Here is a 70,403-nt window from a genome sequence, read left to right as displayed (position 1 = left end):
ATGAGGAAATGGACATGGGATCAGGACCTGATGCCTGCTCTGCCGGCTTCTGGAGCCTGGGTCCCTGACTGTCCTGCCATATGTCTCCTGGCTGCACGAGATGTCTCCCGCCAGAGCCTGGCCCAGAACTCTTCCCATCACACAGAGTGTCTTCTCAAATGGTAGCTCTAGCAGTCCATCTTGAGTTACTGTGAGAAAACACTCAAGGCTGGCACTTCATAAAGAAAGGAGATTCATTTAACTTCTTTTTTTTAAGATTTATTTATTTTTATTACAAAGTCAGATATACAGAGAAGAGGAGAGACAGAGGGGAACGTCTTCTGTCCGATGATTCACTCCCCAAGTGACCGCAACGGCCGGTTCTGTGCCAATCCGGAGCCAGGAGCCAGGAACTTCCTCCGGTCTCCCACGTGGGTGCAGGTTCCCAAGGCTTTGGGCCATCCTCTACTGCTTTTCCAGGCCACAAGTAGGGAGCTGGATGGGAAGTGGAGCTGCCAGGACTAGAACCAGTGCCCATATGGGATCCTGGTGCGTTCAAGGTGAGGACTTTGGCCTTTAGGCCATGCTGATGGGCCCCATTTAGCTTCTATTAAAAAAATCTATTTTTACTGGAAAGGCAGATCAGATTTTTCTTTTTTTTTTTTTTTTTTTTTTGCAGATCAGATCTATGGAGAGAAGCAGAGACAGAAAGTTCTTCCACCTGCTGGTTCACTTCCCAAATACTGCAATGACCAGAGCTGGGTCTATCCAAAGCCAGGAGCCAGGAGCTTCTTCTGGGTTTCCCACGTGGGTGCAAAGTTGCAAGGCTTTGGGCCATCCTCTATAGCTTTCCTAGGTCACAAGCAGGGAGCTGGATGGGAAGTGGAGGATCCGGGACAAGAACCTGTGCCCTTATAGGATCATGGCACTTGCAAGTTAAGGATTTAGCCATTAAGCCACTGTGCTGGATTTTCATTTAGCTTCTATTTCTGGATGCTCAAGAGCATGGTGCCAGCCTCTGCCCAGGGCTGGTGAAGACTTCATGGTATTTTGGATCACAATGGTGACCATTGGCAGCCAGAAAGCCAGTGATCTGTATGGTGCCAGGTTCACTGTGTGTAACAACCCATCCTCATAGGAACCAGCTCCATCTCATGAGACTCGCATTAATCCTTTGAGGGTGGCACCCATGACCTGATGACCTTCCATGAGGTACCACCCCCTAAAGGTCCCACCATGCAAAACTAGCACACTGGAGATCAAGCTTCCAGCATGTACATCTGGGCCCTAACAGTCACCATGGACTTTCACAGTCAGCTGGAAGAAAGGAAGGAGCAGGGAGAAAGACATTAACAGAAGCAGAAAATTCTTAGGTTTTTTGGAAAAAAGGTTATTTGTTTATTCATTTGAAAGGCAAAAGTGGGAGAGAAAGAGTTAGAATGAGCTGGACCAGGCTAAAACCACCAAGCAGTAACTCCATCTGGATCTCCCTTGTGAGAGGCAGGGACTCAGGTACTTAACCCATCACCTGCTGCTTCCCAGTGACATTAGCAGGAAGTGGAATTAGAAGTGGAGTGGCCGGGACTCAGAGCTAACAGTGTAATATGGGATGGACCATCACCACAATGCCCAGGCCAGTTTCTCAGGGATTCAAAGCGTGATTTCCCATGCTTCGATCCTCACCTTGGGGCCTCACATCTTCCCTTATCCTGTCTTGGTCATGGCCTTCTAGAACAGGGTGGCTGCTGAAGGCCAACAATCATCTCCCAGCCCTTGCTAATCCACTTAGAAGGTGTGGCTCCTTATATCTGACCTCATGCCTGAACATGAAAGTGTTGTGAGCTGAATGTCTGATGCTATTGGAGGTGGAGAGATCCTGGGGGGAGATGCTGGTGGGCCAGGTTAGTGCTCATATAAAAGCGGCTGGAGGTGACTCCAGCCACCAGTGTGTGTGTGTGTGTGTGGCGGGGAGGGGGCTGATTTGGGCAATGGACTGAGCAGACCTTGCGCTGGCTGGTACTCATAGGGGGGCAGGTTGGGGACATCTCTGATGAGGTTTCTTTAGGGACCTCCCCAACGGGATCACTGGACTCAGAACTCCAACCATGGTGAAAATTGTAGGATCATGGTGTACAGGGGTCAGAACTGGGTTGCCACCGTTGCTGAGGCCTGTGCAGTGGACAGCATGCTCAGGTGTTAGCAATTCGTTAAGCCTAAGAGGACTTCTAGTGTCACGGAGGGCAGAACAAACTGGACAGTTCTCCCAATCAAGCTCTGACAGCGAGTATCTGGGTGAATCAAGACTCTAAGGTGGACTGTTTCGGCAAATAGAACTTGGGAGGATTTCCTTAACCTTGGAGCAATGAAATCAGCAACATCTCTGTTGAAACCATTTAAGCAGTACCCTGAGAACATGCTCCACGTTGGGAACCCTAGGATGACATCAGGTGGCCCTGATGGTACCGGCCCTGCCCCCTACTCTCCCCACTTTCCCCAGATACAGGAAGAAAAAGGAGATTGGAGGCAATTGTCTCATCCACTTTCCTTGATCCTTCCTACCCTAACTGGTGGCATGCATCCTTCTCAACTATGTAAGCATCATAAAAAATAAAATAAATGTATTATTCAACAAAGAGGCCCGAGGCAGCCCACCTGCCAGGATGTGTGTTTGTGTGACTTTCATCCTGTGTGTTCTCTCTGCACTTTTTTTTTTTCCACAGAAAAGCCAGTTTGTTACTTTAGGGTTTGTGGGAGACTACGAGTCACATTTTGGCATTCATAGCAAAAATGTGACCACATATGCAATCAACATTTTCAACATGAAATGATATACCAGTGTATGCTAGCAGGGAGTTTCGAAACAGTCATGAAAAATGTGTATTATGAAACAACTGTGCATGGATGTCAACTTTTATATAAAAATAAATTTAACTCTTAATTCCATTTCCCCTGTATACTTTGAAATATATATAATGTCGGGCCCGGCGGCGTGGCCTAGCAGCTTAAGTCCTCGCCTTGAAAGCCCCGGGATCCCATATGGGCGTCGGTTCTAATCCCGGCAGCTCCACTTCCCATCCAGCTCCCTGCTTGTGGCCTGGGAAAGCAGTCGAGGACGGCCCAATGCATTGGGACCCTGCACCCGCGTGGGAGACCCGGAAGAGGTTCCAGGTTCCCGGCATTGGATCGGCGCATACCGGCCCGTTGCGGTCACTTGGGGAGTGAATCATTAGACGGAAGATCTTCCTCTCTGTCTTTCCTCCTCTCTGTATATCTGACTTTGTAATAAAAATAAATCTTTTTTAAAAAAAAGAAATATATATAATGTCTAACACAAACATCTTGTCTATCCTTTATTTCTATTGCATGCTCATGTCAGGCTGGTGGTGCTCCCTGGAGCATTTCCATGCAAAAGAAACAGGGACAGTGGAGGAGAAAATCCAGGGAATAGACAATAGCCCAAGGGAAAGCAGAAGACATGCAAAGTCACAGGCAAGTACAGAGTAGCTGTGGACAAAAATGCTCGGACCTCAGGGGATGGCCAGGGCAGCAGGAGCCACTGAACAAACAGTCCCATTGTGCTTTCTTCTTCAACTTCCGGTTGTCCCACTTTCTTCTTCCTGTCCAGACATCTCTGGGACCCCTGTATGGCTTGGCAGCCAGGTTGCTTCTGCCCACATTGTTGGAGAGAAGGGGTTGTGTCTGTGTCCCATGGGGTTGTGTCTGTGTCCCATGAGTGCCCATGGAACAACGGTACCCCCTGCAGGGCCAGCTTGAAGGTGGAGTGGGGTATCTGGATATTTAGCTTCAGGACGAAGGAGAACACAAGTGCCCCAAGATGAAAGGGAGGTATCAGTATTTCCCGTTGAACTTATGTTTATTTACTTCAAAAAGCAAAATGATAAGGAAAGGGAGACAGATCTTCTACCCACTGGTTCACTTCCCAGAGGGCTGGGCCTGGCCAAAGCAAGGAACCAGGTATCCGATGTAGGCGGCAGGAGCCATCCTTTGTCCTCCTAAGAGACATTAGCAGAGAGTGGATCAGAGTTGGAGCAGCTCACATTTGAACTGGCATTCTTAGGGACACCAGCATGACGGGGGGGGTGGGGGTGTTAACCTGCTATACACCACAACACTGGCCCCACTCCCCTCTTTTTCAAAATGGATTTTGTTTCTTCTTTCCAAACACAGAAGGAGCAACAGGTAGTGTGAAACAAGATGATAATGAACAGAGGGAAATAGCAGGTGGAGGCAGGAAGGTGGCACTCATAAAATGAGAGGCTCACCTATGGGCTGCTGAAAGAGTTGTTATAGTACCTGTAATTCAGAAAGGGGGCCTGGTCACCAAACAAACAGGGTATAAATGCATTCTGGAAAGTCAGACTCAGGTTGGGGACCTGCGTTGTGGTACAGTAGGGTAAGTTGCTGCCTGTTAACAGCAAGAGTCTAGGTGAGAAGGAGCCCTCCCATCCCATCTGCTCCTCTCCCAGTCCAGCTCCCTGCGAGTCTGCCTGGGAAAGCAGCAGAAGATGGCCCACGTGCCTGGGCCCCTGCCACCTGTGTTGGAGATCCAGATGGATTTCCAGGTTCCTCGCTTCAGTCTGGTGCAGCTCTGAGTGTTTGCGCCACTTGGGGAATGAATCAGTGGACGGAAGACCTCTTTCCCTCTCTCTCTCTCCATCTTTCAAATAAATGAATAAATTTTAAAAACAAACAAATTCAGGTTGAACTCCTTATTTTAGAAGCTATTTTTACTACCGTCAAAATCGGAAGCAGCAGGTGTGGTGCTGTGATACAGCAAGTCAATCCCCTACCTTCAACACCAGCATCCCAAATGGGTGCCAATTCGAGTCCCAACTGCTGCATTTCTGACCCAGCTCCCTGCTATGGACCTGGGAAAATACAACAGATGGCCCAAGTCCTTGGGCTTCTGCAGCCACCTGGGAGGCCTGTGTCCCCAGGTGGATCCCACACGCCTGTGTCCCCATATGCACCTGGGCTGGTTCGCAGTGCAGTAAGGGTTAAAGTCATCTGTTTCGCAGGGGAGTCAATTACAGAAAGGAAGGCTACAGGACAGATAAGGGCATCCCAGATCTCCAAGTGAAACCCTAGAAGAACTAAGACTCAAACTGCAAAGCTCTGCAGGGACAGTGAGAAGGGAGAGGGAGCAGTGGGGGCATGTCTCACACCGGGACCTCATATTTTCAAGGCATATTTAATAGCTCCATTGGAAATTTCCTTTTATTTGGGAGTAGAGATGCATACTGCAGTGTATCCTCACTTCCTGATATGCTAGTCTCCATTACGCAGTTCATTTATGACAGTAGATGTATATACGTGTTAACTATATTTGTATTTGTTTTGTATTTTGCATTTGTTCCAAAATTTCATATAAATTAAAACATGCATTAAAAAAAAAGTTATTTGAGAGGCACCGTGGCGAGAAAGGAGGGAGGGATAGAGACAGGGAGAAGTAAGAGAGCTCCCTCTGCTGTTCTCTCTATAATGCTGCAATAGCAGGGGCTCTGCCAGGCTGAAGGCGCAGGACCTCGGTGTGCTTACAGTATCGGGAATCAGGAATCAGGACTGGAAACCCAGAGGCTCCTAGAAGGGTTGCGAGGGCCCCAAGTAGTGTCCTCAATGCTTGGCCAAACGCTGCCTTGGGATCTTCCTGTTCTCCAGCTGGTCCCATCTTTATGCCACTCCGGGGTGAGGCTGAGCCAAGCGCCTGCAAGAGGAGGACCCATGACCAGGAAAGTGAGCACATTGGCTCAGACAAGTCTGGCATTGCTTTGGGATATGGACGAAAAGTGCTGTCATTCCCCTCTCTACGATGCCCTGAGCGTTTGTGTCCTCCCCAGATGCTGACTCTGAAACTGTGGGGCCTTTGGGGAGCTGATTGAGTCACCAAGTGGCCCCCAGTGAGTGGCGTTAGTGCAGGGCACAGCCCCTCCTGCTTTTACCCCGCTAGGAGGCGCTGTGTTCCAGCTGGCACCATCAGATGCCAAGACTGCGGGCACGATAGCTTGGATGACCCATCCTCCGATTCTTTTATTTGTACAAACTCCGTTGGAAGTCTTGTCAGTGGAGTTGGGCAGAACGAGCTAAGATGCACCCCCACTGCTCTCCGCAGCATGGGCCCCATTGAGTCCTGCGTGTGAATTGGTAACAACTTCTTCTGTCTTTCAAGTCAGGATAGAGGCTATGCAAATTTTCTATGTTGTAGATGATTTCATTTTTAGAACACTCTGGGATGAAGCTGAATGAGTGATCCTATAGGTAAGAGGAATCATGCGGGGGCGTCCATTTTCTTCTGCTATAACGAAATTCCCAAGGTTGAATACTTACTTTTTTGCTAAGATTTGTTTACTTTACTGAAAGAGTTACAGAGAAATGAAGGAACAGAGAAATAACTTTTCCTTCATGGGTACACTCCCCAAAGGGCTGCCGTGGACTGTCGGAAGCCAGCAGCCAAAAACCAGAAGCTTCATTTGATCGTCCTGAGTAAGTTCACGGGCCCAAGCACTGGGGCCATCTTTTGCTGATTTCCTCGACATGCTGGTAAGGGGCAGAATCAGAAGCAGAGCCGCTGGGACTCAAATCGGCACCCATGTGGGGTGCCAGCACTGCAGGTAGAGGTTCAACCTACTATGCCACGGTCCTGAGCACTTGTTTTTTTGTTTAATAAAGAGAGTCATTTGATGCTGCATTCTTTTTTTTTTAAATGATTTGTTTTATTTTTATTGGAAAGTCAGATATACAGAGAGGAGGAGAGACAGAGAGGAAGATCTTCCACTGATGATTCACTCCCCAAGTAGTCACAACAGCTGGAGTTGAGCTGATCTGAAGCCAGGAGCCAGGAGCTTCTTCCAGGTCTCCCACATGAATGCAGAGTCCTAAAGCCTTGCGCCGTCCTCGACTGCTTTCCCAGGCCACAAACATGGAGCAAGAGGGGAAGCGGGACAACCGGGATTAGAACCGGCACCCCTTGCATGTTCCATGGTCTGACCGTGGAGTGCGAGTGTCAATGCTGAGCCTCCTCAGTGGCTCAGACAGAGCAGTGGACAGCATGTCCAGGTGCACATGGAGGATATGGCAGTACATTGGAGCCTGCACAGGACACCCGGTACCACAACAGAGGACGGAACAAATTGATCAACTAGCCCAGCCAAGTGTTGACAGTGAAAATCTGGGCAAGTGGAGATGCTAAGGTGGACTATGTGACCAGTGGATTCTGAAGAGATTTCATTGTGCTTGGAATGGTGAGATTGGCAGCAATTCAGAACAGTTGAACTATTGAAACCACTTGAGCAGGACCCTCAGAGCATGCGCCACATCAGGGACCCTGGGATGGGTGGGAGAGTGGGTGTGGCTTCTCCCATTGTCTCTCCCCTTCCTCCAGATGCAGGAAGGAAAAAAAAGAGAATGTGGAAACAATGGTCTTACCCACTTTCCCGTAGCCCTTGACCCTTTGCACCCTAATCAACTATGTAAAGATCATGGAAGAAAGAGAGAAAGAAAGAAAGAAAGAAAGAAAGCGAACGAACGAACGAACGAACCGGCACTCATCTGGGATCCTGGTGCGTGTAAGGAGAGGACTTTAGCCACTAGGCTACTGTACCAGACCCCGATACTGCATTCTTGCAGCTGAAGGATCCAAAGCACATAGTGCCAGAGTCCTGGTGGAGACCCTGGCTGTGTCACTACACGATGGAGCAAAGGGCTGGCACTGCCTGCCTGGCCTTCTCACAGCTCATCTCAGGAACACTCACCCCTCAGCCAAATCAACATGGATCCACCTGGAGGACAGGGGCTCCATGACTCTGAGGTCCCATGACCCCTAAGTCTCAGCTCTCAACAACACTGTCTGGGACCAAGCTTCCAGGGCAACAAAGTTTTTGGGAGAAAACTCAAATGGCCCCAGCAGTGAGCCTGGTGCAATGGAAACCTCCATCGCTTGTCCGCCTCTCCCTGCTGTTTCTGCAGTTTTCACTCCTGTGTTAACTTCCTGTGACTGCTGTAACAAGTTCCCACACAGGTGTTGGCTTTACAAGAGTGTATTAATTATTTTACAGCCCTGTGGCCGGAAGTCTTAGCTGGCGAGCGTCAGTGCTGCAGGGCTATGTTCCTTTCTGGGAAACTCATGCTGGGATTCCAGGGAAGGATCCAGGCTCTGGTTGCTCCCAGCCTCTTGAACCTGCCTGCATTCCTTGGCTGTGATGCTTCCAATCGCAAGTCCCCACTGTGGGCTCCTCTTTTTGTGTTCCTGTCCCACATTTACAGGCCTCTGTGACCTGTGGGTGTTTGGCCCGGTGGTTAAGTAGCCCCTGGGGATCCCGGCATTCTGTATTGAACATCTGGTCTGGTCCCCACCACTCCACTTCTGCTCCAGCTCCCTGGTAATGTGTGTGGGAAGTGGCAGGGGATGACCCAAGTGCTTGAGTCCTTGCTGCCCAGGTGGCAGACCTGGACTGAGTTCAGGGCTCCTGGCCTCAGCCTGGCCTAGCCCTGCCTGTGGAGGTATTTAGGGAATGACAACATGGGGAATGAATGATCTTTCTCTGTCTCCATCCTTTAAGTTAGAAGAAGATAAATTAATGCATATGCATTTCAGAAAAGGAAAGCAGTCATTTGAAAAAAAAATGAAGACCTCTATGAATTCCTTGATCTTAAAGATCTATTATTTAGTTTTACTGAAAAGTCAAATTTACAGAGAGAAGAAGATGCAGAAAGATCTTCCATCCACTGGTTCACTCTCCAAGTGAGCAGAGCTGAGCCAGGAGCTTCTTCGGGGTCTGCTACATGGGTACAGGGAGGGTCCCAAGGTTTTGGACCGTCCTTAACTGCTTTCCCTGGCTACAAGCAGGGAGCTGGAGGGGAAGTGGGGCTGCCGGGATTAGAACCTGCAACCATAAGGAATCCTGGCTTGTGCAAGGTGAGGACTTTAGCTGCTAGGCTATCACGCTGGACCTAAAAATTGCTAACTTTTTAAAGATGTACTTACTTATTTAAAAGGCAGAGTTAGAGCTGAAGAAAGACAAAACAGAGAGAGAACTCTTCTATCTGCTGATTCACTTTCTAAGTGGCCACAAAAGCCAAGGTGGGGCTAGGCTGAGGCCAGGAGCCAGAAGCTTTTTCCAGGTCTCCTGCACAGGTGCAGGGTCCCAAGAACTTGGGCCATCTTGTGCTTTCTCAGGCACAATGGAAGGAGCTGGATTGGAAGTGGAGCAACTAGGACTTGAGCTGATGTCCATCACAGGTGGCTCTTAACCCACAACACCACCAGGCTGAGTAGATCATTTTTATAAACAGGAAGTAGAAATGTGTTTCTGCTTCCCCTTGGAGCTGAAGATAGAGGAAGAGGGAGCTGTTGAATACATAAAGTTTTTGTTTTGGAAGATGACAAAATCCCATTGGTCTATTGCTCAACAGAGTGGGGGTAGTTAGCCCTGTTTTGCTAGACCCTTCCACATGGTTAAGGGGCAGGTGTCGTGCCCCACAGGGAAGACACAGGGTGTCCTCACCCCAGATCAGAGTGCCTGGTGTGAGTCCTGGCTCCACTTCCTGCCCGTGCAGACCCTGGCAGACAGCAGTGATGGCCTGAAGGGTTGGGGCCCTGCCACCCGCATGGGAGACTTCGATGGAATTCCAGCTGGACAAAATCCCCGCAGGTGCAACCCTTCCGGGAGTGAACCAGGAGAGCAGAGGTTCTCTCTCTATGCCTCTCAAATAAGTTTCTTGGATGGTGACAGAGGCAAATTTCAAGTTTTTGACTGCAAGAGAAAATATAGCAGGCCGCTGCGCCGGGTCATCCTTCTAGCTATGGCTTTGCCTCGCTCTGAATCCTTTACTCCCCCGTTACAGTCGCGCAGTTCGAATCTGGTCCTTTTGCACCCAGAGTAAACTGGGAACATCAGCACCAATCCAGATTCTTCTTCATCCGCAGGTGCAGTGTCCCTTAGAGTTGTCCTGTGCTGGCCCAGTGTCCACGTGAGTGCCCAGCAAGCCAGTGATGTCAAAGGCAGCTTAGGGGGTTGACAAGGACAGGGCAATACCTAAACCAGAGTGGTCCACCTTACCCCACATGAGAACCTGTGTCTCTGGACACTGAGGCATCACCAAGACAGAGCAGGGCAGAGGCTGCCTGTGTGAGCCAGTGCCTCGCGAGGTCCCAGGCAGTGGCAGATCTCATTCTGCAGTATGTCACTTGGGTTAATGCCTCAAAGCAAGGTGGAAGGCCAAATCTCCACGTCACGTGATGAAAAGAAAGAATTAGTAAGTTGGCAGGGGTGTCTTAACTGGGAGTTGTAGAGAACCAGGGCCAAGGGAAGGCTTCTTTAAGGGGCTAGGGAAGATCCATGGAGGAAAGGGGGGCCGGAGTAACTGCCTGCACACAACAGGAAAGCTGTCTTACAAAAAAGGGATCCGTTAGAGTCATCCCGCGGTAGCAATCACAGCCCCAAGTCCGCCTGTCCTACACAGTTGGTCACCTTGAGTGTCCCTTGCTAAGGACACAGCAGGAGTCTTGGCAGATGTGGCCTTGCCATTGAGGGTCTCATGGTGTGGGTGCTCATGTACAGTTTGAAGGTGTTAGACAAAGGGTCTTGGTAGTGACAGGATTAGACGAATTAGCAGGCGACCAGGTGTGGTAACTTAGCGCCTTGAATGTGCCAGGATCCCATATGGACGCCAGTTCTAATACTGGTGGGTCCACTTCCCATCCAGCTTCCGGTTCTTGGCCTGGGAAAGCAGTTGAGGATGGCCCAAAGTCTTTGGACCCTGCACCTGTGTGGGAGACCTGGAAGAGGCTCTGGGCTCCTGGATTCGCATTGGCACAGCTCCGGCTGTTGCAACCACTTGGGGAGTGGATCATTGGACGGAAGATCTTTCTCTCTGTATATTTGCTTTCGTCTCTCCACCTCTCTGCATATTTGCCTTTACAATAAAAATAAATAAAACTTTAAAAAAAGGATTACCAGTAAGGAGACAACGATGGAAAGTTCTACTGTAAAACACGAGGACGCCCCCTGCTGACAGCAGTGCTGCCCGCGAGTGACTGATCTGTTGGTGATGGAGGTGGGGACCTCCCATGAGACTGGGGGACCCTTTTCTCATCTATGGGCCAAGGCAGAAGCCGGCAGCTGCGGGTCTTCACAGCAAATGAAAAGTGCGGAGGTGATCTGCACAAGTAGCCTTCAAAATCACGTTCCTCTACCACTCAGCTGGAAAATGCTAGAAGCCAATATAGGGGCTGGAGTTGCAAGGTGCCAAGTAGCGTCCCACATGGGTACCCGTTTGTGTCCCAACTTCTCCACTTTTTTTTTTAAGATTTATTTATTTATTGTTGGAAAGTCAGATCTACAGAGAGGAAGATCATTTTTTCCGCGAATTCACTCCCCAAGTGGCTGCAACAGTCGAAGCTGAGCTGATTCGAAGCCAGGAGCCTGGAGCCTCCTCCAGGTCTCCCACACGGGTGCAGAACTCAAGGCTCTGGGCCATCCTCGACTGCTTTCCCAGGCCACAAACTGGAAGCTGTATAGGAAACGGGACCACCAGGATACAAACTAGGATCCTGGCGTGTACATGGCAAAGACTTCAGCCACTAGGCTACTGCACCAGGCCCAGATTCTCCGCTTCTATGCAGCTCCCTGCTAATGTGCTCGGGAAAGCAGCAAAGGATGGCTCACATGGGAAACCTGGATGCAACTCCTGGCTCCTGGCTTCAGCCTGGCCTTGACCCAGCCTTTTGCATCCACCCAGGAAATGAACCAGCAGATGGAAGAAATCTCCCTGTTTCTCTCTCTGTCTCTCTAACTCTTTCAAATAAGCAAATAAGTCTTTTTTTAAAAAAATCTAAGTACAGTTTTTTAAATTGACCTCCTAAGATTTTTTCATCACTAAAAAAATTTCAGAGGATGCAATTTATAATATGCTGCACTTTTTGAGACTCTCAAATAAAACTTGTACATCATTCTTCTGATTGCATCCAGCGGAATAGAAATACCATAGCCATCTGAAGCCCGTCATCATCCAGGTTAAAAATACACGGATGTGGCAGAAGCCTGGTGGGGTGCGCGGGGGCTGTCGCTGTGGGAAGAGCCTTCCAGCCATCACTATGTCAACCAGTACAGATACGTCTCTTCTTCCCTGTGAAGCAAGTTGGGGACGCAGGCTTATCTGAAAAGCTAAGGGGACCCGTTGCTGTGTGTAGATGACACCAACCGAAGAACGAAGAACAGGAAGATGCTAAGCTGCCCTTTCCCCGGTCCACGTGGCAGCTGAGTCTGTTGCAGGAGCAGCGGCTGTTGCGGTGGCCGAGTGTGTGTTACAGGAACGCCAGCTGAAACCTTCGGAGAACAGGTGCTAGCTTGGCCTTACCGCAGCTGTGACCTTGAGTCAGACATCTCATGATGAGGTTGAATTTTGTGTAGGAATCAGATCGTGTGAGGGAGTTTAGACAACAGCCTCTGGGCTTTGGGATCCTGACCTCCTTCATGTAAGCGTCATGTGCCTGGTGACCAAGCTTGGAGACTAGATCACTAACACCTCATTCAGGGGAGTCAAGCGAACACAACGTCGCATTATCATGGCCCCTTCTTAACAGGAATCCTAAAGACCACAGCAGGCAACCTGCAAGTCATTCCCAGTTTGCTGCAGGATATCACAGGCTTTGGGTGTCAGATAAGAGTCTAATTATCCAAGTTAAATCATTTTATTTTTCTGCCTGTCTCATAGACTGGGTGAGTATTTCAGTTTTTAGGGCCCGCTGTCTCTTGAAGACCTCTTTAAAAAAATAATATTCATGAATGGGGCCAGCATTGTGACATAGCAAGCTCATTTTCTGCCTGCAACACTAACTTCCCATATGAGTGCTAGTCAGGGTCCCAGATCTGGGGAGTGCAATAGCAGATGAAAGATCTCTCTCCTCTCTCTCTGCAATCAGTCTTTCAAATTAAAACCTAATAATACAGTAAGTCTTTTTTTAAAAAAATTCAAGGAGTATAACTTATAAAACCTCCCATCACTGAATGCATGTGTGTTGTGAGTGTGTTTAAATGAAAGGTGGCAAGCATATCGGACAGCTGCATGGTAGTATTTATTTCAGAGTCATAAATGTGAGACTGATTTGGTTATGGATTCCAGTTTCGCTCTTCTGTGATTGCACATTTATGTTTTTGCTGCTGTGATGCGGGGATCACGTCTACGTGCCATCCTAATGTAGAAACGTGGATTTCACAGAAGAGCACGTGATCGCGGGGAGGGCCGTTGGGGTGGCCAGCGGGCTGCTGCTTGAGGAAGGGCCCTAGCTGCAGTCTGAGATCCTCTACCTGGGTCTTGGCTCCTCTGCCGTCAAGCCCGTTTCTTCCTCGCGTGCAGCCCGGGAGAGCAGCTGAAGATGGCCCAAGGACCTGTCCCCCCTGCACCCGCACGGGAGGCCTCAACGGAGTTCTTGGCTCCTGGCTTCAGGCTGGCCCAGTCCCAGCTATTGTAGACATTTGGGGAATTAAGCAGTAGATGGGAGAGATCTTTCTTTCTCACACAGCCCTCTCTCTGTGTCTTTCTCTCGAGTAAAAAAAATAGAATGGGGTAGATCAGGTGTAGAGGAAGGTGGATGGGACACGTTTCAGTATTTTTTTTTTTCCCTCCTGTGTCTGCAGGTGAGGAGGGGGAGGGGTGACAAATGTTGCCATTTAGCCCAGCTCAAGACTCCCACATGTGCAGGTGCCTTGGCACCTTGGTTCCCCCCTCTGAACAATTCTATCTCAGCTCTCTTGCCTACCTGTGAGTGCAGTGCCGGAAGTTATTCCTTCTCTGTCAAGCATGCCCTCAGTTGCTCCCACTCCAAACATACCCACACTCCCTTCCCCTGGGGGCCACAGGAGTGTGTCCTGGCCCTGCGTCCCCCACCGTCTCCACTTATATTAAAAAAAGAAAGAAAAGAAAAAAAAGCAGCTATGCTGGCGCACTGGCATAGTTAATAGAAAATGCCATCAGATTTTCTCCTAGCAGTGTAACACTTGCTCTATACAAGGCAATATAGGCAGACATCTACAGCTGGGGAATAAATAATTCTATTAAAAATGCAGTATATCGTGGGTTTTAACAATGAAAAATGGACATTCCTTTTCTTCTAGAATATATATCTGGAAGATATGTGTCATGGTACTATCGCAATATAATTTCTTTAAGCTTCTACTTAGATTAATTGCCTTTCAAAATTCTCTGAGACAAAAACCATGCAAGCTGAACGTGTTCTATCTGTGGCAGTAAAGGTCTAACTGCTAAAACTTCTCTTCTGGACTTTCTCATTCTAACTGCTACTTATACACAATTGATGAAAACAACATAAAATATCATGTGATTTTACAAATACTGCCAAATACGAAAAACTTTTTGAAGATATTGTTTTAAGGTATGAACAATTGGAGCTAAATCTCAATGATTTAGATGGGTCTTTTTATTTTTTTAATTTTATTTTTTATTAATTACATTGCATTATGTTACAGAGTTTTATAGGCATGGGGATTCCCCCCACCCCTCCCCAAACCCTCCCCCCATGGTGGATTCCTCCACCTTGTTGCATTACCACCGTTCAAGTTCAGTTGAGATTCTTTCATTGCAAGCATATACCAAGCATGGAGTCCAGCATCATATTGCCCAGATAAGTTCAACGGTTTCTTGGGGAGGCCATCTCTGGTCTGAAGGTAGAGCCGGCAGAGTATCATCCCGATCAATTAAAAGCCCCAACATAACATCAGCAACAATTTATAATGTTATGGAATTAATTGACATAGTATTGAGTAACCAACATGTTAAAAAAAAATGCAACTTCTTAACCACATCCTGTGACTTCTTCATTGACATTTCAATTTTAGTTTATATACAACCAGGTTCTATACACCTTAAAATGGCTATGGATTACTATTCAGCTGTCTTGTGTCTATTTTCATTATAGTATTTAACATTTTATAGCGTTGAAGCACAGTTTTGCTGAACCTGGCTTTTCTTCATGAAGTCTAGACTGGCTTATAACTCTAACAAGACATGTCAACAGTTTAGGTGCAGAACAGTTTTAGATAGATGGGTCTTTTATCTGCATCCACGATGCCTGACATACTGATAGAATGAGACAGGGCTGGCATCAAGCTTTGCTCCCACCTTGCCCTTTTCCTCGTTTCTGTTTGTTTCTAACTCTGGGGAGCCAAGCCAGTCCCCACCCCTGTGACGGTGTTCATGTGGATGGGTTGAATTTTAGAGTAGGTGGATCTGGCTTCTTCAAAGCCTTCCTCCCCAGAATGAGAGTTCATTACTTCTTATTCAATCCATGAAGGAAGGTAGAATCCCTTAATACTGGATGTGTTAGCCTATGTCATACACTAACAAAACACTTGGGGCAGCTTAACTTTATAAGCAAAGAGTTTTGTAGGAGCTGGTTGCCAGAGTCCAGCTCCAGCCTGGGTTTCGGAACTCGTGAAGTGTGCGTGGAGTCGGCGCAAAGAGAGAAAGAAAGAGACGGACCACTAGGATTCCATGATGATAGTGGACTATGCAATAATGCCATCCGCTTTATTTAAGCAGAATCAGTGAAACGCTGGCTCAGACTTTCCATGTCATGGTCAAGTGGGTGTTTCTAAGGACAACCCTGCCACCTGCTTTACCCAAAAACAATAGAAGTTCCTGCTACAATTCTTATTCTACAACTTAATCTTGTATCACAAAGAAAAGGAGAACCTAAAGATTAAGGAAAGAATTAAACCCTAAATACAGGTCCCTTGATTAGCATAAGGTCAATGGGGACAGCCAAGACAGTAGGAATAATAGAAGGCCCTTTTGTAAGACATTATTAATGATATTAACCTCCAAGCTCACATTGTGTAAAAAGCCAGTCTCACAGTAGCAAAAATGCCTGGACAGGTTAGAATTCTTCCGCAGGGTGGTCCGGTATCCATGCAAAGGAAGGTGGAGCTGCATCCAGGTGGCTGTAGCTATCCGCCGGGCCCTGCCTCAGCGGGAGGTTCCTTGCGGCCCTGCCAGCAATGGAACAATGTCTTCACACCCTCGTGTCCCCCACATCCACTGCACGGACCCCAACAGCTGGTGACTGTAGAGGCCCAAAGTCTAAGATCTGAAGGCTCTCCTGGTTCAGTCCCTTCTTGCTGGCAGAGTCCGGTAGCGACAGAGCATGACTTGCTGAGCAAGAGGAGTGAGCTGGTACCTGATACGTGTCTGGATAAAGACACCAGAATTTGGCCTAACCTGACCCGATCACTTCCCAAAGGCCCCACCTCTAAACCCAGTCATCACCGTCAGTGTCTACCTTGTTAGCACTGTGAGCAGAAGATTTGGGAGTTCAGGTTCCTGAAGGCATTTGGTAGCTACATCATGTCCAAGCTGCAATATCCTACCTTTGTATGCCTCAGAATGGGTGTCCTTCTTGCACACACCATGCAACACACTGTAGTTTCAACATCATCACTCAGCCCAACATTCATTCAGAAGACCAAGGTCTGAGTTGAGATCCCAGGCCTATAAAAGTTCAAGTGCCCACTCCCAAGATGTGGCAGGGAGTGGGCACAGCGCACACCGCAGAAGAGGGGTGGCAGTAATGGAACAGAAGCAAGACCCAAACCCACAAGAACCAACAGTGCATCTGAAAGCTCCACGGCCAGGATGCAGGACACACGGTCCAGGTCTGGGCTGCCAAGGGCTTGCCTAACCCTGCCGGCCCTTCCTGTAGCCCCAGCTTGGGTCTGTCAGGGTGGAGTCTCAGCCATGCACCTGCATGTGGCATCATCAAGGAATCATCCTGTGGTACCGTGTTTGCCTGGACTTCAGGATTTCACACAGCAGTAATATAGACAAAAGCATTTGGATGTCTAGTTGGGTTAACTTTACCAAGTGAACATTTGCATTTTTATTATTGCTTACTTATCACACACTATTAAAAAAAAGACAGGTGGCAAGGGAGAGGCCGGCACTGTGGTTTTGCAAGCAGTGTGGGTATCCCAAGTGAGCACCAGTTTGTGTCCCCTCTGCTCCACTTTCAATCTAGATCCCTACTTTTGGCCTGGGAAAACAGAAGACGGCCCAAGTCCTTGGACCCCTGTACCCATCCAGAAGAAGCTCCTGGCTTCTGTTTTCAGATCAACTCAGCTCTAGCCATTGAAATTTTGGAGTGAACCAGTGGATGAAAGATCTTCTCTATCTCTCCTCTCCATAAAATTTACCTTCAAATAAAATATAAATGAATCTTTAAGAAATAATAAAAGATGACTAAGAAGAAAGTAAAAGGGCTTGGCAGTGTAGCATAGTGCGTTAAGTCACTACATGGAACATTGGCATCCCGTATGAATGCTGGTTCAAATCCCAGCTCTCTAGTTCCAACCCAGCTCCCTACTATGGCATTTGAGAAAAGCAACAGAGGATGACCTAAATATCTGTTCCCAGCCAACCACACGGGAGACCCAGAAGAAGCTCCTGACTTTGGCCCAACCCAACGCTCTGTCTCTCATAAATAAAATAAAAATTAAAAAAAAAAAGAATGACACTGTGGGCCCACTGTTGTGATATGGAAGATTAAACCACCTGTAATGCTAGCATACGAAGGTGACTGGTCCACTTCTGATCCAGCTCCCTGCTAATGCTCCTTGGAAAGCAGCAGAGGATGGTCTAAGTGCTTGGGTCCCTGCTGTTTACATGGGAGACCCAGATGGAGCTCCAGGTTCCTGGCTTCAACCTGGACCAGACCAGGCCCCATTCTGGCTATCTGGAGAGTGAACCAGCCAACGGAAGATACTCACCATCTCTGTCTTTATCGCTGTCTGCAACTCTGCCTTTCAAATAATAAATTCACCTCTAAGAAAAAGAAGAAAAAGAAAACATGACCCTTTCCTGCTGCTGGCTGTCTGAATCTTCCTTGGAGCGTTTCCTTCCATCCCGGAGCTCAAACTGGGATCCTCTGCAATCGTCACTTTGCCTCAAAACAAAATACTGACTCACTTTGTACATACCAAGGGTGTCACCTGGATGAGCATGAGACTAAGCAAAAGGAAGAAAGCCAAGGGCCTAGTGACCTCCAGGTGATGCCCAAGGCCAAGCTCTGTCCTAAGGCGCATCGTGCTGAGAAAATCCAAATGACACACTCCACAAGAGGCATGGAAAGAGTATCAGCAAACAACAGAGAGATGCAAAAATGCTGCTGGGAGCTGCACTTGCCTGTCTGTGGGACAAGAGGGACGGCCCCAGGCTAAAGCACATTCCAACAGGATTAAACAGAAATGAACAAGGACAGCTGGAAAGTGGACAATCTGACCTGAGGTCTTACCCAGGGCAGCATTTAAAGAGACAGGAAAGGGAAAGAGAGCAGGCATGAGGTTGGCATTGACACCTGCTTTGTAACCATGCTTTTATGCAGAAAGTAGCCAAGCATAAACGCTCTTTCAGGCCAGGGCTTACCTTTCTAAAAGGCTCATGCGTCAGTCTGCTCTGTGTTAGCATTAAAGAACACGTAAGATAGATCGTGTTGTAAAGAAAAGAGGGTGCGTGATGCTGGAGAATGGGCAATTTAAGCATCATGATGCCAGCATAGCCATGAAGGGGAGAGGGCATGAGCCACGGGCGGAAGGGGCTACACACATGAATGACCTCACCTCGTGACAACCTATCCTTGTGAAAACTCTCCCACTCCTGGAAGGTGGACCTGAAGTTCTTCCAATCATGGCACCTCCCAACCCCGACACCCACCTCAAATCCCTCCTCTCAGAGCTTCTACCACCTCAAAACCATGACCTGAGGGGACCAGGCTTTCACCCCTGGTCCTGCAGAGGATGAACCCCAGCCAAGCCACAGCTGCCGGAGACCAGCTCCGGCCGAGTTTGGGGCTCGGGAAGGGTGCGTGAATCGGCGGGAAAGAAGACAAGAAGAGACGTGGCCCACTACGGCATGATGCTCATAACAGACAACTCAGAAAGCTGCCTTCTTTATTTATACAGAAACCATCACAAGCTTTTGTACAACATCCAGTTGGTTCATTTTTACTTCATTGTTAAAAGAATGATTACAAAAAACAATTTAGAAAACATTATTGTCATTTTACTTCAGAGAAAATATTTTCAGCAAACCATTACTCATTTAGACCTGCAGTCACCCGGCTGAAGCCAGGAACTCCACGGTTAGCAGCACATGCGGTTACATAGTGACAGGTGGTTAACTTATACCCAAAATCAATTTTCGCTGAAGCAAAACTAATATTACTTAAAATATCAAGAATACATAATTAAGAAGAAAGATTAGAAATGAAAAAAATTATAAAGTCATTAATCATAGATGCTTTATTAAATCTTAAAATCAGTCATATATTAATCGCCATCACCTTCACCTAGTACTGATCCAGGTTTTTTGGTTGTTGCTCTTTTGTCAAAGGGCAGTGAAAAGCATCAGGGCAACCCAGCCTTTCTACAAGCAGAGGGCCTTTACAAGAAACTTCTTTTTATCTTTTCAAACTATTTTCTTTCCCTAAATATAAATGCCAAGATAAAGTAGAAGTTTTAAACCACTTTCCTCTGGAGGCTCACAACATTTATCCCCCTTTAGAAAATGCCCCCTATACTTCTTGCTTTACATGGTAGGAAGCCAAAATGTGCCATTTTGTGCAATGCAGTAGTTTGAGGCTGTGCAGTAAATAAACTCTTTGTACCTCCATGATTGCCATCCGTTTCCAAGATGTTGCCAAACCATTTTGTTTCTAAAAAAATTTTTAAAGATTTATTTTATTTTTATTGGAAAGTCAGATATACAGAGCGGAAGATCTTTCGTCCCTAATTCACTCCTCAAGTGGCCGTAACGGCCAGAGCTGTGCCGATCCAAAGCCAGGAGCCAGGAACCTCTTCTGGGCCTCCAACGCTGGTGCAGTGTCCCAAGGCTGTCCTCAGCTGCTTTCCCAGGCCACAAGCAGGGAGCTGGATGGGAAGCACGGCCACCAGGATATGAACCAGTGCGCATATGGGATCACGGCGCATTCAAGGCGAGGACTTTAGGCGCCAGGCTACTGCATCGGGCCCACTAAGCCATTTCTTAAGGAAAACATTGCATATTTTAGGGCAAGTTCCAGGACAAAGGTGGGCACATAAGAAGATATTTGGGAACAATGTGGACTCAATTGTACTATTGTATATTTTCAGCTACGTGTCAGTCTTGAGTTGCTAAAGACCCTTTTACCATAACATGATTGTTATGGTGTTTCAGGTACAATACTAGTTAGAGGAATGATTTCACATTTGCAGAAAAACACCACCACCCTCAGAAGAATTCCATGAAACAGTAGAGAGGTGTTTGAGTGTGCATACAGTGGAGTGAGGATGCAATGAGGTGATTAGAGACGTTCTGCCAGGCCTAGGCATGCGGCCAGAAACTCCTCGTAGCCTTGCTGAGAAGTGGTGCTGGTCACACCCTTGCTCGTCCGTCCCAACTGCGTGGCTTCCTGCACACAGCTATTCATGCAACATTCACTGGAATCAGAGCCACCTCCTGCGCGTGCATACTTGGCACCAATATCTTCACCCTTACTCTGCAGAACTTGGGGTGTTGGTATCAAGGGTGTGGTTACTGAGGTAAAAATGAGTGGGTGGATGCTGGGGTCCGTGTGATGGGTGTGGAAGACAGGAAGGTGCTAGACCAGGCCAAAGCCAGGAGTCTGGAACTCTATAACTCTAACAAGACACATGTCAACAGTTTAGGTGAACAGTTATAGGAGGGGTGTGCAGAGAAATCTTCAATACCCCAGTGAGGAGGAACTAATCTTTGTGTCCCACCCAGTGAGGTATAAGTGCATCCCTGCTGACCGTTTCCTGTCTGCAGTGTAACAGATTCTGAGTGGACATTTTTTTTGCAAGACTCATAAGAATTGAATTTGATTTTATTATTTCCCAAATTGCATATTTTGTTACATATCATCTAAATGATAGTAAAAGCATTCATCCTTTGTCACGGCTAGCTGAGCCGGCATAGTAGGCACGGCGAATGTCCGAGCGAAAAGCACCGACACACGGAGACCATGATGGTGTTAGAAGTGCTGGGAGCCGTCTCTCCTAAGCCACTTTATTACCATATTATATCCTCTTCCCCCCAAGCCCATTTACAGGACAATAGGACGCCAATGAGTCTGCAAAGGCCAGTTCCTGAGTGCTCAGCTAAAGGAATGTAAATCAGCTCTTTAGCCCACAACAATCCTTTATTTGCATTTTGTTTTACAGACAAGCTGAAATGGATTTCAAAAGCGTTAGTATTTGAATAATAACTTTTCTGAATGTATGTTTTTGATCATTTTAGCTTTTTAAATAAATAACATCTTACACTGGATATAGTCTGTTATTGACAGAGAAGTTGGGGAGAAAGAACTTGTGACGAATCATTCAAATAATTAACACTGCAAATTACAGCATATTATTTAAAAAATCAGAGGCCACCTTTGGCTTACTCAAGAATTCCTAGGCTTTAAAAACGATCATTTTATTTGTGACTGTAGGTTAAGCTATTTATGTATGAAATAATTAGGAAAATATATTGAGGGATTTTGTTTCAGAGGACTTCATTAATGTGCCACATATCTTAAGTGTAATATTTTTAATGCATACTTAAGCAATATTTAAGAAATTGAACAAAATTATACAGTTGCACGGTTGTGTATGTTGTTGGTGACAAAAAATAAAACCATCTTGTGGATATTGGCATTAAAAAAACAAGTTAGCAACTCTTGGCATAGCAGGTAAGTGGAATCATGTATTTATTCGTGACTGGCTTAATTCATTTAGTGGAATATTCGAGGCTTAATCGTGCTTTAGCATATGGCTGGGTTTTCTCATTTTTATGGGCTGGATAATATTCCATCATCTGTTGCTGGACTTGAGGTTGCTTTCATTTCTTGGCCAGTGTGAACAAAGCTGCAAAACACGCTAATATGCAGCTCTGTCCGATTTCACTGCCTGACTTTGCAAGGACTCTCAGCCTTGACCAACCTGGTCCAGGGACTCTCGTAAACTGCTGGTTTCCGTGTGGTGATCTTGGGGGCGGACAGTGCAAACTCCGGTGGGATTTACAAAGCATTTGCTTTGTTACTCTCCAGAAAAAAAAAATCACAGAGAGTGCGAAGCTGTTATCACGCACGGAGGGAATCGTGGGACGCAGGAGGAGTCAAGCAGCGAATTCGCAGAAAGCGAAGCTTCCGGGTGCGTGTCCTTCCGCTGTCCCCTTCCACTTTTCGCAATGCACGCTGGGGCTTGTAGTTCCAGGCCGTGAGGCTGCGCGCGTTTCCTGAATCGAGAGATACCGGCTCACTCAGTTCTACACTAGCAAGTTTCCGGAAGTGGGGGAGGCTTAAAGCGTCTACGCTTCCTTTCCCCGCCTCTTAGTCCCGGAGATTGCCAATCCAGTTAGCCAATGGAGAGCCAGACTGGTCATCCCTGTTACTTGATTGGCTTAGAGTTTTGCAACCGCCCAGAAAAACTTGGCGACGATTGGTTGAACCTTCGGTTTTGAAAATCGTAGATTTCGCCCGCGCTGCGCCGCCCGGTTGCTGCTCCGTGGCGGCGAACCTTGAGAGCGGGAGCTGAGGGGCGACGGGGCCGGCGGCGGCGTCCCGGAGAGGAAGCCTGCCTGATTTGGGTCAGCAGACCTGGTGCAGCCGAGTGAGTGCGCGCGGGCGGCCGCCCGCTGAGGGACAGGGGCGTGACCTCCGATCCTGAGGGGCCTGGGCCGCCGGGGGTCATCTCTGTCCCCGGCGGGCGAGGTCACTGGCGCTGGTCATGCGGCTTGAGATGGCGCTGTCCGCTCCCACCTTCCTCCTGGGCGCCCCGGGTTCCTCCCTCTGCTGGGGTGCCCCAGGGACCCCCACCCCCCGGTCTGGGCCTTTTGTTGGACTCCGGGCTGCAGGACGCCCGAAACCTCCGGGTTTATCCCGCCTCCATTTCTTCCCAGTAAACCCCGCTCGGTGGTCTCTGACCCATCTCCCTGCCCAGCTGGGCAGCATTTTAAACTGTGCATGCTGCCAGGCGCGTTCCAGCTGGTCCCGCCTGGGAGCCTGCCTTGAGATAAAGGCTGACATCCGGGAGGTGGCCGGCTCCTGCCCGGGTTTGCTGGGTGACTTGGCTCTGACTTTTCTTGGGCCCGTTTCTCTCACCTGCACGTGCATTCGTGTGCCGGAGATGGTGAACGGAAGGAAATGTCCCCTGACCTGGACATGGAGTAGTGGGACTCCAGCAGCAACCATTGCAATCTCCCTTGCAAAGGCGCTGTGCGGCCAGCCACGTCCGGGTTTTTGCACTTTGAAATAGAAGGGACGTGGGGTCTGGCCAGTGGAGGGGAGGTTGCACTTCCGTCTCCCTTGGGGGCTGTGTGCCCTCAGGTTGTTAGGGTCCTTCTGCTGCTTCCCCGTGGGATCTGTCCCCAGACGGCACTTCCCTTTCCCAGGGACACCCGTTCTGCAGGCTGTGACTCAAATGGCCAAGCTAAAGCCTGCAACGTCTATATGCACCTCCCTGTGGGGGATGCCCTAATGCTTACCCCCCCATTATGTTAAAACAGGTCTCACCTACTTTGCCACATTGAACAAATACTTAAAGAAGTTAGCCATTTGTTGCTTTCTGCAGTACATCTGCCAACTTTTGCCTTTCTCAGAGTTTTCTCTTTGCCGACCTTGAACTGGAGTCTTGCAGTTTGCCAGGGCTGTGTTCTGGGTGCAGTAGGGCTGGTGGGATGGGGTGGGGGTGTGTGTGAGGCTGATGGCCGTGCAGAGGCCAGGCTCGTGCCCAGCTGGCTGTGGAACTGAAGTCTGTGCCCAGAGCCTGTGTGATCCTGCTTATTCAGGCTGCCCCTGGCAGCAGGAGCAGGGGCTCTGGACCTGTGCTGGCCTGTGCTGAGTGGTTCACTTGATGATGTCCCTGTGTGTGGCCTTGCGGTGTGTGGATGAGTAAGTTCCTGCGACAAGCAGTGATTCTGTGCAGACACTGGGGAGGGCGCTGGGCTTCAGCAGTGAGTCCAGGGGACAAGGGTTTGTCCATAGGAAGCAAATATTGAACAGGTGGACACCAGCCACCCAGCGCGGGGGTCAGAAGGGACAGGGAGCAAAGGCTAGTGTGCCCCTGAAATCTGGCCCCGGGAGGCCCCACGAGCTGACCTGGCTTGAAGCTCCATAGGGATCAGACGGTCAGCAGCTTCACCCCGCTTTCCAGGACCTTCCATCCCAGCCGGGAGGCAGCACTGAGCAGAATATTTGTTCATCTGTGCCATGACTGTAGCAGGTCACTTCTGCTCTACTTGAGCCTTTTGCCATGATTTTATGACCAGATCTTAAGGAAAAGTAACAAGAGCTGGTGTTGTGTTTCCCTTTGCTCGACATTGAAGACTGTTTAAAGCAAGGCCTTGCCTGCTTTCAGCTCTCCTCCTCCAGGGAGGAGAAGGGTTTGGAAGGTTGTGGAGAGCTGTCTCTGGCCCCACACTTGTCTGTGCTTGCCTGTGATAGGCAGGATCTGTCTCTCCCTGAGGGAGTTGGCATCCACGTTCCTGATTCCTCGCGTGCAGGGCTGGGTGCCTGTGTCCTCGCCCTTCCTTAGCTGCCATGTGCTAGGGGGAGGCCGCAGAAGAGAAGGAGCAGGCCCATTTGTGGGCAAGGGTGGGAGGGGTCCTGGGGTCCAGGAAGGCAGAGGGCCAGGTGTAAGGCTGAATTGATTAGAAAACATGGGCTTGTGTTGGCGACTGTGGTGTGTGTGCAGCCAGGGGATTAGTGTTTAGGGGTCCCTGGCCGTCACTGGGGGCTGGGAGGGGCAGCTGTGCTGTGTGTGTGCTTGTATGTGTGCATGTGTGTGTGCGTGTGTTTGCACGCACGCATGCATAGCCAGGGGATTGGCAGTTAGGGGTCCCGCACCTCTGGGTGGTCTGTGGTGATCTAGGGGTGAGAGAGGCAGCCTGGTTTGCAGTTCCCCTGGAGAAGGCCTGGGCCCGGGCCTCAGCCCTTGTGCCTCTCACCCACCAGGCAGAGCCACCATGGGGACCACGGCACCAGGCCCCATTCATCTGCTGGAGCTCTGTGACCAGAAGCTCATGGACTTCGTGTGCAACATAGACAACAAGGACCTGGTGTGGCTGCAGGAGATTGAGGAGGAGGCCGAGCGCATGTTCACCAGGTGACAGCGGGTGGTGTGCTGCTGGGCACTCCCAAGCCTGGTACCAAGCCCTGCTCAGAGTTGCCCGGGATGCAAGGCCTGCTGGAGGCCCCCCTGGAGCTGACCTGCCTGCCTGCCCCTGGCCCTTGCCTTGGAAAGCTGGCTTCTTGCTTGGTCACCCTGGCTTGGGCTGCCACTTCCAGCAGACAGGCTGGTGCCAAGCCAGGTGGCGTGAGGGTGGCAGTGGTTCCCCGGCGGCCCTGAGTGTCACTCTCCCATGTCAAACAGAGAATTCAGCAAAGAACCAGAGCTGATGCCCAAAACACCTTCTCAGAAGAACCGTCGGAAGAAGAGGCGGATTTCTTACGTTCAGGATGAAAATAGAGACCCTGTTAGGAAAAGGTAAGAGTGGCTGGGGAGGGTTGGATTGAGGCTGGGCAGGTGGGTCCTGGCAGGGCTTGATCCTGAAGGAGTTCCAGGGAGCAGCATGCAGGAGAGGCCACAGGTACCAAGGGGTCACGCCAAGGGGTAGATGCCCAGACCGTGGGGTCAGAGAGCAGGCTGTGTCGAGTGTGTTGAGGCTGGGGCGGCTGTTCCTTGTGTATGTTAGGGAAATCCGGCTCATGCCTAGAGATGGCAGAGCCTGGCCTATGCAGGGTGAGTGGCTTTTTGCGGCTACCCCTTGGCTGAACCTGCTCGGCCCCCGCTTTGCTGCCCCCTGCAGGCTGTCGCGCAGAAAGACCCGGAGCAGCCTGCGGAGCTCAAGGAACCTGCGCAGCAAGGACAAGGTGGAGAAACTGGCCACCGCCCTCGGGGAGAACTGCTCGCCGGTGCTGCGGCGGGTCACCCGCGCCACGGCCGCAGCTTTGGCAGCCACCCGCTCGTCTCCCCCAGCGTCTACCAAGAAGCTGGCCATGCCCATGGTGGAGATCTGCACCAGTGATCGCCGCAGCGCCGAGCAGCACCTGCAACAGGTCCTGGCCGTGGCGGAGCTGTCTGGGTCTCAGGCCCCGGTCTCCCAGGACGTCCCGACATCTGACGAGGAAGCTACACCCAAGAAGGCCGAGGCCGGGAGACTAGAGTTAGTCACAGTGAGCTCCCTGATGACAACACCCCAGGACCCAAAGAGTCGAAGGGTCGAGGCCGAGCGCTCCGTCTCCAAGCTCAGGATTGCACGGGCCTCCCCTGGCTCTCCGGACTCCCGGGACTCACCGTGGCGTGAACGTGTGCTCGCCCCGATCCTGCCCGATAACTTCTCCATGCCCCTGGACTCGCGGGCAGAGACTCGGTCGGTGCGGCACAGCCCCCTCACCTCGCCCCGTGCCCGCGTGTCGCTGGTCCAGAAGTACTCCCTGGTGGCCGGACAGGAGGGCAGTGTCCGCCGGTCACGCAGGATTTCCAAGAAAGCCGAGCAAGAGCCAGTGGCCTCTGCCCGCATCATCTGTGAGTCTGGGGGTGGGGTGGGGTGGGTGTTCCTGCGGCTGTAGTCTTGTGGACCATGAGGTCAGGAGCTGGCCTAGGGTGTCCCCCAGCCATGCACATGGGCCTTGTCGGGGCGCACTCCCGCCCTGTGGCCTCCAGCGAGCCATGTCTGTTGAGCCCTTGGAATGTGGCTGGTCTTACAGAACTGAATTTTAGATTTTGTTACCTGGTGCTTAATTTGGATTTAAACATTCGCAGAGAGCTAGCGGCTACCTTAATGAAGGACACAGGTCTGGCACAGCATTCTTGAGGAAACTGAAGGGGGGCAGTATGCTGTTTGGGGGCCCTGCCCCTCCCCTATCTTGCAGAGGCTCCGGGAGATCCCCATGTTGGTGCTCGTTGGCCCCCCGGAGAAGCACAGCCGGCTCCTGGTGGGGACCCCGTGGCTGGGGGCTGCAGGGGGCGTGTCAGAGGCCCTGGAGCTGGGATGCCGCTCTGACTGGCACTTGCGAGCCTCGGGTCTTCCTCTCGTCCCTCTGTGGACAGTGGTTGACCCCTTTGTCAGGGTGGTTGTGTGATCTTCCATGATTTGATCCCAAGGGGACTGGGAACCATGCCTGGCACCTGGAACGGGGACAGGTGGCATCTACTGCTTTTGTCATCGTCGGACCTCAGCTGAGCATGTTGTACCGGTTGGGAGCAGGTGTTGCAAGCCACAGAGGAATAGAGGCACCTCAGAGCCAGAGCCGGGGTGGGAGGACCTTGGAAGCGGGCGGGGCTTTGGCCAGGTGGGAGGATGTGGGGTGGGCGGCCTCCAGGACTGACCATGCCGAGCTCATGTCCAGCCCAGGAGCGTGGGCCTGACCCGCTGCAGGGGAAGGGGCCTGGTAGCAGTTGTTGGAGGTTTCTGGTAGAGGGAAGGAGGCTGGGTGAGCAGGTGGAGGCCGAGGACGAGTGAAGTAGAGCGATTTACGGCCGATTTGACATTACCTGGCAACTGGTGTCGGCCTGGCACTTAGCATTTATGAAAGCAAACCTCTTCTCATTGTGGTTCTTGCAGCAACCCTGTCGGCTTGTTAGGATTTTCCACTTTAGAGAAAGGAAGCTGGGACTGAGGGAGCCTGTGAGGTGGAAGCGGGTATTGTCCTTCCTGGAAGGCCTGGTGGTTGCCGAGGAGGCCTAGTGCAAGGCCTCCTAGTGCAAGGGGTGGGACCTGCCAGGCAGCTGAGGGCACCTCACCCAGCGGTGAGCTGGGGCACTGGCCATTTCTGGTTTCTTAGAAGAACCCGGATGCTTCCCTGGTGCCTTGGAGTGTGGTCCTAAGAGCGAGAGCCCGGGAGAGGTGAGCTTGGCGTCGGGGAGAAGGCTGGGGAGCCAGGGGATTGGGGTACATGACCCACGTCTGTCCGGCTCCAAGCCTAGTGCTCCCTTCCTGTGCTGGAAAGGAGGGAGAGGGGAGGCTCTGGCTGAGCTCTGGCCCATCCCTTCTCTCAGCTTCAGTTTCTCTGTCTCAGGAATGGTTGCCACACCTTTTGGGTGGTGTCAAGAAACTGACCTTGGGTGTTAGGAGGCTTGCCTTAGATGCATGCTCAGTGAATGCAGGGTCAGCAGACGGTAGGCAGTGAGGATCCTGTCCCTGAGGCTCTGTGTGGGTGTGCCTCAGTGGGCCCTGTAGGATGTTGGTGCTCCTAGGGCAGGTCAACGAAGATGTTGGGTCAGGCCCTCTGCAGGCATCCCCAGAGTGCAACTTGTTAGGAAGATTGCAGTAAGGGTGGGAGAAGATCCCAGAGCCAGTGTGGGGTCCTGGATGGGGCATGGACATTGGGTGGACCAGGGTGCCTCAGCCCAGTCTGGTGAGACTGGCAGGTGGGCTCTAGGGGCACTAGGCGGAGGACTGGGGCTGCGGCTTGGGGTTACTGCTGAGCTGGGCTCCTGCTGGGGGCTCCCTGGCTGTCTGCATTGGGGAGTAGTCCTCAGGCTTTGGAACAGAGGGGGGCCGCTTGGGTATTGTTATGCTATATTCGTGGTCATGTAGAATTATAGCCTTCAAAGTGAACCTGCTATAGATTTGTTGATTTTCCCTGGGCAGGGCTAGACCCTGTGATTTCCCTGCTTTCTCCACTCCGTGGGCCGGATGTCCCCATCCCTGCCACTAGCCCTGCTCCGGTGGTCCCACACATTCCAGAGAAGTCCTGGTGTGTGTAAGTGAAGAGTGTGCTATCCCTTGGTGTTTTTAGGGAACCCTAAGTCCCGGGAGCCGGACAAGCCACAGCTGCAGCCCAGGAGCTTCTTCCGTGTCCTCCATGCAGGTGCAGGGTCCTAAGGACTTGGGCCGTCCTCTCGTGCTTTGCTAGGTCACAAGCAGGGAGCTGGATGGGAAGTGGAGCACCCGGGACAAGAGCTGGTGCCCATATGGGATCCTCGCACTGCACTAATTGAGCGTCGTGCCAGGCCCTGCCTTATGACTTCTGTTTTAAAGATTTATTTATTTGATCGCAAGTGGGGTTATCTGGGACACGAAGCAGTGCCCCTGTGGGATGCTGGCACCACAGACTAGAGGATTAGCATGCTATACTACCACACCAACCCGTTTTACTTACTTGAATCCTGGCGCTAGGATCTCACTTCTTGAATTCTTGGCTCCTTTTATCGAGGGGGCAGTCAGGCGGTAAGGAGCTGGAGAGCGCCCATGGGTTGCAGAGCAGCAGTGAATTGGCAGCTGTGTCATGAGTCGATGGAGGAACGGCTGTGCTAGAACCAGCCCGTTTTCTTTATTTGAAAGGCAGAGTTACAGAGATAGGGAGAGACAGAACTTCTGTTCACTGGTTCACACCCCAAATGGCTGCAATGCTGGGTCGGCCCGAAGCCAAGAGCATCTTCCGGGTCTCCCATGCGCTTGTGGGCGCAGGGGCCACGATACTTGGGCCATCTTCTGCTGCTTTCCTAGTCCATGAGCAGGGAGCTGGATCAGAAGTGGTGCAGTGGGGACCATAATCGGTGCTCAGCTGGGCTGCCAGTGGCACAGGGGACAGCTCAGCCGGCCGTGGCACAGTAGCAGGCACATGCTTCATGGTTTTGTCATCTGCTTTTTTTCCTCCCTGGACCAGTGGTTCACATTTTGGTCTCAGCACTTGTTTCCGGTTTTAAAAATGACCGAGTATCTGCATAAGCTTTTGATTATGAGGTTTCATAAATTGATAGTTGTTTCATTAGAAATGAAAACTGAATAATTTGAATGTTTTTAAATATTATTAAGACATATTAGTATTATTTAATGCTTTAGTATTAGAGGGTTTAAAAACATCATTGCTATTTTACTATGGAAAAGAAGAACACCTGGGGATCAGGGGACTCGTGTAGCTCACATAACCACTGGAGAAATCCCAGTCACCTTTGACCTGTCCGGGTTGTGACCGTAGAGGACGAGGAAGGCCCTGGAATTGACCAGGCCAGGTGGTGTTTGTAGAGGAGGCAGGCCTTGGAATTGACCAGGCCGGATGGTGTTTGTAGAAGAGGGAGGTCCTGGAATTGACAAGGCTGGATGGTGTTTGTAGAGGACGAGGCAGGCCCTGGAAAAGGCTCTTGGTGATCTCCTTTAGCCTGGCACCTGCATCCTGCTGTTGGTGACTGGGGGAGGAGATTGGCAGCTTCCCTGCAGGTGCCCAGGGGAGGGCCCAGCTGTGTTTAGCCCAGGCCTTGCTCAGCAGCCGGCACTGTGACAGGGCTTCTGGGGGGTGCTGTGCTGCACCGCAGCCAAGCAGCATGCATGCTAACATCAGATTGCTCAGGAAAATAACTCCTCCAAAGTAAAACTCCCGGGAGGAGACTGTGTGTCCTTCCATATCGCCGCCCGAGAAGGCAGCCAGTTCTGCTGTGCGGCACATTTGGGGCTAAAGTGAGGAAAACGGGACACCTCTCATGGGGTGGCACCGTGGTCATCTTCAGGTGACTGCACCAGCACCAGGGGATGCTTCTGAGAGGCTCGTGGTGGTGCCGGTTGCTGATGGCAGCCTGGTCCGACTTGCACATGGAGTGAGAGTTTTTGCTATTTGTGATTTTGTAACCTCCAGCAAGAGTCATTTGGAAAATATCTCCCAAGTTGTGCACATCTCCTAAATGTCAGTGCGCTTGACTGTGTGGTATAAAACACAGGCAGGACACTGCTGATCTCATCAGGGAGCTGTGAAACCCCTGGGGGTGAGTACAGACTCTCCAGATACCTTACCTGAGCTTTTTAATGGTTTTTTTTTAAATTGCTAATGACAACTATGTTTTTTTAAAAAGGATTATTTTTTGCTTGAAAGGCAGAACTGTTCATGTGAGTTTGAGTTAATATCTTTTACTTCTTCATCGAGGACATTCTGAAATGTAGCTGGACAGAATTTGCAGTAAGCGCAAGATGTCTCGTGCTCCCATTGTGTTGGAAGTGGCGCTGGTTTGAGTGATGCCAGGGCTTGTGTGGGCTTGTGTGGGCTTGGCTCCCGGTGTGTCTTTGCATTGTGAGGGCCAACGCTATCCCTAGGAGAGGGAAAGTAGCATTGGAGTTTGGTGGTGGAGCTAGTTCCCAGCTCCTGGCTCGGCAGGGGTTGGAGAAGGTGCTTTGGGGACTGCCGCCCTCCTCCCTCGCCTGCGTGCCCTCTCGCCAGCTGACTCCTGACCCACAAGTCAGGGCCTCTGGACTGACTCCTGTTGTCTTTGAGTCCACAGCCTTTTTCTTTCCCTGCGTGTGTTGAGGCGTCTGGTGGAGGTCACCAAGGTTGGGGAGCAGCCCTGTCCAGCTTGCCACTGTGTCCCTGCGGCCAATGCAGCGCCCAGTTCATCGCAGGCGCTCGGCTGATTGGCCGAATGGATAACTTGTCTTGTGTTGTGTCCTGTCTGCATTAGGCATTGGCCTTCTTCCCAAGATGTTTCTCAAGTTTTTATTTTGTTTATCTTTTGGGTCTCTTTGTCCTGAGAAGGCTGTGCTCCCAGCCGGGAAGCAGCTGGGGACCCGGAGCCGTTGGGTTGGTGCTGAGGGTGAGGCCTTGCGCAGTGGGGGGCGTGGCCTAGCCAGTGGGTCTCTGTGTCTCCCCCGATTGGGCCTGGGTTGATTACTGATGATCTCTTGTTTCCTGGCTTTCCCCTCAGGCCACAGTTACCTGGAGAGGCTCTTGAATGTTGAGGTGCCCCAGAAAGTCAGGTGAGTTTTAGTTCCCCGGGGTGGGACAGGGCATGCTGGGGACCGGAGAGAACAGGTGAGCCCTGCAGTGGAGGCGCTTCTAGGGCTGAGCCTTGTGCCAGCTGCAAATCGGTCCCTCTGCCCTCCAGGCTCTGTGCTGTCCAGCCACATGGTGCTGTGCGTGTCAAGTCCTACTGTAGTACTGGCCAGCCCTGCTGGGCTTGGCCCCGGAGACATGGGGGCTCCATGGGTTGTGGATGAGGCAGAGCAGAAACCTTTAAGTGGGAGTGGAGCGGAGAGGGGGTGGCCCAGGGGCTGGGGGTGTTTTCTTCTCCAGGATTATACCAGCACTGCCTGGGCCCGGGACGCTGACTCGTTTCCCGGGGACCGTGTCTTGCCAGCTCTCTGCTGGCCACTGCCTCCTGGCCTTGGAGCAGTGGGTCAGTGCTTGGGCAGGGGAGGCAGTGACTGGGCAGCCCTAGTGTTGCTGGTGCTATGGGAGGTAGAAAGCAGATCTGAGAGAGTCTTCATTGCCCAGAGGGGATGTGGTCTCTATCCTGAACCGAAGCTCTGATGGGTGACTTGGAGCCAGTTCCAGGGGCCCAGAGCCCGGAGCGAACCTGCCGGTGACTGCCAGGGCTGTGGGTTTGTGGCCCAGATCACGGTTTCTGCTGTTGGTCCTCTGAGGGAGACTGTGGGAAGGGCCAGGGCTTGCTGACCAGTCCCCATAGTGCCCCTGCTCTACTTTCAGCCCCACGCAGGAGCCCAGCAAGGAGCCTGAGCCTTTGGAGGTAGTTGAGCTGGAGGTAAGGAGGCAGGCCTGGGTCGGGAGGACTTGAGGGCCCTCAGGGCCCTGCTATGTCCCACAGCTGTCCCGAGCTCCAGCTGCAGGTAGAAACAGAACCTTGAATCTTCCCGTAGGTCTCTGGCGATGAAGAGAACACCTTGTGTGTACGCAGTGCCACCAAGGTGGCCGTTAGTACACCTGGCTCGAAGTATGGAGCCAGTGGCCAGGACACATCCTCAGAAAGTAAGCATGGTGAGTCTTTGCCTGACCGCGGGTATGCCTCCAGAGGTGCAGCCAGCTTGGGCAGGAGGAGCCCTGCTCCCTGGGCTGATATCATGCCACAGGGATAGGGAACCTGGGGCGCCCTCCCTCAGCTGAGCGACTGGTGCTGAGTGCTGAGTGAGTGGTTAGGGCTGGCTGGGGCAGGAAGCAGAGTGAAGGGCGTGCCTCGGCTTCCTGAAGGCCCCCTGAGCTAGGGCTGATGCTCCTGCTGCTGGCTGCCCTGGGGAGCCTCGCCCTGCCAAGGCTGCCTCCACTGGTGGGCACTTAGCTGATTCGTACGTGGGCACCCCTGTGCTGTCATTCCTGCAGCCTCACTGAATTGCTCTCTCCACAGAGGCCACGGCTGACCAAATGGGTGGGCCCAGAGAGCCACCTCAGAGCGTCAGGTTTGTACCTGGGAAGAGGCACATGGGCAGTTGGGTCCCTTAGGCCTGGGGGCACTCTGTGGCCTTCCGCTGCAGGGCGGCCTGTGCTGAGGTGGCACCCGAGTTCCGGTGTGGGAGTGCAGTGGTCTGAGTGTGGCCACATACTCCCCTCCATCCTTGCAGCCGTGTAACCTCAGATCAGCCACCTCCCTGCCCTGGGCAGCGGGGGTGCAGTCCATGAGTGCCATGGCCTGTCTGGGCCTAGTTTTTCACTGGGGTCATCTTTTCGGGGTATGACTGGCCCTGGCACCCATGCCCCTGCTTCCCCCACCTCGGCAGGAGGAAGCGCAGCTACAAGCAGGCGATGAGTGAGCTGGATGAGGAGCAGCACCTGGAGGAAGAGGAGCTGCAGCCCCCCAGGAACAAGACCCCTTCCCCTCCCTGTCCCGCCAGCAAGGTGAGCCAGGCTCTGCCTCCCTCGGGGTACTGCTCCACCCGCTGGGCCCTGACCCTGTGGTCTGCAGGTGGTACGGCCCCTCCGGACCTTCCTACACACAGTGCAGAGGAACCAGATGCTCATGACCCCGACCTTGGCCTCCCGCAGCAGCGTCATGAAATCCTTCATCAAGCGCAACACTCCCCTGCGTGTGGACCCCAAGGTGAGGGACCTGCCCCGCAGCTGGCGTGAAGTTGCCCTCAGCATGGGTCTGGGCAGGGCAGGGCAGGGCAGGGCCTGGCTTGGTCATGGTCCTTGTGGCCTTGGGCAACTTTGTCTTTTGGGGAAATTGTCCTGAGCTGCACATCCTGGCCCAGGGGCTGGGCTAGTTAGTGTGAGCTGGGTCTCGAACACTGTGCTGGGAAGGTGCAGGATTGACCCAACAGACCTCCTGCATTGGCCCAGCTGGGGTAAGAGGCCCACATGGTCTGCCTCACCTTGGAGGGCTGGGAGATGGCTCTGGGAGCTGAGAGAGGAGCAGGTGTTCCATGGTGCCAGCCCCGGGCAGTCCCACTGGCCCAGCTTAGGGGTGCCATGCCTTGCAGGTTGACCCTCAGCCTAGCATTAACTCTTGGCTTTCTCCTTGTCTCCTCTCCTCCACAGAGCAGCTTCGTCGTAAGTAAAGCCTCTTCCTGTCCTGTGACTTAGCGCCACCAGGCACTTTCTTGCTGTAGCACTGTCTTTGAATAACTGACATCCCCGTAGAAGCACTAACACTGTACGAGGGGGAGTGGGGGCTAGAGGGGGGCTGGCCGGAGGCACCGCAGTTCCTCAGCAGAGTGTCCTCAGCAGAGCCACTCCCTCTGCCCAGGACGTTGCTCCTAGAGGGAGGTAAGCAAAGGTGGGACCTGCAGTGTTTCCTCCCTGCCTAGTACTGACTGAGTTGCCCTGGGGTCTGTGAGGAGAACAGTTATCTGGGATTGCCAGAGCCACCGGCCTGACCCGAGTGCAGCCTAGATGTGACAGAGGGCAGGGCGGGGTGGGTCAGGGCTGACTGCCTTGCTCTGGGGTGGCGCAGAGCTGTGCTCAGGGCTGCCTGGGCCCAGGCTGGCAAGCTGTTCTCTTCCCAGACACCTCAGGGCCTTTGTCTCTCCTTGTCTTTGTTTCCCCCTGTCCTTGTGTGTGTGTGTGTGTGTGTCTGTTGTGATTCTGACCTTGTCATGTCTACCACTTGGGAGTCATTGGTTGTTCTAGGTGTCAAACACTCAACCTTGCGTGGTATCTGGACTCTGCCCAGCTCAGCACCACAGCTGCCCCTTCACTTCCTTCTCCCCTCCCGTTGTGTGCTTTGGTTGTCACTTAAGTCCGAGGTAACAGCCCTGCTTCAATTTTTCTTTCAACTGTAGAGCTTGTCAGGCACTCGAGCAAAATAAGGGTCTAGGCGTTGGCCTGGGGGTAAGACGCCCACAGCCGCATCTGGGTGCCTGAGTTCAGTGCCTGGGTCTGCTCCTGACTGCGGCTTCCAGTTTCTGGCTTCCCGTTAGTACACACTCGCGGAGTCCCAGGGCTGGCGACCCTGCCTCCATGGAGCACACCAGGGCCGTGCTCTGGTCTCCCCATGTTGGCTTTGGCCTGGTTGTTGTGGACGTCTGGGGGACTCTGCAGATGGGAGCTCTGCCTGCCTTTAAAGAAAATTAACAGCAAATGGAACAAAGATTGAAAAGAGAGTGAGGGCATGTTCCTGCACTCACCAGGTCTTACTGCTCTTGCTGTAGTGTCCCTTCCTTCCTGGGGTTTCCTTCTGTGTCATTTCTCTTCCATCTCAGGAAATTCTGTCGCAATTGGCTAGAAAATAATTCTCTTAGTTTCCCTTTATCTGAAGATTCCTAGTTCCCCTCTTTCTCCTGCAGGGTATTTCACAGGATATAAAGTTCTTCTTTTTTTATTGAAAACTCCTGGCTTCTGTCATTTGTGGTGGGGAGTCTTGAGCCATTCCATGGTTGGTCCCCTCTGAGTGATTTGTCTGCTTTGTCTGGCTGTTTCTGCCCATTTCTTTGTCTTTAATGTGTCTGTTCATGGGTGTCTTAGGGTTTGTTCCAGTTGTGGTGTGTTGACCCGGAATCTCAGGTTTCTGGCTTTCATCAGAGCTGGCATTTCTAGCTGTTATTTCTTCATATGTTCTTGTTAGCATGACCCTTTTCCCTCTGCAGGGATGTTAGTGAGATACACTCAACACACACCACATGCCTTGTAATGTTGTTTTACAATTTTTAAAAGTAGCAATACAGAGAGAGACACAGAGATCTTCTACCTACTGGTTCGCTCCTGAAATGCCATATCAGCTAGGGGCCTGGGCCAGGCTGGAGCCTCCATACCTACTCGGACTGGGACAGCCTGAGGCTGCCTCCATACCCGTTAGGGGACTGGGCCAGGCTGAGGTCTCCGAGCCCGCTAGGGGACTGGGCCAGGCTGGGACCTCCGTGCCCGCTAGGGGAGTGGGCCATGCTGAGGTCTCCGTGCCCGCTAGGGGACTGGGCCAGGCTGGGGCCTCCGTGCCCGCTAGGGGAGTGGGCCAGGCTGGGGCCTCTGTGCCTGCTAGGGGACTGGGCCAGGCTGAGGCCTCCATCTGGCCTTTCACTTTGGCTGGGGGAGGAGCCCACATACTTGAGCCATCGCCTGCTCCATCCCAAGGCGTGTGTTAGGAGGAAGTTGGAATTGGGAGGTGTACTGGGACTCACTCGGACACTACTGTGGGGATGCTGGTGACCTGTGTCACCTCTTACTGGGCCAGACACCCACCTGGGTCATCTCACCGCTGCATCTTCGAGTTCACTCCCTTGGCACTGTCATTTTACTGTTGAGTTCTTAAAACTTCAGTTACTATCTTGAAAATTTTTCTGGTTGTGTCACACATGTCTGAAGGAATTTTTGCGGGAGCTGCAGGAGTCTGTCAGAGAATTCCAGCATTCCTGCCCCTGGGCGTGCTGTGTTGATCACCTTTCCCATGGAGGTTGAGGTTTTTCCATTTCTGTGCCTGTTGAATAATTCTGGATCGTGTCTTCAATGTTTGGAATGTTGTATTGGGAGGACAACACTCGAATTTTGTGGCAAACGCTCACTTTTTTTTTTTGTTTAGATTTATTTATTTGCAATGTAGAGTTAGTGAAACAGAAATCTTCCATCTGGTGGTTTATTCCCCATATGGCCACACGGCCCAAACTGGGCCTGTCTGAAACTGGGAGCCAGGAGTTTCTTTCAGAAGGTCTCGCACATGGACAGCAAGGGCCTAAGGACTTGATCTATCTTCTGTTTTTCCAGGCACACTGGCAGAGCGCTGGACCCGCAGTCGAGCGGTCAGCACTTGGACTGGTGCCTGTGTGGGATGCTGGCCGAAGGGTTCTGGGCTTGAGTGTCCCTATTTTTCAGTTGAGTAGCAGTAGTGATTCTGGCCAGAGTCCGACCCAGCGTCTGTGGGGTGTGGTTCCCACAGTCATCCTTTCCAGAGCTCTTGGCTCAGTTCCCGGTGTGTGTGGCCAGCGTGGGGCCTGCTCAGGAGTCTCCTGTTGATGTGTCTGGAGTGTGGTGCTCAAGTTGTTGTATTCTGGATTTCAGATGTTTGGATTAGGAATACTTGACTAGTAAAGTCTATGCAGTTACCCCCAAATCTGAAACTTGTAGGACGGAGCATTTGGGTTAAGGAACGTTCACTCTGGATGTAAGGTGTAATCATAATTATTTTTTCCTAGCGATTTTATTCATTTATTTGAAAGGAAGAGTTAGAGGGAGGAGGCTGAGACAGACCTGGCTCACTCCACTCCCCAAATAACTACACCGATTTGGACTGGGCAAGGTAGAATTCAGGAACCTAAAGCTGTTGGTCTGTGGTGGGTGGCAGGTTTCTAAGCACTTGGACCCTCTTCTGCTGCTTTCCTGTCTGTCTTCAGGGAGCTGGACTGGAGGTGGAGTAGGCAGGACTTGAACCGGCGTTCATGTGGGGTGCTGGTGCCATGGGCAGTGGCTTAACCCTCTTTACAACACAGCCCCACAAGTCATAATTTACCCCCTTGGTACCCAGTACCCCCTTAAATAGCACAGTAACCGTGAGGGTTGAAGCTGCTTTGCTGTATCTTCCCCACCCCAGTCTTCATTCTCTTCTTGGCTGCACTGTGTGTTGAGTTACAGTCAGCACATCTGACTCTGAGCCCGGTGTCTGCTGCCCACGGCTGGCAGGGCTCAGCAGAGGGTGCTGGGGAGCTGAAGGTGCAGGCCTGGCCCCAGGAGGCAGCAAGAGACGCTGCCCCCGAGACGTTTCCTACTGCGCCTGGCTGAGGGCTGGAGGGCACTGCGGGGGTCGGAGGGCTGTCCTCCCTCACACCGCAATGCCGCCTGCTCCCCAAGGAGAAGGAGCGGCAGCGCCTGGAGAACTTGCGGCGGAAGGAGGAGGCCGATCAGCTGCGCAGGCAGAAGGTGGAGGAGGACAAGCGGCGGCGGCTGGAGGAGGTGAAGCTGTAAGTGGCCTGGCCTGCGTCCCCGTCCTACCCGCCTCGGCTGGGCTCCCCATGACTGCACTATGCCCGCAGGAAGCGAGAAGAGCGCCTCCGCAAGGTACTGCAGGCCCGCGAGCGGGTGGAGCGGATGAAGCAGGAGAAGAAGCAGCAGATGGAGCAGAAGTTTGCTCAGCTCGATGAGAAGACCGAGAAGGTGGGAGGCTGGGCTGTCGGGGTGGGGGAGGCTGGGCTGCCGGGGTGGGAGAGGCTGGGCTGCCGGGGTAGGGAGGCTGGGCTGCCGGGGTGGGGGAGGCTGGGCTGCCGGGGTGGGGGAGGCTGGGCTGCCGGGGTGGGGGAGGCTGGGCACCGGGGTAGGGAGGCTGGGCTGCCGAGGTGGGAGAGGCTGGGCTGCTGGAGTGGGGGGCCTGGGCTGCTGGGGAGCAGAGAGATACAGATTTGGTGGCCCATGGTTTCAGAATGGATCCCATGGGCAGTTTGAAGTTGACACTCTGGGCCTGTGTCCTGCCATACTGAGGGTTGAAGGTCTTTGCTCTGGGTTTCCCAGCAGCCCTTGGCTGGGTGATGGGGTCAGATGTTTCGGGGCAGGATTGGCTTCCAGTGTCTTCTCCCTGGGCTGTGGGGGTGAGCAGGGTTCCTAGGCGGAAATGGGGTACTTGTCATGCTGTTTGGGGCCCCAGTCAGCAGGGTTGGGGAAGGTGCTGCTCCAGTGAGCACACACGGGTGGGCTCTGCAGGCCAAAGAGGAGCGGCTGGCTGAGGAAAAAGCCAAGAAGAAGGCAGCGGCCAAGAAGATGGAGGAGGTGGAGGCCCGCCGGAAGCAGGAGGAGGAGGCCCGCAGGCTGAGATGGCTGCAGCAGGTGCGAATGCCCGGCCCGGCAGACGGGAGGTGGAGCAGGGCGGTGTGGCCCCCGTGCTAGGAAGACCTGCTGGGCACATCCTCTTCTGTGGGACTGATCCTGATGGAGCTTGCTGCTTTAAGCCCAAGAGGAGACCCATCAAAATCTTGGGGACAGGGACAGGGACAGGAATCTGCCTCTCGTGCTCTGTGGAAATAGCAGTTGGAGGGTTGCATTGGAGGGCTGCATTGTAGGCTTGGAGCTAGGCTCCCCATTTCAGTACCATTTAGTGGCCACGCAACCTCGGGCACGTGACTTGACCTGTCTCTGCTCCCGTGACTTCCTGTTGCAGTGGTAATCCACCTGCGGTGCTTAGGTGGCATCTGTGCATGCCAAGTGTTCTGTGTGCGGTTGGTTGCCGTTGTAACATCCCAGGATGATCTGCCTGTGAGGGTAGGGCACCTGTCAGACTCTAGGAAAGGCAGGCCTGTCATCAGACGCTTTCTTACTGGTAGCTAAGGTGTGTTGTTTGCCCTGTCCCAGGTGTGTTTGGGTACAGCGCCTTCACAGGGTATGGGTGCTGCTGCTGTTCCTACTTTGTGGGTGAGGAGTTAAGTGACCTGCCCAGTGTCACACAGCTAGTGGGGACTGCCCCGAGTCAGTACACTGCCTGCAGGCCTTATCCCAGATGCCTTGTAGGGGATTCTTGCAGAGTCTTGCAGTCCTGTAGCCCTGTTCCCACTGCTCTCTGTGGTGGTGGCTGCTGGGTGGCAGCCTGCCCCTCTCCCCCTGACCTTGCCCTGGTCCCATCTCAGGAGGAGGAAGAGCGGAGACAGGAGCTGCTGCAGAACAAAAGGAAGGAGGAGGAGCAGGAGCGGCTACGCAGGGCGGCCGAGGCCAGGCGCCTGGCCGAGCAACGCGAGCAGGAGCGCCGGAAGGAACAGGAGCGCCGGAAGGAGCAGGAGCGGCTGCAGGCTGAGAGGTGAGGGAGGTGCCAGTCGGCCCGGTGTGGCATGTGTGTGAACACCGAGGGCGTAAGGGGCACAGCTGTGGCCATCGCCTAGGTGCAGGCTTTTTCTTAGCTCTGGAGCCAACTGCCCGTGCTTGGCGGGCCGCCTGAGTGGGCTGGCTGTGAGAGTTGAGGCATACAGGGTGGGGTTGTTCAGGGTTTTGTTTTAGCTCTGACCCCATCAGCTAACTCAGCGGGGCCTGGTTGGAGAAGCTCCTTGTTATTAGCGCCTCTGCAGGCACTTTGGCGGGAGGGAGCTTTGTGGGATGTGCCTGGTGGGCGCAGCGTCTTGCCTGCTCCCTGATTGAGGGCACCTGTCCCCGTGATGGTGACCCAGGTACCTCCCCCCGACCAACACACACACCGTGTTTTCAGACTGCCCTTGTTGGCTCCTGGACCCCATGAGCTCCACTGTCTCCCAAGACAGCAATTCCTGTGTGACAAGACAACAATCCTACACTTAGTTTTACAAGCATTTATCTGAGGTTTGCCCTGTGCCTGGATAATGAGCCACACTCAGTGTTGGTGGGGAGACCCCTGGGGTCCTGTGAGTGCAGAGACAGAGAAGTGTGCCCTGGCTGTGCAGACATGTTGGCCCCGCAGCTGTTCTCTGTCCTGCCCTGGACACAGGCTCGGGGGGCGTGGGGAGGGAAGGAGGGCTTGCAGCCAGAGGACCTCCTGTTGGCACCCAGCGGTCACTGGCTGTGTGTGTTCAGAGGAAGGAGTCTGGTGAGGAGAGAAGGGGGTGTGACAGTAGATGTGGTTTTAGCAGTGGATGGATCTGGGTGGTGCTGGAGGCTGGGGTGGGGACAGCAGAATGATGGCCGTGATGGGTGGCTGTGCTGGGTACTGGCCTGTGTTTTCAATTCATGTTGCTTTGCTTGACCATCTGCTTCCCCTCAGGTAGGGGAAGGAGTCAGATCAGGTACGTGCCTTGCTTGGAGTCATGAGCCAGGCAGTCAGCAGCCCCTGCTGGCCCTGTGGGTCAGGGTGACAAGGAGCGGCGTGAACCATCCCATTGGACCCTTAGGACCAGCCTGGAGTATAGGTGCTGTGTTCTGTAGCGTGAGGGAGGAGTGAGGCTCTGACACAGGCTGTGTGCAAAAGCAGGGGTGGACTCCAAAGCTGGGGTCTGGCTCCTGCTCCCTGCCCCCTTGGGGGAGCCTCTTCCCAGCCTGGCCAGTATGTCCATTCTGCTGCCCTGTCTCCCAGTGCTGGTCCTGCGGGGTGTGGCTTCCCTGGCAGGCATGGGAACAGGGCCAGGGCTCTGCCTCCTGTGCTGACAGTTCTGCATCCACAGGGAGCTGCAGGAGAGGGAGAAGGCCCTGCAGCTGCAGAAGGAGCGGCTGCAGAGAGAACTGGAGGAGAAAAAGAAGGTGAGGGGTGCTGGGGATGGATGCCCCCCTCATCCTCCCTGGTGGGGGCTGCACACGGAGCTGTGCTCTGGGGAGGGTGGGGAGGCCTGGAGGCCTAGCAGCCTGGTTGTGGCTGCCCAGCCTGCCTTGCATGGGTCAGTGAGGGGAGAGGAGTCTCTTAACACTGGGGCCGGTTGCTTCCCAGGAGGAACAGCAGCGCCTGGCGGAGCAGAGGCTGCAGGAGGAGCAGGAGAAAGCCAAGGAGGCTGCAGGGGCCAGCAAGGGCCTGAACGTGACCATGGATGTGCAGGTGAGGCCAGGTCCCTCTAGGCTTGTTAGCCCCCAGTAGCTGCAGGCGCCAACTGTAAGAAAGGCAAAGATTACTGCACTGTTGAGTTTTTTTAAATAATATGTACTATTTTAACATTTCTATTTTTGTATTTTTATGTATATGTATCTTATGCATTTTAATACTTTATATATATTTTATACTTTTTTTTTTTTTAATTGGAAAGGCAGATATACAGAGAGAAGGAGATGCAGAGAGAAAGATCTTCGGTTTACTGGTTCACTCTGCAAGTGGCTGCAATGGCCGGAACTGAGCTGACCCGAAGCCAGGAGCCAGGAGCTTTCTCCCGGTCTCCCCTGCGGATGCAGAGTCCCAAAGCTTTGGACCATCCTCCATTGCTTTCCTGGGACACAAGCAGGGAACTAGAAGGGAAGTGGAGCAGCCAGGACACGAACCAGCGCCTATATGGGAACCTGGTGCGTGCAAGGCAAGGATTTAGCCAGTAGGCTGTCATGCTAGGCCCATTGTACTTATTTTTGATATGTGTATTTCTTTTTATTTTGAAAGTAGAATTTCTTATTAAAAAAACAACCCAGACTAAAAGAGTATAAAAAGCTGGAAAGGGGGCTGGTATTATGGTCTAACAGGCTAAGCTGCTCCTGTGACACTGCCATCCCATGTAGATGTTGGTTCGAGACCTGTCTGTTCCACTTCCCTGCTAATGTGTCTGGGAATGCAGTGGAGGGTGGCCTGAGTGCTCGGGTCCCTGTACCCATGGGGGAGACCCAGAAGAATCTCTGGGCGCCTGGTTTGGCCTGCCTCAGTCCTGGCCATTTTGGCTATTTGAGGAGTGCACTAGCAGGTGGAAGCTCTCTCCCCCTCTCTCTTTGTAACTTCACCTTTCAAATAACTTAATCTTAAAACAAGAGTGCTGGGGCCGGGCGGCGTGGCCTAGCGGCTAAAGTCCTCGCCTTGAAAGCCCCGGGATCCCATATGGGCGCCGGTTCTATCCTGGTAGCTCCACTTCCCATCCAGCTCCCTGCTTGTGGCCTGGGAAAGCAGTCGAGGACGGCCCAATGCATTGGGACCCTGCACCCGCGTGGGAGACCTGGAAGAGGTTCCAGGTTCCCAGCTTTGGATCGGCGCAGCATCGGCCCGTTGCGGCTCACTTGGGGAGTGAATCATTGGACAGAAGATCTTCCTCTCTGTCTCTCCTCCTCTGTGTATATCTGGCTGTAATAAAATGAATAAATCTTTAAAAAAAAAACAACGAGTGCTGGAAAAGTACCCTCGGTGTTTCCTACCTAGCCTGCTTGTGTGTGTCTGCCTGGTTGACCAATATACTCGCGTGAACTCACACACACAGCACAGACCACTCATGCACTCATGTGGACTCTCACACACACTCACCCGGCACAGATCACTCTTGGACTGATGTGGACTCACACACACATGTGGCATAGACCTCTCATACACTCACGTGGACTCACACACACGGCACAGACCACTCAAGCACTCATGTGGACACACACAACGGCATAGACGCATATGCCTTTGGTGACTTGTCTTTTCCCTCCGTACACTGTAGACGTCTCTTTTCAGCACATGAATGTCTGATTTGACGGCTGTGTTCCAGTTTACTGGGATGTAGCTGGCACGTCTTGTTCCGTTTTGATTCAGTGTGGTTATCAAATGAGAGTGGAGCCAGGCAGAGACTTCCCTTGCAGGATGGCTGAGCCGTGCAAACTTGGGAGTTGGCTCAGTGCTCACATCTGCTGGGCATGAAGTTGTGTTTCCTGGAGCTGTTTCAGAGGAAGTTTTTCTGCTGACCTGGAAGAAAGCTTGATACTGATGTTAACACGGAAAAGAAAGCAACTGGCTACTCTGTGTTCTGTGATTTTTTTTATAGTGATAAAGTGACACCTGAGCCTTCTAATTTCTTTTCATCCCTTTATTCCATCCATTTTTCCTTCCTCCCTCCCTCCCTCCCTCGTCCTGTCCTTCCTTAATTTTTTTTTTTTTAATTTGAAAGGTAGTTATAAAAAGAGAAGTGGAGAGAGATCTTCCATCCACTGGTTCACTCCTCAAATGGGCTGTGATAGCTAGAGTTGTGCCAGGCTGAAACAAGGAACTAGGAGCTCCTTCTGAGCCTCCTGTGTAGGTGACGGGGGCCTAGGGAGCTGTCTATCTTCTGCTGCTTTCCTGGACTCTGTAACAGAGAGCTGGATTTGAAGTAGAGCAGCTGGGACTTGAACCAGGGTCCATTTGGAATGATGGCACTGGAGGAGACAGCTTAACCTGCTCTGCCACAATACTGATCCTGAACTATCTAGTTTCTGCTGTGACGTTAGGGGAGGAGAGGAGTCCCAGTGCCCCGTGGTGATGAGTGCTGCGGGAATGCATGGAGGAGAAGCTGACAGCCGTGTGGATTTTGTTTCAGTCTCCAGTCTGTACCTCGTATCAGATGACTCCTCAGGGGCACAGGGCTCCGCCCAAGATCAACCCAGATAACTATGGGATGGACCTCAACAGCGATGACTCCACTGATGACGAGGCGCATCCCCGGAAGCCCATTCCCAGCTGGGCCCGAGGTAAGCAGGGCCCAGAGCTCCCTGGGAGGCAGGGCCTCGGCTGCCTTTGCCTTTTAGTAGGGGCCTGGAAGTGGTGGTTTGGGCACTGCAGGTGGCTGGAGACTGTTGTGATGTGGGCTGGGAGCCTCCCCCACCCCGCCCGGTCTAGTGAGCTTGCTTTCGACTTTGAGCCTGCCCACAGGGCAGGGTGTAGCCCCCACAGACCAGACCTGCACACTGGACTCCTCTGTCCTCAGCAGGCATTAAATAGCTGCTGCCCGAGTGACACGGCTGCTGGATGTTCTCTCCTGGACCCGAGGTCCCTCCTTAGAATCTTGCCCAGCAGGGCTTGTGAGACTTGGTGTCGCTGTCCTGCAGCGATGGACTTGGTGCACAGAGCCGATAATAACACGCTTGGACTACTGACTGATGATCAATAGCCAAAATTTATTAGGGGCAACAGACTTTATATGCTGAGGGTCATACAGGATTAGGGTAGAGATACTTAGTTCATCAACAGAACCATCAACCGTCTCTATGCCTTAGTTTGGAAGTCCTTTTGCCTTGTATATTACTTCCCACTCAACTGTTCTTATACAAATGATATCTCATCAGGTATACAAAAGGTAGCCATACAGTTGTTCTCATGCAAAGGATATCCAATCAGTCACATACAAGACATCCATTCAGTTGTTTATCATACAAATATTGTCCCATCAACTGTAATCCTGTGCTCGCTGACCTACGGTCACAATGTCCTCCTACAACTTGGGTCCCAGTACACGGGGTGTGGGAACAGCTGAGAGTGGCAGCAGTGTAGGCAGAATGAGGACATGCGTGGTTTCTGCATTGTCTCCCTTGGGCACTGGGGAGAGTGAAGCCCCCATGTCCCAGGCTGTGGTGTAGAGATGAGCCGAGCATGTGGGAGCTCTTGCGGTGCGAGTGCAGGACAGCAGCAAGGATGGGAACCAGGTGGGAGTGAGTAGGGGAGGGTGCAGGAAGAGGAGGCGGAGTTGGTGCAGGTTGAGGGATGTGGGGGTAAGAGGATGTCAGGGCACTGTGGGTACCAGGGCAGGACACGGGATGGTCTTGGAGAGGCCAACTCTGTGACCCAGACCTCCACTTGTCCCTGCAGGTACCCAGCTCAGCCAGGCCATCGTCCACCAGTACTACCACCCTCCGAACCTTCTGGAACTCTTTGGAGTCATTCTCCCCCTGGACTTGGAGGACATCTTCAAGAAGAGCAAGCCTCGCTATCACAAGCGCACCAGCTCCGCTGTCTGGAACTCCCCACCCCTGCAGGGCCCCAGGGTCCCTGGCAGCCTGGCCCACAGCCTCAAGAAGCACTGAGGCAGGCTGTGGCCTCCTTGTCAGGCTCTGCTCGCGTCTCTGTCTGTCTCTTACTAGGTTGGTCTGCCAGGCTGAGGGCCTTTTTATGTAAACATCCTCTGTATGCCTGGTGATTGTGTTGCAGGTGGGTGGGGAAGAACCAAGCCCAGCCCCACGCCCACCCACAGGCGGCACTCTGTAAATAGGTTGTTATAGTTCGCAGAGTTTTTGTCTCTAGTGTGTGAGAGCTAGATTAATAAAGTGTATTCCTTCAAGTTTTCCGTGGGTATCCTCAAGCCTGGGACCTCAGCACCAGGCCTGCAGTTGTGGGCCACTCAGGTGGCGGGCGTCAAGATCCAGATCCCACCCGCGGAGGTAACTGATGAGGTGGGTCGTCCTGGTGCTGGATACTCCAAGAAACACGCCAGATCCTTTTTCATGGGACAGGTGAAGGTGCTTGCTGTCTTCCTGGGTGCTCCTAGTCTGTAAGGGCGAGTGTGTCCATTTGGAGAGACGGGTCTCTACGGCTGTGTCAGTTCTCAGGCGCCGGGCTTGCTGGTGGCCAATGAACCTGACAAAGCCTGTGCACTGCTGAGGCACGGGCCATGCTTGGAGAAGAGAGGGGCACGTCCCTCAAAGCCGCCTTGGGACCAGTGCTCGTAAGCAGTGAGGTGTTTCCCAGCAAGGCAGGCAGCTGTTAACAACGCTTCGTGCTGATGCAGGCTGGCCCTGGTCCTGCCTGCCAGCTGCCTGCTGCATTCTAAATGATCACTCAGCCGCCCAGCCTGTGCAAGAGGGGTCAGCAAGTCAGAGTCCCCGGGCCAAAGCAGGCTGCATCCAGCTGTGGAAGCTCTTTGGAACACGTTTCTATTAGAAATGCCTGTTTTATCTATCGCCCCCAATTGCCCTGCTTTGATTGCAGTGGAGTCATGCAGCTGAGGCCATGTGGCCTGGAAACTCAACATTTGTGATCTGAACCTGGACAGAATTTAGGACAAAATAAGGGCTAAGCACCCAATGCTTTAAAAAAAAAAAAAAGGAAATAGTGAATGCATGCAAATGGAGTTGGGAAGATTGTGTTTTAGGTAGCTTTTCATCAAAATCCCTGAGAAAAGCTGTTTTGGAAGGAAGAAGGTGTATTTAGATGGGTTTTGGAGGTTGCTGGTCCACGGTTGGGCAGCCCCCTTGGGCGGTGGATGGTGGAGGCAGTGGAGGGAGGGGATCACACAGCAGGCAGAAAGACGTGGAACTCGCTCCTCCGTCGACAGGTCTACAAAACCACCGTAATTCTGCCCTGGGGACCCCACCCCAACCGCTCACCCCATCAGTCACTCCCCAGAGGCACTGCCCGCAGCCCCTTCAGCCTGTGGCACCATCTGTCTGAGATGGGTTTAAACCTCTCCATGACTTTGCAGCCAAATCATGTTCCTAGCATCTTCCGTGCAGAGAAGCGTTCTGTGGTTGGTTCAAACACCTATATTTGTTCCCTGATTTAGATCCATTCCCTATGTTCTGACTGGAAAACTGTATTGTCTAAACTGGAAAATCATGTTTTTTTGTCTAAGATCACAGGATCCAAGTATCACTGGTTTTGTACGCATATTGATGCAGGGTGTTGAAGAAAAGGTTACTGCTCAGCAGAAGGGATTGTACTCTGCAGCAGCCTGGGCCTTGTCAGCTGTTCTAGCAGGTGTGCAGTGAGCGCTCATCATGGTTTTAATTTGCATCTCCCTGTGACTGGGGAAGGAGGATGCCTTCCCATGTATTTATTGGCCATCTGTGTATCTTTGATGAAGAGTCTGTTCAAGAGGGTTGTTTTCCCTCTGCTGTTGATTAAGCTTTATATATTATAAATACACTTGTTGCATTTGTGCTTTGTCAAGTCTCCCTAACTTCGGCTTTTATTTTTCATTTGTTTGACTGTGTCTTTTAATTTGGCAACCTTTAATTTATTACTTTGTATTCTTTTAGGGATTGTGCTTTCCTTGGAGTCATGACTAAGAAGTCACGGCCTAGAGCCCCACCTCCCAAGGGTTTCTGTTTTGTTATCGTACTTGTGACATGTTGCGTTTTGATCTGCTTTGGCTAGCTGGTTTCAAAGCGCGAGGTGTGTGGTCTGTGTTGGTGTCTGAGAGTGTGTGTTCATGAGTGTTTAGGTTGCCCCAGCACTGTTTGTTGAAAGGCTGTCCTTTCTGCACTGGATTCCAGCTGCTCCCCTGTGTTGCTGTCGGCCTGTCACAGCACCTCTTGCTCCCTTCCGTTCATCTTTGTCTCTTTTGTCCAGGCCGCATGGGGAAGTCTGAAAATCTGGAGTACACTTTCTCCAGCTTCATGTTTCCTTTTCAAAATTATTTCAGCTATTCTGTCTGTTTTACCTTTCCATATGAATTGTAAAATCAGTTTATAGAGGAGTTCTGCTGGGACTTTGATTGGAATTGCGTTAAATCCATAGGCAAGTTTAGGAAGAATTCAGTTTTCATGACTGGGAGCCTTGTAATCCTGAACACAAGGTGTCTTTTAATATATCGAGTTTCTTTCATCAGCATTTTACACTTTCCACACACAGATCCTGTGTTGTTAATTTAGAAGTACTGGGCCCGGCGTGATAACGTGGTGGTTAAAGTCCTCGCCTTGAACGTGCCGGGATCCCATATGGGTGCTGGTTCTAATCCCGGTAGCCCTGCTTCCTGTCCAGTTCCCTGCCTGTGGCCTGGGAAAGCAGTCGAGGACGGCCCAAAGACTTGGGACCCTGCACCCGTGTGGGAGACCTGGAGGGGGCTCCTGGCTCCTGGCTTTGGATTGGCTCAGCTGCGGCCATTGCGTCCACTTGGGGAGTGAACCACTGGTGGAAGATCTTCCTCTTTATCTCTCCTCCTCTCTGTATATCTGCCTTTCCAATAAAAATAAATGAATCTTAAAAAAAAAATTAGAAGTAATTTCAGATGCTTTTTTAAAAATTATTGCTGGTATATAGAAAACCATTGGCTTTTTGTGTTAATGTACTTCTGGTGTGACTCGGACAGGACACAGTGGGAAATTTATAGCACTAAATACCCGTGTTAGAAACAAAAAGTCTCATATTTGTGGTTTTAGCTCCCACTTCAGAAACTTGGAGAGTAAACTGGGAAAAGTACAAGACAAATAAGGGAAATGCAAAGAGCGGGAGACAGTGGCGCTGGGAAGAGCTGGATGCGAGTTCCTGCTGTCAGGAACAGGAGAGGTGACATCAACTACAGGTTTTCTGGAGGTCAGGCTATTAGATGCAAATTAGATGAAATGAACACACAAGTTCCCTGGAAGATACAGATTATCTCAGGTCATTCAAGGAAAAATCAGAAGACCTAAGCAGCCCTGTCAATGAAATAGATGGAATTTTTGAGTTAGAACTCACAAAGCTATAGGATAAGCATAGATGGCTGTATTGGTAAATGTTACCGCAAAGGTGAAGAAATGATATTGTATCTACATCTCCGGCAGACATTGCAAGAAAACCAGACACTTGCCCCTCCTGACAATGTTTCACAACTTATCCTTACATAAAGAGGACAATAGATCTTCATCCGATTAGGTTTATCCAAAGAATGCTAGATATATGTACCATTTGAAAGCTAAGTAGTATAATTCACCATGTTAACTGTAAGAAAATAGTACGGTTAATTCAGGCGAGAGTCTCACAATTCAACACTAACAAATCATGTTGGAAGTGTGAAGTAAATAAGGGATTAAAGGAAATGTGTTCAGTTTGATAAAACACTTGTACAGGAATCTCACTCGGATGCTTCCTGGTGACTGCTGGATGCACTTCCGCCACTACCAGCTCTGAGGTAAGGATGTCCACTCTCGGGAATGTTTCACCAGAGGGATTAGATGGTGCAACAGTGTAAAAGAAAATAAAAGGCCTTGGGAGAGAATTAAAACTTGTAGGTGATTTGTGGAGAAGCTGATGGTAGTCTTCCAGAAAGCTCTTAGGAATAATGAATCAGCTTAGCATGGTTGCCGGATACAAGACTTTTATATATATATATACATATACACAACCCTTGACATATTTTCCATATGAGTTTATAAGCTAAACTATAACAATACTATTGGAAACAGTTAAAATGTTAGTGATAAATTTGACAGAAGATCTGAAAGACCTGTGTGGGGGAAAACCACAGAACATTGAGAAAGATGTGTGAAGATTTAAATGGAATATATGCCATGTCCTGGATACAATATGTTTAACCTGTCAGTCTTCATTCAAAAGGTTTAACTCACTCTTAGCCAAATACAAATAGGCTTTCTGGCGATTTGTACGTGTATGTAAGGTGGTCATACAAAATCTGATTATAAAATCTGTATTTAAACAACCTGTAATAGACCTTGCAATTTGAATAAATAAGAAATTTGTAGAGGTCATATTATGTAACTTCAAGATTTATTTCGAAGTCACAATGATAGGAAGGTATGGGATCGCCATAAAATCTACAGAATATTTACACAGATTTATTTGAAAGGGAGAGCGAGTGAGACAGAATATGATCTTCCATCCTCTGGTTCACTCCCCAAATGGCCACAAAGACCAGAGCCGAGCCGCTCTGAAGCTGGGAGCCAGGAACTTCTTCCAGGTCTTCCATGTGAGTGCAGGGTCCCCAAGGACTTGGGCCGTGCTTCGGTGGTTTCCCAGGCCATAAAGCAGGGTACTGGAGTGGAAGTGGAGCAATGAAGCCTGAACTGGCATGCATAAGGAATGCTGATGCTGAAGGTAGAGGATTAGCTTGCTATGGCACTATGCCAGCCCCAGTTCCTGGAACTGGAGTCCGGGGATAAACTACATATTTGGCAGTTCAGTGGGAGGAGAATATTTGCCCTCACCCATACTGTCCTGGATCAATAAGGTCTAAAACTATCCCCCAATGTTCCTTAGCTATACATCAGATTTAATTTGTGGTATCCCAAGACTAACTATAAAGCTAAAAGTATAGGAAGTCTTAGAAGAAATAGGACATTTTTAGTGTCTGGCAGACTTCTTAGAGATAACTCAAAAAGTATGTGCTATAAAAGGAAATCAACCAGTAGGAATGCCCTTCAAAATGAACAACTTGCTCTATTAAAGTCAATCCTTCCTGTGGTGGTCTTTCTGTTTTAATGAGTATGACATTGCTCTAATATCAGGGACAGGAATGGTCACATTCTTTCAACCATTCTTCGAGTTTTCTCCTTGTCTTTTTTCTGCCTCCCAGCTTCTACCTCTTAAAGCTGAGAGGATGTGGAGGCTGGGGAGCCTCCACCCGCTGGCCCGTTGACGTCTTCATACCTGAGCCTGGCGTCTGCACATGTTAGATGTGGCCCTGGCCTGTTCCTTGTCCAATCGAGAGGGAGTCATCCAGTTGTGTGTGCATAGATGGGAAGAGGGTACGACTATGGGATCAGCAGGACTCGGAGGAACACAGCATACTTTTTTTCTCCTCCTTTGGAGGGAGAGAACTTAAACTTTTTAACATTTTTTCTTGGTAAGCCTCTGGCAGCTGCTGATTCTCACCGACTAATCCCAGACATTGTCTTTGTGGCTAGTGAGTAAGCCGCTGGTCCTCAACTCTCATGCATGCTTGATGACTTCTGAGTGGCCAAAGGCAAGACCTCTTAGGATTTTCTACAGCATGCTGCGTGGTCTCCCCTGAGCCACCTGCTTTGCAGCACAGCTACCAGCATGCATGAAGTCCTAAGACTGGTCCTTCAAGTGGTAGCTAGAACTCAACATACTCCTCCTTTGTCTTGGGGTGCCCGGAGCACATAAATAATGGATAGTCATTACCATGTCTAATAATTTACCACACTCACAAGTGTACATAACACACACTGTGTACGTCCTGTGGGCTGGGCCTTCTGCCTGCTGCAGAACTGGAAACGGTTTTGCTGTGGATGATTCATCTGGTTGCAGCTTTGGTCTGCCACCCAGGAATGTATTCCACTGGGTGACCAACATGCAGTGTCCCTGGAATCTATGCCATATAGAGCTATGTGGGTAGCTGAAGCTTGACTGCTATTCTAGCACAGGTATTTTCTGTTCACTCCTTTCTCCAAAAGGCTTTCTTTTCTTTTCTTTTCTTTTCTTTTCTTTTCTTTTCTTTTCTTTTCTTTTCTTTTCTTTTCTTTTCTTTTCTTTTCTTTTCTTTTTTCTTTTCTTTTCTTTCTTTCTTTCTTTCTTTCTTTCTTTCTTTCTTTCTTTCATCTTAGTTGATTAGGGTACAAAGGGTCAAGAGCTACAGGAAAGTGCGTAAGACCATTGTTTCCACACTAATATCATTTTTCCTTGTATCTGGGGTCAGGGGAGAAACAAAGGGTAAAGCCCCACCCAGCCTCCCACCTATCCCAGGTCCCCGATGTGAGGCATGCTCAGAGGGTCCTGCTCAAGCAGGTTTGATAGTTCAACAGGTCTGAATTGCTGTCAATCTCGCCGTTCCAATTGTGATGAAACCTATTCAGAATCCACTGGCTGACATAGTCTCTTCATGGTTGGGATTCTGAGATCAGCAGTTCAGTTGGAGGGATCTCCAAACTTCACCTGAGATGATCCCAAACCTGATTCTTGTGTGAGTTTGCCAGTACAGGGTCTGGCACCATCCATCACCCCAATCAGCTTATGCACATGCTGGTCGTTGCAATTGCTGGGTTAGTTCTGTTTTCAGCCCTGTCTTCCTCTTGAACCAATGAGTGTTGTATTCCAGCTCGAGCCTACCCACTTCATACTTGGTCCTCACGCAAACCAGTGTGAGCTGCAGCACAGTTGGGGCAACTCCCTATAACCCCCACCAGGCCTGCCACCTACCCTGGTTCCCGTGCATGCCAGTATGTACTGCAGGCTTGTTCATTCTGTCCCACATCCCATTTAGCTCTCATACTTGTCAATGGGCATTGAAGCCTAGTTCAACCCAACCAACCTACTATCCAGCCCACACACATACATACTGGCAGGTGCCTTTCTGTCTAGCCACCCCTGCCCTGTCCTGGTTTTCGTGCTCTCCAGTGGCAGTGGTTACCCGTGAGGGAGGTGCCCATTATCTCCCTACTAGGCCTCTCCAACTTCTAGATTATGCACTCTCCAGGTGGTTCTGGCTTTTAGCTTAACAAAATTAGCCCCCAGTGCCAGCCTCTGCCCTCTGAATCTGTGGCAAAGTCCAACTAACCCTCACCCACTCTAATTTTTGCTTGCACCAGTTGGAACAGTCAGTCCAACCTGGCCCTTCCCCAATCTAGCTCACACGAGGCCCACAGTTGTCGTAGCTCTGCCTGGTCTGGTCTGCCCCCATCTAAAAGGTTTTCAAGGTCCTGTGTGGTTAAGGTGGTCCTTTGTCAGACTCCCATGATTCCTTAAGAAATCTCTAGCCAGCCCAAACAGGTACAGCCAAATAATCTTTGACAAAAAGATAAACGACAATCCAGGCAAATGGGAAGGTCTGTTCAATAAATGCTGTTGGGACAACTGGTTAATAGCCTGCAGAAACAAAAAGATCCACATCTCTCACCATACACTAAGATCAGATCTAAATGGATAACAGATCTAAACCTACATCCAGAAACCTTCAAACTTTTGGAAGAAAATGTTGGAAATACTCTGCAAATCTAGGGGTAGGTCCCTACTTCCTAAGGACACCAAAAGCAATAGCAATCAAGACCAGAATAAACAAATGGGACCTCATCAAACTAAGAAGCTTCTGTACAGCAAGGGAAATAATCAACAAAGTAAAAAAACAATCCCACGTTGGGCGCCATTTGTCGCGGCTAGCTGAGCCGGCATAGTAGGCACGGCGAATGTCCGAGTGAAAAGCACCGACACATGGAGACCATGATGGTGTTAGAAGTGCTCTGCAGTGTGGCCTAGTGGCTAAGGTCCTTGCCTTGATCCCATATGGCTGCTGGTTCTAATCTCGGCAGCTCCACTTCCTCTCTATCTCTCCTCCTCTCAGTGTATCTGACTTTGTAATAAAAATAAAATAAAGCAAGCCACTTTATTACCATATTATATCCTCTTTCCCCCAAGCCCATTTACAGGACAATAAGACGCCAAGGAGTCTGCAAAGGCCAGGTGCTACTCCCGTAGGCCGATTCCTGAGTGCTCAGCTAAAGGAATGTAAATCAGCTCTTCAGCCCACAACATATTCCCCCTTTTGTATTTATTATTATTATTATTATTATTAATTATTATGCATTATGTTACAGTTTCATAGGCTCTGGGAATCCCCCCCCCACGCCCCTCCCCCCTGGTGTCTTCCTCCACCTTGATGCAGTATTATAGTTCAAATTCAATCAAGATTCTTTCCTTGTAAACATATACCAAGTATAAAGTCCAGCTGTTTATTGTCCAGATGGGTTGAACAGTCTCTTGGGGAGACCATTTCTGGTCCATTGTTAGAGCTGGCAGAATATCATCCCATTCAACCAAGAGTCCCGACATAACATCAACAGCAATTTGCAACATTATGGAATTGACATGGTTGTGAAAAAAGCTCCAACATACCATCAGTAAAAATTTACATCATTATGGAATTAATCGACATAGTAATGAGTAGCCAATATGTTAAAAATAAATGCGAGTTCTTAACCACCTTCTGTGACCACCTCATTGACATTTCAATTTTAGTTTATACACAACATATAACATACGTAACATAACATGTTATACATAACATCGTGTCATCTTAAATTAAGGCGAACATGTGGTATTTAACCTTTTGGGATTGGCTCATTTCCCTTAGCATTATGGTTTCCTCCTTTTCTTTTAGAAGAATGTTATTAGGAAAACAAAGTAAATGGTGAGGATATCAGCACGGGGAGACTCTTACAATGATGGTGGGGATGTACGAGGTACAGTCTATGGAAAAGGATGTGAAGATTCCTTAAAAATCTAAATAGGATTGCCCTGTGATCCAACGATCCCACTTCTGGGCATGTATCCAACAGATATGGCATTTTAGCAAAGAGCCGCCTGCACCACCAAGCTTATAGCAGCAGTGTTCATGATGGGTAAGCTATGGGATCAGGCAAGGTACCCAACAGTAGGTGAATGGATAAACAACGTGTGCATGTGTGCACTCAAGTTCTAGAAGGAACGGAATCCATTATCCGTAGTCAAAGGGGTGGAACTGCAATATATTCTTTTTTTTTTTAAAAGATTTACTCATTTTATTACAGCCAGATATACACAGAGAAGGAGAGACAGAGAGGAAGATCCTCTGTCCGATGACTCAGTCCCCAAGTGACTGCAACGGGCCGATGCGCGCCGATCCAAAGCCGGGAACCTGGAACCTCTTCCAGGTCTCCCACGCGGGTGCAGGGTCCCAATGCATTGGGCCGTCCTCGACTGCTTTCCCGGCCACAAGCAGGGAGCTGGATGGGAAGTGGAGCTGCCGGGATTAGAACTGGCGCCCATGTGGGATCCTGGGGCTTTTCAAGGCGAGGACTTTAGCCGCTAGGCCGTGTTGCCGGGCCCTGCAATATGTTCTTCAGAGAAAGAAGGTAGACATAGCAAGAGAAGTGCTACATGTTCTTCATATGTGAAAACAAAACAAAAACCAAAGCTCAACATGAATATGGTCAAGCAAATATTAGATACTGGGAGGGAAAGGAGGAAGTGGTGGCAGGCTGGATGATGGGTGGCCAATCAGGGTTATCTTGAATAATTTCCTGGTGTGACAGCACAAAGAGTGACCAGAGCTCCCCATAACCTATTGTCTATTCTGTGAGCAACAGAAGAGAAGCTACAAGGCTCCGGTCACAGCGTGGTGTCAGGGAGGAGGAAATGGTGTTAGTCCAGGTCTGACCAGTACATATTTTACCCACAGACTGAAACACTACAATGCGCCCCAGAAGTTTCTACAATTACTAATAAAAGCATTAAAATTTAGATTCACAGTTTTCCATAATTTACATTTTCCATGAACTTTCGAAGATCACTTATGCATTTATATGTCTGCTACTCGGCAGAAGGGTAACTGTTGGGTACACAAATGGGTCTTTTTATGCTTTTAATGAATGGAACCTAGCATAGGATTTGGGGAATGTGTGCTTTTTTTCGTAAGTGTTGTGTAACGTTTGAACCACAAGGTGGCATCGTTTCACACAGATATTGAACACTTCCCGTCCTTCATGGATCACGAGGGGCCCTTCCACCCCACTTCTGAAGGCAATGCTTAAAGTGCACCATTTAAAAGCACGTTTCTTGACCAAAGAAAACTCTGTATTATGCTCAGATGGTTGTAAGGGCTCTCTTCTCAGATTCCACACTCATGAAGCAGGAGATAAGAGGCTGAGGCTGACGAAAAGCTGAGTAGAGCCCCAAGTCAGGGCTGACCCTTTGGGCAAAGGCAACAGAGAGAAGCTGTGCTGTGTGGAAGGCAGCCCCGGAAGGAATTGAGAGGTGAAACAAGGGAGGAGGGAGTGAGGATGACCCAGAAGTTATTTGTTTTTATTTTTATTTTTAAGAATGTGTTTACGAGGTCGACAAGGATGCATACCCACGAGGACCACTGATGAGGGTGGACTGCTGAGGCGTGGGGGCAGGTGTGTGGAACAAATGCTTCCAATTTACCTTATCTTTCCATTTCTACTGTACATGGTGTGTGTGTGTGTGTGTGTGTGTGTGTTTTGGGGGGTGCTCCTAGCTGCCAAACTACATCAGTACTCTGGGATGCCCACTTGATGTCATCTTAGAAACCCCAATGTGGAGAAGAATGTTTCAAGGGCATTGCTTAAGTGGGTTTTGACAGTTTTGAGACACTGTTGGCTCTATTACTCCAAGGTGAGAAAATCCTTGTAAGGTCCATTGGCTGACAGAGTCTACCTCAGTGCATCTACTCATCCAGACGTTTTCTGCTAAAGCTGAGCCTGGACAGTTGTCTAACCTGTTCTGTGTTGCATCTTTTGATATGGCATTTGACATTTTCTGCAGGCCCCAAAGAGCTGGCCATCATGTCCTGCCTATGCACCTGGGCCTGCCGTTCACTGAATAGGCAACAGCAATTGAGGAGGCTCAGTCTCAACACTTGAATTCCAGGGTTGGATCACAAATCCTATGATCTTCCTGATAGCTGGAGTTTTGAATTCAATGGTCTAGTGGGAGAGCTCCTCAAGAAACCTCACCTGGGGTGACCCCACACCTGACTCTTATATATGCCAGCCTGTACAGTTTCCAATTCAGTCTGTCACCTGCATCAGGCTATGCAAACATTGATGATTGTAGTTGTCAGGTCAGTTTCATACCCAGGCCTATATCCTGTGAAACCTGACAGGAGCTGCAGCCTAGGCCAGTTCAGCTCACCTCAAACCTGGCCCTTACACACACCATCAGGAACTGCAACCCAGTTGGCTGCCTAGTTATCCATAATAATCTCCACCAGGGTCACTCCCAGCCCTGGTTCCTGCATGTGCTAGCCTGTCCCACGCTGCCTCCCAATTGGGCTCTTATATATACCTATGGGTGTTGCAGCTTAGCCCAGCGTATCCCACACCATGACTTAGTCCACATGAGTACTGCCGCCTTGTCAAGTCTGGTTCACCCCAGTCTACCCCTAACCCTGGCTCTCATGCACACCAGTGGGAGCTGCCGCCCCGCAGAAGAGTGCCCACAGTTTCCCTACTAGGCTATTCCCAGTCCTAGATCTTCCAAATTTTCAGGTGGGAATTACAGTCCAATCTAACACAACTTGAAACCTGTCCTGGCACTTGCCAGCAGTTGCTGTGGCAAAACCTGGACAGTCAGCACTTACGTTAACTCTTCCTGCACCAGTGGCCCGGCCTAGCCTGGCCCTCTCCCAAACCTAGTTTGCATGCAGGCTGACGATTGTTGCAGCCCTACCTGGCACAGTCTGTCCCCAGTTCCAGCTGCCACACTCACCAGTAGCAGCAGTAGCCCAGTAAGGGGCTGGGCCCCCATGGCACCCTCAACAGGCTTGATCCTGGCCTGTGGTCTTACATGTACTAGTGGATGTTGTGGTGTACTTTGGGATGGCTCATTTTGCCTCAGCACTCACCGGTGGGTGTTATGGCTTGGCTCTACTGAGCCTGCCCCTAGTACTAGCTCATGCTGGGTGGTGCGACAGTCTAGATCAGCCTGGCTAACTAGTCTTAGCCCTCATGTCGATTAGCGGGTGTTGTGTCCCAAGTCGGCCTGACTTGAACACTAACCTGACCCTCACCTGCCAGCAGGTGTTGCCGATTGGCCCAGATGCTGACAGGTACTATAGTCCTGCATGGCCTGGACTGTCCCCAGCCTTGATTCTTGCACTCACCAGCTGGGGCTGCATCTTAATAGGGAAATTCCCCATGTTCCCTTGTCAAACCAGCCCCCAGTTGCAGATCTTGTGCACACCAGTGGGTGTTTGGCTGAGCATGACGTGGCCCACCTCCAGTCCTGACATCCACTGATGGATACTGTGGCCATGCCAGTCCAGCCCACACTTGTTAGGACTCTCTCCAAGTGGGTGCTACAGTCCACCCCTGCCTGACCCACCCCCAGACCTGGTTCTCGTATGACTCAGTGAGTACTGTGAGTTACCTCAGCCCATCTCACATCCACACTGGCTCTTGCGAGTGCCAGTAGGTCCTGGAGCCTAACACAGTCTGGCATACCCTGAGACCTAGCCCACATACGTGCTGAGAGATGTAGCCATGTTCAGTTTGGTCTGCCCCCATCCTTGGCTTTTGTGCTTACTAGTGGGAATCACAGCCTAGTGGCCCTTTAATTCCCCCACCAGACCCACTCCCAGCACAGATCTTGCACGTGCCAGTGGTTTCTCTGGCCTAGCCTGGCATAGTTTAACCCCAAGGCTTGGCCTTTGCCTTTGGATGCTGCAGGTTAGCTTGGTCTGGCCCATCCCTAACTCCAACTCTTACTGGTGGGTGCTACTACCTACTCCTGCCCAGCCATCCTACAGGTCCTTGCTCTCATGTGAACTGGTGAGTACAACAGCCTAGCTCGGCATACCCAGCACCCCATCTTGGCTCTTGCATATGCCAGTGTGCTATGGTTTGGCTTGGCTCTGCTTAGTCTGCCCCCTGAGCCAACCCACACACCTGCTGACAAGTAGAGCAGCCTTGTCCAGCTTGGTCCACACTCAGCCCTCTGACTCATATGCTCACCACTGGGAGCTACAGCCCAGTAGGAATGTTCCTCAAGTTTCCTCAACAGACTCACTCCCAGACCCAGATCTCACATGGGCAAGCGGGTGCTAGACTCCTATCCAGGATAATCCACTACCCAGTCTCAGCTGTTGTGTGTATTGGTGAATGTTGCAACCTGGTCCACCATACCTCCAGTTTGTGGGTGCACCTCTGGGTGTTGTATCCTGTACCAGCCTGGCCTGTTCCCAGTCAAGCACCCATGCGTGTCCAACAGAATGGCGTAAAAGATAAGCAAATAAGAAATGTTGCAAGGATTAGCTTCCAAAATAAATGAAAAAGGAAAATAAAACTCAACAATAAAATATATCTAGCTATGATCTGTGTCGGGGTAGCTGCCACCAGGACTAGGCCCTTAGGGAGGAAGAGGACAAAAGATGGCCGATGACCCCAGTGCTGCCAACAGGAACCTGGAGATCTGGAAGATCAAGAAGCTCATTAAGTGCTTGGAGACAGCTTTTGGCAATGACACCAGCATGATAGCACTGTGATCATTCCTCCTAAAGACCAAAGAGTTCGGAGCTGCAGCTAACATTAAGTCAGGAGAAAATTGCGTTTCAGTCCTGGGAGCCAGTACAGCAAAAGCTCAAACTTGACAACAAAGTACCTCCAAATGACCTGCTTGTTTACTTTGGAACAATTGTACAGAAGAAAGAAAGAAAGGGAAAGTCAACATATAGGTTGAACCTCCCAAACGATTTAACACATCATTGCATTTGTGTAGCAACTAATTCCATACAGAGGCTCTTACAGTAACACTTGTAGATGATAGCAGGAGTTCATTGCAATAGATGGCAGTGGTACAGTTTTGGCAAACTCCAGGGAAATACAAGAGAAGTCCTGCACAAATTCACTATGGAGCTCCCTACAAAACACAGCAGAGGTCAGTCAGCTGTGCCTTTTGTCTGTTCAAGAATGGAAACGCAACTTATCTTTGTTCAGAAAGTAGCAGAGACTGCTGTGAAACTGTTCATCTCTGGGGACAAAGTGAATGGTCTCATTTTCACTGAAGCAGCTGACTTTTATACTGAACTAAGTCAATCTGATATGTTTGATCAGAGGTTGCAATCAAAAGTTCTAAAATTAGAGAATCAAGATGGCAGAATAGGGTGAGGACACGTTTAAACGGATGGAGAAACATTTAATCAGGATGAAGCAGAGAGGACACATTCCAGGAAATAGGAGAGGGCAGAACAACAGCAGAGGGGTACCTGGAGACTGACAGACACAGGAAAGCAGTGGACACAATGGCGCGGTGTTGCAGTGACTGATACTCTAGCGGCATTCAGCTAACGGCGATCTGAACTCCACCAGCAGCCGGAACTCCACCAGCAACCAGGTGGGAAGGGACTTTCACTGGGGGCTTGGGAGGTGAACCCAGACAAAGAACTGTCCATCCTGCTGGTCCATTTGATTTGACCAGGAGCAGAGACAGAGCAGCAGATCACAGATGGGCAGTGTGAGAACAGGGTGGATTTCACAACTCAGTCAGCTCCCTAGAGCTGAATTGGGCGCCATTTTGCATAAGGAGGCAAAGACAAGGGAAAGGATTGAGCATACCCTGAGCTGGGAGTGAACTCATTTCTGACTCAGTGAACTACATCAACGTGGCATCCTATAGGTTCTACCCGGGGCAGGCCCTTGTAGCCCTCAGACCTGACGGCCAGCAGATCAAGAACTGTAGTAGTGGTACGTCAGGTGCCATTTTGTACACTCTGGCAAAAGCTTTAGGACTGTAGGGGACAACAGTGAACTGCGCATGTGCTGAGCTCAGAGAACTCACTGAGTTCTGTGAATTGCACTGGTCCCACAGGAAAATAATACCGACGGTGGCATCGTACCGGTCTAAATAGGTCCATGTGGCACCCAGACCTAACGTCCAATAGGTTCTGGCAAGATCAGCGCCACTAACAACCTAATTATATAACACACCTGGTGTCTCTCTAATCCTGGGACCTGCTCCAACCAGAAGTGGGAGAAAGTTTGTACAGACAACAGTGCAGCCTCAGCATGGAATCACAGGAGGTGGAGATTGGTGAGCCAGTAGTTGGGGCTACGGAGTTCTTTGTTGAAATCTACCATAAGAATCCAGACATCGAACTCCCTGGAGGTTGTGGCACAAGTGGCCTCAAGCAAAGAGTTGTGTACCAACTGCAATAAGTAAAATCGCACTGTAGACCTGTGGGTGACAGAGCTGAGAAACCTGCCCCAATGAGAAAAATTCGCTAACCAGAAGTGCAATGACCAAGAGCAAAAGAAGAGACAAAGGCACAATGAATATTACTGAAAACTCCCCTGCAAAGGAGCAAAACTCTATGCCAGTCTCAAAGTTAACTGAGGAAGACATTGAGACTATGGGGGACACAGAATTCAGAAAACTCATTCTAAAGCTTCTCGTCAACAATGAGAAGAACATTCAAGAGTTCAGAGAAGTTAAGAAATATTTTTCACAAGCAATAGCAGCAATAAGGCAAATCAAGCTGATATATCAGAAATTAAGAACACAGTAGAGCAAATTAAAAGTACAGTAGAGAGTCTCCAAAATACAAAGAAGCAAGCAGAAGAAAGAATCTCATAATTGCCAGATATTTCCTGTCATCAGGGGAAGCAAACAAAAAGCTGGTAGCAGAGCTGCATCACGCCAAAAAGAGTTTCAAGAATTGAAAGACACTATGAAAAAGCCAAACATAAGAGTTATGGGAGTCCCAGAAGGTACAGAACGAGAAACTGGTTTTACAAATATATTTAATGAAATAATAAAGGAAAATTTCCCTAATCCAGAAAAAGAATTGGGAAATAACATCCAAGAGGGGCACAGAACTCCCAGTAGGGATGATGAAAAGTGATCTTCACCACAACACATGATCAATCGAACATAAGGAAAATCACCTTAAATGTGCACATGGAGAAAAATCAATGGACATATAAAGGAATGCCAATTAAGCTCACAGGAGACCTCTCACAGGAAACTCTACAGGCAAGAAGAGAATGGAGTGACATATTCCAGATGCTAAAAGAAAAAAAAATTGTTGGCCCAGGATAACGTACCCAGCAAAGCTTTCTTTTGTCTTTGAAAATGAAATAAAATTCTTCCACAGTCAAGAAAAGTTAAAAGAATATGCCTTTTCCAAACCTGCCCTACAAATGATACTTCAAGATGTTCTCTTGTCAGAGAAGAGGAATAACACCACCAAAACCAAAGGCAAATGTGGAGAGCGTCCCTGTAAAACGACAACAGCAGACTAAACCAAGTGAACAACCCACTCCTAAAATGACAGAACCAAATTACCACCCCTACATATGAACCCTGAATGTAAATGCCTTAAACTCATCAATTAAATGTCAGATTAATAGACTGCATTAAAAAAACAAAACCCATCTATTTGTTGCCTACAGGAGACACATTTCACCAACAAAGATCAGTAGAAACTGTATCTCACAGATTTTGATTTTTTTTGTTGTTTATTTCATCTCTTCAATCACTTTATTCTGATTAAATCCTTCAGTGACTCATAGATCATACAGAAGCACCATTTTCTTCAGGAAGATTCTTGATTTTCATCTCTTCAGCAAAACATTAGTCATTCAGTAGAATGTCTTTTAACTTCTTGGTGTTGTTAATTTCTTTTTTTTCCCTTCCTGTTGTTTATTTTGTTTTGTGGCTTTTCATTTCAGGGGATGTATAGTAACTGTGTAATGGAGACTGTCATATCCAGATGTGAGGATACAATACACTATGCATCTCTACTTGCAGACACACTTGGACTCTCAAAGAAACTGTTTACTCTATCTTGACAATAGGATGCTGTACTCTGTGATTGTCCACGTCCACAATGATGGACATATGATTGAGTATGAAGAGCTATACTATACTAATGATAGAGTGGAACTCAGTAAGGGGAATGTGAATTGAAGAGGGGATAAGGGAAATCCTAGGGACCTATGGAACTGTATTATAAAGTGATAATATTAAAAAAGAAAAAAGATAAAATAATTTGAATTATAATCTGCTATTAAAGTAAATTAATATTTTACATGGTTAAAAAAATAGACTAGTGAACAGATGGCTGATGAGAAATTTGCTTTACTTTTCTAGTACTAATTATGCCCCTAGTGGTGTGATCTTGATGAGAATGAACTTGGAAGGTCCTGCATTGTCTTCAAGACAGTTTTGGGATGGGTGTATTAAGCCCATTGTTCCTGTCTAGTGCAGCATCAGGAAGCCATGGGAAACATTGACTTCTCTTACGCATGTTGTATTTCACTCATATTCTAGCCAATTCTGAGGTCTGTTCACACCTGCTTTCTGAATTGCAAGACTACCTACTGGATTATTCACATTCGTTTGAGTTCCACCTTTCCAAATTTGGTGCTCCTCGGGAAGCTGTTGACGCTGCATTGGAAGTGAAGAAATGCACAGATCAGATATCCAATTGGAGAAGAACTACCTTTTTTATGTTACTGGTAATTTTTTCTCTTTTACACTCAATGCATTCTGATTAGGGATTCAGATAAGAATTTTGATCCTGATGTATGGAGAGCTCATAGAGTTATGTGTATCTCTTGGCTGGGCATCCATCACACAGGGTGAATGTGAGCCATCCTCCTGTTGAATTATGCTCAGGTGCGCTTAGCAAGGAAGTTCCACGTCAGTTCCCCTGCCTGGATTCCATGTGACTTAAGGTGTCCTGAGAAGGAGGCCTGGGAAGAATCAGGCAGGGCTATTGAAGTCCTATGTGCTGCTGTCTGGCTGGTGCCCTGCGCATTTCTCTGAGGCCATGTCCACTTCTCTGGTGGTCACAGTCAAGGTGGAGACTCTCAGGGAGTGTGAGATATGGGGATAAATAGGAGGAAGGCACTGCAGCCAGTCCTGTCACTAATGGATCAGTGACCTGCTGGGTTCCCTGCCAACTTCTGCGGAGCTAGGAATTCATTCCTATTTTCTGAAATCCCCATATGCCCTTTGTCCTTCTTATTCTCTTCACTATTCTCCCACCAACCAGTGTGCAAACAGCCTGACTGCATCAACTTTCACATTTATGGAAAAACCTGAAACCATATGCTTTGTATTTACAAGAAAACTGTTTTTTCTGAGGGGTCCTCAGGCTGTCCACCTGTGAGTTGAGTCATGAGGTCCAGCAGCAAATGCCCACAGACACAGGAGTCTCAGGGCTGAGAGTCCCTGTGGCAAGAGGAAGAAAACTCCTCTCAGCTGGGACACAGAATGAGAAACACTGCATGGGTGGATTAATTTTTTTTCTGCTTCCTGCTCAAAGTGATGAGAGCCACACTACTGGATCAACTCAGCTATTGTCTGATTCGGGAAGTCAACTTCCTAATGTGTACATGGTTTGTTATAAATGCAGCAGCTCTGCTCTGATCACATCTACTGTTCACTTTTATATTTGTTTCTCTTCAGGCCTCCATAGTACCTTTGTTTGTCAAAAGTCTATTTTGATTCTGTTAACCCATTATCTCCATGACTGCCATGACTGATTTTCCTGTCCCTCATGTTTTTTCTGTTTCATAGTGACATAGTGAAACTCTGTTCTGAAGAAAACTTGTGAAATATTTGACCTTACTTTATACGTTCTTTCAAGTCTCCTGGGATCTTTAGCAGAAATGTAAAGGCTTCAACATCTTGTTGTAATAAATTCCTCACCTTGCACTCTGCTGCTGGTCTTGTTGTCCTACAGCTTTTGGTCTTGAGTCAATGGTGATTTTGTCCTTTGGTGTTGGTAGTAAGTATCTGCAGAGAGTCCACATCCTGGTCCTCATGGCTGCCTGAGGTTCAGGCATCATACAAAGATCATTCTATGTTATTTCACATAATGTCACTCATACGGTAATGAAGGCAAATGATGGTTAAGGCCAAAAAGCAATTACAAGTTTCTCATTGGTTACCAATACTGTGGAGTCCCTGATTAAGCTACCATACTTGGGATTTGGGCATCTAGTAACAGAACACAGGTTGGAGTCATGGCTGTGCCACTTCTGATCCAACTTCCTGCTAATGAACTTGGTAAAGTCGTGGATCTGGCACTTGTGATTCTGGCACTTGTGTCCTTGCTATCCACATGGGAGGCCTTGGCCAACGCTAGATGTTCAGGCCATTTATGGATCTCTGTTTCTATCACAATCCCTTTTCCTCTCAGTACCTTTCACTCTCACTACCTTTCTTTCTCTCTGTCTATGTGTTATACACACACACACACACACACACACACACACTCACTGCCTTTCATGTTTGCAATAAATGATAAAAAAATATTGCTTTTTGCTTTATACTGAGTGTCACTACAGTTTCAGAGTTGGCCTGTTGGATCTGTGTCAGTTTGTACCCTGGCTGCTCCACTTCCCTTCCAGCTCCTTGCTTGTGGCCTGGGAAGCAGTCAAGGACAAAAAAATCCTTGGGACCCTGCACCCAACTTTGACACCCAGAGGAAGCTCTGGACTTCTTCTGGAACATATGTACGATAGAATGCAATTAAGACTTAGACAGAAAGAAACCCTGCTACTTATGAAAACTGGAAGAGTCTGGAGGACATTACCCTCAGGGAAATGGTGCCACTCCTGGAAGAATTTTGCATGATTCCACATTAAAGATGCACATTATCTATATATGCTTCCCACAGCACTCAGATTTGTGGAATCAATGAGTGAAGGAGTGGTACCCGGGCAAAGTGGTAGGGAGGAAGTTTTTCTAACAACAGGTTTAAGTCAGAATGAAGCAAGACAGTTGAGTTGAGGAGATGTTGTGCACAGGGTTGTATTACAGAAATCAGATATGCAGTGTAAGGACCAGCATTGAGGTGGGGCATGTTGAGTTTCTGCTTGGGACATCTGCATTCCACAGTGGAGTGCCAGCTTGAGTTCTGGCTGCCCCACTTTCAATTCATCGCTTTGGTAATGTACTGGGGACCTTGCCACATACGTGTGAGTCCTGGTTGGAAGTCAACCATTCTGATTTTTCCTTTTTCAGTTTGACCTTTGAGATATTTGGAGTGTAAACAGTAAATGGAATATTTGTTTCTTTTTCTTTTTTTTTTTTGGTTTTGTACTATGGCTTTCAAAGAGATGAATAAAAAAATCTTAATTATATGCTTTAATCTGTGCTGTAGAAGTATAAAACAAGATCCCAAAATACACCTTAGGCACAGAAATTAACTATCAATGTGTAATATCTGTGAGCTGCTATGTTAAAGGAAGACTTTAGGATAACTCTGCGAGACTCTGGCGTAGGCAAAGACTTCTTGGAACAGATGCAAGATTTGCGGCAATAAAGAGAAAACCAACCATGAGAGGAGGATATGGGGAGGGTTTGGGGAAAATCCCAGAGCCTATGAAACTGTCACATAATGCAATGTAATTAATAAAAAGAAAGAAAAGAAAAAACCAGATAAATGGGATTGTATCTAGCTAACAGCCTATGCATTGCAGAGAACACTCAAGAAAGTGAAGATGCAAATGAGTGATTGGGAGAAAATATAAACAAGTATGAAAGTGATAAAGGATTAATATCCAGGACCTCTTAGAATTTGAGCTATGAAACATATTCACTTTGTATTAAGGAAAATAAAACATAAAAATGTTAGAAATTCTGCAAATAGATAGGAATTTTTCTGTTTAATTACAAAGCTGATACACCAAATAAATGTTTACAAACCTCTCACTATTTCCTTGTTCTTATACAGAAGGAGAATGTAAATCCTGGGATCTAGTACATAAAATTTAACTCATATAACTTAGTAAATGCATGAGCAGAGAATAATAGTAAAAATCTGTTTAGAACATGCACATTCCGGAGCAAACAGTGAAGACATGGAAGGTGAGGGTGAGAATGGTATCTGAACAAGATGGGCAAGGAGGCAGTAATGACACATATTTTTAAAACTAAAATTTTGAAAGATACAGCTTAGGGAAAAACAAGGAGCACAAAGAATAATTGGGAGGCACATCACTTGGTACAAATTGCTGAAATTAATCCCAGCTCCACTTGGCATCTACCCCACACCTCACCTGGCAGCAGCCTGATACTTCTGGTGAAATAACGAGTGCATGTTCTGAAGCCATTACTTATCTTGTTGAATGACACAAGGCACAACACACAACTTCAGAACAAAGGAGGATAGCACTCAGCTGCAACCTCATCATCTACATTACTCAGTTTGTGTTGTCCTAGCTTCCTCATTTGTCAAAGTTCTAACAAAAGTGCCTGAATTACAGTGTTAGATGACTGAATCGCCTGTGTATGTTAGTGTGATGTATTCCCAGATCTGGTCCATGCTAATCTCTCAGTGAATATATTGATCTTGACTGTTCCTCTCTGTCACACATATCATGATTTGCTACCACTTCCCAGTTGACAGCCCAGCCACACTCAGGATATTATTGCTTTGGGGAATGATCAAGAATCCTCTTTCTGAAACAAATGTGGAAGACAGCCAGCTTCAGGGTTCACAGTCTACGGACTCGATGAAGGGATTTTAGACAGTTACACCTGGATTAGAACCAGATAGTGGAATAGGATGGGGTCATGTTGATAACAGATGGAGAATCATTAGCCAGGGTGAAAGAGCGGGCACATTCCAGAAAGTAGCAGAGGACAGGCCAGCAACAGAGGTGCACCTGAAGTTACAACACAGGAGAGCAGCAGAGACCACAGTGTGGTGTTGCAGTGACTAGATATCCCAATGGCCATCATTGGGATGTTCCAGCAGCAGGCAGGTGGGAAGGGGAGCTCACGGGGAGCTCAAGAGGTGAACTCAGGCAAAGAAGTGCCCATCCTGCTGATTTTTTTTTTTTGATATGAACAGGAGTAGAGACAGAGCACTATACCACAAAGAGGTGAAGAAGGAACAGGGTGGATTTTACAGACCATTACCAGAGCCACAACAGGCACCATTTTGTGTTGGGAGGCAAATACTATGGGATGGACAGCACATGCAATAAGCTGGGAGCAAACTCATTTCTGGTACATTGCATTGCACCAAGTGGCATCCTACAGGTTCAATACAAAAAAGGTTCAGGAGTCGCCAAGACCTAATGGCCATCAGTTGACCTGAACTCCACCAGGGACAGATCAGAACCTTTTTTTACACTATGGCAAAAGCTTTGGGAACTAGAGAAACAGCAGTGAACTACACATGCTAATCTTGGGAACTGAAGCAGGAGAAATATTGTACACAACGTGGTGAAGGCAAAGGATCACAAGAGGTGGAGCGTGGTGAACCAAAAGCTGGGGCTGTGTAGAATATGGTGGAAGCCTAACACAGCAATCTAGATATTCAATTCGTTCCTGCAGCCAAGTGGACTGAGAAAAAAAAATCTCTGTATCGGTGTGGCAGAGCTGACCTGGTCAGGCCTGGTCATCACTGGTTATTTTCCCAGGGAGGCTGCAGGTCTCTAGGAGTGCTGCTTCATATTCATCGGAACTTCAACAGGTTTGTGAGAAAATGGAGTTTAAAGAATCATTTTGGGGCTGGCATTATTGTAACACAGACACAAATTCCAATGATGCTATTCATGTCCAAACTGACCCATTGTGATCCAGCTCCCAGATAATCTGCCTAGGTAAAACAACGCAGGATGAATGAAGTGCTCTTGCCCCTGCAACCACACAGGGAATCTCAATGAAGCTCCAGGCTCTGGATTCATCCTAGTCCAGCTCAGGCCCGATGGTCTCTCGGGGAGGGAACTATCAGAAGGGAGATTTCTCTCTATCTCTCTGTGTCTCTCTCTTCCCTCTCTCTGTAACTCTGTCTTGCAATTAAAGAAATCTTATTTTCTAAATTAAAATGTAAGTCTAGATGGGTGAAGAATTCCATGCACAAGCTTTTCACAAACTTTGTAAAGACGCTCTCAGTTTCCTGGAAACGAAAGTAACTGTTGCACCAGAACACATTTACCTTTAAACTACAATTTGTACAAATGCTTTTGTGTAAAGCATTCTTTGCAGAAGCCTCCCGTATTTATTATTTCAGTGGCTTTCTATCCCAGGGCAGATTATACTTTTTGTGGCCACCTCACTCCTTTCCTAGTGGGATTAAAATCCTCTCATGTACACAGCATTTCTCTCTGGAGCCACAGCATGTATATTCCATGTAGGGACCCTGCCAACCCCATGCACCGTCTTCTGCTGCAGTCCTTGAGCCTGCACACCACAGGCATAAGCAGTTACTTGAGAGGCAGCCCTGTGCAGTGTTGGCCCGTGATGGCAGAGGCAGAGTTCCAGAGTTCTCAGTCTCACTGCCCACGGCCTCTCATGGTTAGGCTAACATTGTGTGCATTAAATGGAAGCCCATTGTGCCGAGTTTCAGGCAATGGGTTTTCCTCCCTGCTTGCCACCATCACACAGGTGACCTGCTCTGAGTCTCTGAGGCATCAGGTTCTGACATTGGGTCATGCAAACAGTTGTCTTGCCGTCACATGCTTCCCGTGGCCCACCATTTATGGAAACAGAGAACAGGGGAGGGAACTCTGGAAAAAATCCTGCTCTTTCCCCTTCCTAGATCTGGTGCATGAATACTGGGCAGAAGGGGCAGACATGGCTGTGGAAGGAAGAAGAGCAGAGAGCCACCTGTGCAGGCAGAAAGGCACCATTCTGCTGTGCTTCCAACACATGCATGGGCTTTAGGTGAATGTCACATCTTGGGGAAGTAGAAATGGTACCTGAATCAAACTACTTCTCAAGGACTAAGGAACTAGGGTGAATGTTGCCAGGAATGGAAGTTGTAGTAACTCTCACTTCACTTCTATTTCTTGCTGAGAATGGGATAATAGACATGAATGATACCTGCCTATGTGAGCTAACAGTTTCCAAACTAATTTGTGATATGCACACTAAAATATTAAAATAGAAAGTAGGGGCCAGCATTGTGGCACAGTTGATTAAGCCACCCTGAGCTACCACAGCATCCTCTGTCTAAATGTTAATTGGTGTTCCACTTGCTCGTCTTCTCCTCCAGCTCTCTATAATGCACCTGGGAAACCTGTGGAAGATAGTCCAAGTACTTGGGTCACTGTATCCACATGGGAGACCAGGATGGAGTTCTAGGTCCCTGGCTTTGGCCCATTCCTGCCTTTGCCATTCCCATTGTTAGGCATATGCCTTAGGAATGATGATTTCTCTGTCTCGACATAGCTCTTTCTGTCACTCTGCCTTTCAAATAAATAAATAAATATTGAAAATTAGAAAGTAGAGACCAAGTGACACCTCCTTTTTGCTTCTTGTGGACACCTAGCTAAGCTGTGATGCCCATGGGGCTTGACCACATGACAGATTTCAGGCCAGTGGAAAGTGTGGGAGCTGACAACCTTCACCTCCCCATGTGGCTATAAACCTCCTCCCTGACTGCCACCATGTGGAGAGGTACAGTAAAGACCTAGGTCCTAAGACATGAGTAAAACTCAAGATCCCAGTTGTTGCCCTGGCTGCTCCACTTACCATCCTGCTCCCTGCTGTGGCCTTGAAAAGCAGTAGAGTATGGCTCAATGCCTTGAGATCCTGCACACATGTGGGAGAGTCGGAAAAGCTCTGGCTCCTGGCAGCTGGCTTTGGATCAGCTCAGCTCCAGCTATTGTGGCCATTTAGTAAGCGAAACTTGACTCTGTTTCAATGCTGTCATTGCTTCTGTATTGTGCTTTTTTTTTTATGGTGAAAAACATATATTTAGAATTAGAGAGCTGGATGCAGTTTAGATGATCCCAATTTTGTTGGCAACATCCAGAGCATCATAATCAGGAGCCAACCGTACGTATGCCTTCTTTT

General features: G+C 49.6%; 2 protein-coding genes and 1 pseudogene across 2 annotated transcripts in view; 2 read left to right on the top strand and 1 right to left on the bottom strand.

Annotated features, from left to right (window-relative positions):
* Positions 1-22,262: 22,262 nt before the first annotated feature.
* INCENP (inner centromere protein) lies at positions 22,263-45,624 on the top strand. Its single transcript, XM_058662935.1, has 18 exons — positions 22,263-22,658; positions 25,001-25,151; positions 25,419-25,532; positions 25,855-26,573; positions 31,680-31,731; positions 32,462-32,516; positions 32,632-32,749; positions 33,114-33,165; positions 33,484-33,601; positions 33,669-33,803; positions 37,979-38,088; positions 38,161-38,281; positions 38,822-38,944; positions 39,739-39,905; positions 41,233-41,308; positions 41,493-41,597; positions 44,017-44,167; positions 45,282-45,624. The coding sequence occupies exons 2-18, from the start codon at positions 25,012-25,014 to the stop codon at positions 45,494-45,496; spliced, it is 2,571 nt and encodes an 856-aa protein (XP_058518918.1). The 5' UTR covers positions 22,263-22,658; positions 25,001-25,011; the 3' UTR covers positions 45,497-45,624.
* A 13,386-nt stretch (positions 45,625-59,010) lies between these two features.
* LOC131479967 (eukaryotic peptide chain release factor subunit 1-like) lies at positions 59,011-64,421 on the top strand (annotated as a pseudogene).
* A 5,855-nt stretch (positions 64,422-70,276) lies between these two features.
* Positions 70,277-70,403, bottom strand: part of LOC101530825 (large ribosomal subunit protein uL23-like) — a 538-nt gene continuing 411 nt past the window's right edge. Inside the window, exon 1 of the mRNA XM_058662942.1 lies at positions 70,277-70,403. This exon is cut by the window's right edge and continues 411 nt beyond it. Within this exon, the coding sequence (XP_058518925.1) occupies positions 70,330-70,403 (74 nt within the window). The 3' untranslated portion in view covers positions 70,277-70,329.

The sequence above is a fragment of the Ochotona princeps genome, chromosome 4 (genome assembly GCF_030435755.1).
Source record: "Ochotona princeps isolate mOchPri1 chromosome 4, mOchPri1.hap1, whole genome shotgun sequence".
NCBI classification, from domain to species: domain Eukaryota; kingdom Metazoa; phylum Chordata; class Mammalia; order Lagomorpha; family Ochotonidae; genus Ochotona; species Ochotona princeps.
Note: the sequence above shows the minus strand (reverse complement) of the source record. Positions and strands in the feature narration are given on the sequence as shown.

What these genes read in the sequence shown, in the direction of transcription:
- INCENP (XM_058662935.1), top strand. Translation starts at nt 25,012, where the DNA reads ATGGGGACCACGGCACCAGGCCCCATTCATCTGCTGGAGCTCTGTGAC. An exon ending in GAGCCACCTCAGAGCGTCAG is followed by an intron (nt 33,166 to 33,483) that starts GTTTGTACCTGG and finishes CCACCTCGGCAG; the next exon opens with GAGGAAGCGCAGCTACAAGC. An exon ending in CTCCCTGTCCCGCCAGCAAG is followed by an intron (nt 33,602 to 33,668) that starts GTGAGCCAGGCT and finishes TGTGGTCTGCAG; the next exon opens with GTGGTACGGCCCCTCCGGAC.